General features: G+C 39.8%; 1 protein-coding gene across 1 annotated transcript; it reads left to right on the forward strand.

The window, feature by feature from the left end:
* The first annotated feature begins 2,565 nt into the window (after positions 1-2,565).
* Positions 2,566-34,389, forward strand: MARCHF11 (membrane associated ring-CH-type finger 11). The gene is made up of 4 exons (XM_030232473.2): positions 2,566-2,835; positions 3,799-3,954; positions 26,698-26,890; positions 33,897-34,389. Exons 1-4 carry the CDS (start codon positions 2,566-2,568, stop codon positions 34,217-34,219), a joined length of 942 nt encoding a protein of 313 aa, XP_030088333.1. The 3' UTR covers positions 34,220-34,389.
* Positions 34,390-63,289: the final 28,900 nt, after the last annotated feature.

Here is a 63,289-nt window from a genome sequence, read left to right on the forward strand (position 1 = left end):
AAATAGGTGATGTATTAAAAAACTCATGTCTGTGAAATACCCACTCACAATCAGCTCTCCAAGATAATTACATACGTGTGAAAAAAAATTATTCTGACTTATGTCAGATGTATTTCCTTTTAGGAATCCTGTTATACATTTATTTCAGGCAAGATTAGGTAGAAAAGACGGACCTTTTTAAAGCACTCTATTATTCTCTACAGTCTCATTTCTCTTTCTTTAGCTGTCACTCTTAAGAAGTCATTCCATTTCTGTGTTGACATTTTTATCTTCTTTTTATAGCCTTTCCAAAAGCCATGTCACTTGCTGAACTTTTGCTGACAAACAAAAGGAAGAGAAAGAAAAATGTCATAAACCTCCAGAAACAGCAAGTGGCAATGGCATGCTGTATTACTCAGATATGGTTGAGTAACTTTTTAGCATTCATTTCTCATTTCACTCCTTTAGTTCCACTGTCTTTTCCTTCTGGTTTTGCTTTAATTCTCTTCTACCCAGTATTTTTGACTCATCTGTTTGTTCTGACACTTCCTTTTTTTTTCCCCCATCATTTTTTGTGATTACCACTTTCTTCTTTAGAATTAATCTATTTGATTAGTTCTGTCCTCACTTTGGTTTAGCCTCTCTGCCAACCCCTTCGGTTTTACATTGCTATGAAAAACTTATATGTAGAGAATTTCCTAACTCCACAGCATCTGCTGTTCCTCAAAATGTCTCTATCAATGTGCCATTTTTTTTGCTTTGCATTATCAAATCTGGAGGAATCCATGTTATTTACCTACTTAACAACCACCTTGTGAACAAACATAATTTTAGGATTGAAGCATCTTGTTCTAATACCAAGCTAAATGGCCACCACTGACTTAGCTAATGTAGAGCTGTCAGAAAAATAGATTTTCATGAGAGTCAAATTAGTGGCTGATGAGAAAAGTTATAATGATACTTCTTATTCCACTATGAGAAGTCAACCTCTGAATATGCATTTTTTTTTAGAGCAATACTGTAGATAGCATTGTTTTTTGTCCTTAATATATCTGTTGCACGGCCTCCATGCAGACTCTAGGGGGACTGAAATTGCTTTAACAGCACCTTGCCCCAACTCGTTTGAATGTCACTCTCCTGCAATATGGGTCTGATGTTTTTCTGCCAACAGCACAGTGCTGAGTTGGTCTCCAGCCAGGCCAAAAGGTTGGACCAGGTGTTTGGAATATACTCTGCAAGCCACTCTGAAGAGCTTCAGAGCCATGCTGTGCCATGAGATGGTGGGCTGAGGAGTGCTGCTTTGGATCTGTGCGCTGCTTCGGTCTTCTGATAAAATATCCACACTGAGAAAGCCACTACTATCACAACACAGCCAGTGAAGGCACTGGCTGAGCTCATCAGGTGCTCACTCATCGTGATAAGTGGCCAATGAGGAAGGCGTGTGATTTCATCACACTTTGCATCTAAATGTGGCTATGGAAAAGCATATGGCTTTGCAATTGTTTTTGGGTTTTTTCTCTCTCCTTCCCTGCACAGACAGTTGCTGTCACCTTCACGAGATCAAATGTGTACTGGTGTCACACTTGATGCTGAAATTCACACCTACTTTCCTTCAGCAGCCCCAGCCAAACTTTAAAGAATTTCCAACTGCTGAGGATTTTTTTTAGAAGGTATTTGATCATTATGCTTTTAGCAGATTTAATTTTGAAAATGAGGTGATGTAATGAATTAAAGAAAAGGAAAAAATAAAAGGCGGCCACCGAAGACTGGGAGAGCTACTGTTTCACGCCCAACAACTGTTGAATATTCGTTCTGCAACCTCCTGCAGCAAAAAACCAGATAAAGTAGAAAGATCCGGAGGTGTCTCTAAAGGGCCGCATCCTGCGGCGCTGGAACCCCGTGGTTAAGGAGCCCCCAGAGCGCTGGGCGCCGGGAGCGGGGCCAGGAGGTGACCATGAAGGGAAGGGAAGGGAAGGGAAGGGAAGGGAAGGGAAGGGAAGGGAAGGGAAGGGAAGGGAAGGCAAGGCAAGGCAAGGCAAGGCAAGGCAAGGCAAGGCAAGGCAAGGCAAGGCAAGGCAAGGCAAGGCAAGGCAAGGCAAGGCAAGGCAGTGCCCGCAGGGCGGGGCAGAGGCCGCCAGGGTGCGGGGGAAGCCGGTGCAGAGGGCAGGAACTCCGGGGGGCGGGCGGGAGAGTAGGCAGAGATTTTCGTCCCGGAAAGGGGCAGGGATTCCGCCCGGCTGGGCAGGCGCCAGGGCGCTGGCGAGGGCGGCGGCTTTCCCGGAGCGGTGCGGGGGCGGTGGTGGCGGTGCCCGGTGCCGGACCCGCGCCTCCCCCGCTCTCTCCCTGCCTCTCTCCCTCTCTCGCTCCGTCCCTCCCTCGCTCCGTCCCCGGCGCGTGCCGCCCGCCCCGCCCCGCCCCGCCGCCCGCGGCCCCGCGCGCCGCTCCTCGCACAGCGCCGGGCCGTGAGGGAGCGGCCGCGCCCGCCGGGTCACCTTCCCGGCCGCCGGCAGCCCCGAGCCGCCCCCGAGCCGCCGCCATCCGCCGCTGCGGGCCGTCCCCGCCCCGGGGGAGCGGGTGCCCCGGGGCATGAGCTGCGCCTCCGGGAGCGTCGTGCTCCCTGCCGGAGAGCCGCCGCGAGCCGCCGCCGCCCCGCTGGAGCTGCCGGCCGGGGCGGGGGAGGCGAGCGGGGACACCCCCGAGGAGGGCGAGGGCCGGAGGGGCGGCTCGGAGAGCGGGGCCGCCGGCGGCGACAAGCCCGAGACGCGCTCGGTGTGCAGCAGCAGCGAGAGCGGCAGCGGCGGCCACGCCGGCGGGGCCGGCCCCATCTGCAAGATCTGCTTCCAGGGCCCCGAGCAGGTGAGGAGAGACGCCGGGGGCGGGCGGGCGGCGCCCCGCACACCTTCGCGCCCTCGGCTCCGGGGTCGAGCCCTGTCCCTGGTGCTGATCTCGGCGTCGCTCCCCGGCAGGAGTAGCCCTCCCCGGCTGCCGCTGTGCAGGCTGGTTGTGGCAAAAGCCTAAGGCGAACCTGAGCCGGCGCAAAGCTTTGGGAGAATTCAGGGATTTTGCCGTGTCTGGCTTGCACGCTGGGTGTCCTCTGGCGCTCGCGCTCGCTGGTTCACCTCTGAGGGACTCTACACAGTACGAATTTCTCAGGTTTCTGTTAGACTTTAAAATGAGAGTGTTAGCTTACAGGTAATGCTGAGAAGACCTCCAAGTATCATCTCTGTCGTGACGTTACTGGGTATAATATCTGCAATGGATCTGTAACTAGCATTTTATAGCTTGTCTTGGAGTTGGAAAGAAGAGAATAGCTGGTTTATATAATACAGAAACTACTGGGGGAAGTGCTTACTTACATTATTTAAGGTCCTGTCTGACAGCTGGCTAGCTGGACAGCACAGAGCTGTGCTCCAAGAGCAAGGCTGTCTTGGAATTGTGACATCACACATTTCTTTCTGAGTGATGATTTCAAATAGCTGTTGTAGAAATGTGTCCAACCACTTTTGGTGCCTTTTGAGGTATTTGAAATGGCTAATGGCACTGTTGTTTAACGCACGCTAATATTTCACTTGTTTCACATAGGTATGTCAACATGTGTAGACAGCTTTCTGGCTTTTCTCAATAGAAGCAGCTAGGTATTTTTAAGACAGTTACATTTTTGAGTATTTCATAGCCAAAAAAAAAAAAAACCACCCATGTTTTTCTGAATAGTGAAATTGAGACCAGGTCATTGTTACAGAGCCCTAAAGATTTTGGTATTGAGTGTACATGTATGTGAAAGGTTCCTTTAAAGTTGATGTTTCTGTATTGCCTTTCCAGGGTGAATTGTTAAACCCTTGCCGCTGCGATGGCTCAGTACGATACACGCATCAGCTTTGCCTCTTAAAGTGGATAAGTGAAAGAGGGTCATGGACCTGTGAACTCTGCTGTTACAGATACCATGTTATAGCCATTAAAATGAAAAAGCCTTGTCAGGTAATTTGTTCTTTTAAAAAAAAGTATGTCTTTTCAGTCATTTTTTTTTAAACAAAATTATTCTTACTTTTACTTCCAAGGTTTTTGGAAAATGCAGCAGAAGATCCTATATGCCTTACCAGCTAGCACTTGCACCCACTTGAAGTTGGTTTTCTAGGCCAGTTACATATTAAAATGTGTAGTTATTTTGTTCTGTTATGTTCTTCTAGTTTTTCTTGCTATAGAAATGGTCTTTAGAGTTTGGTAAATTCTGTAAGTAGTTAAATCATGCTGAGATTTGACAGAAAACGTGAATCTCCCAGATTAACTTCCTAAACTTTAAACACGTCTTTATTGTTAATCCAAGACTGACTCAAAGGTTGATTTTGTTCTTTCTTCAACTTGGGATCCAGAGGGGAGAGGTGAAGAAAACTTCTGTTGTCTGTGTATTCATCTACTGTAAAAATGTAAAAGGAGGTGACTTTTCAGTCTTGGCTCAATTCAGAGCAGTAGAACACTCTTAAAGTTCGGTCCACAAGAAGCTGTTTCAGAAACTGAAATGTGCAGTAATATTTTCCAGAGCTCCATTTCAGCAGCATCAGAACATGAGATGGAAGTTAGAGCATTGTAGTGGTAGCATGTTCAGGGAGAGGTGGGGGAAGAAATTCAAAGCTCCACCAGATCTCTTAGGGAAGCCTTAATATCACTTTGCATATCAGAATTCTTTAGAGGCTTTAAATTCCATCTTGGAAATTATATTTTATAACATCTGAGGAACACATTTAGTAAGATAATTGTATCTTTTTTTAGTTTTGATCCTAAGAGCTCAGAGATGATGGAGCTCTCAAAGGCCAGAGCACTCGGGTCATTTTTCTGTGCCTGTGTTTGATTGGAGTTTTATAGAAAAGACATGGTTGGATGGTAATGGCAGTTGTGTGAACGTGAGAAGCATTCCTTGGATACAGAATATCTGGAGTATTTGCTTACAGCTGTTCAGATTATGGGCAAATACTTTCAGAGCCAGTGGACTTCAATTTTTTCCTTTATAAATTCTCAAAGGATAGGTTTTGGTAATCTTTCCTGGGTACAATCTTTATGATGTTAAAAAGTAAAGGATTTGTAAAACATTCCAGAAAATGCAGGTGGTAGAGTCTGTTTCTACACAGGCATGGTTTGGCACGGGGTTTAATCCTTTTGGCGTTTTTTAACCTTTTAAAAAGTTTTTATTTCTTGCATCTCCACAGCAATCTCATCCTTTTTGTACCAAAGATTACAATAGTAGTAGTTTTCAATTATAGTATCTGAAAATCATTGTTAGACATGACAGACTTGCCTGCAAAGAGGCATCTAGTACTGTTTGAGATGTCCTAAGGTAGCCAAAATGTGTACACAGAACAGCAGATATGACAGAACTTATGAGGGACTCTGGAACTGCAGATGGAGGCCAAGTGGATATTAGAGGATGTTTGAAATGCCATTAGACACCTATCTGTGGACAGCAGAATCAAGCCCAAGTTTGAAGAACAACTGTTTGGTTTCTATGGAAAAGAGAAGCAAAGAAGAGTCAATAGATGATGCAGTAGGCAACAAAGTTTGGCCAAGCTTACAAGGGAAGTAAAAAGAGACAAAAGTTAAATGCCACTCATTGCATTAGTTGTCACCGTTTTTTACTTTTTTTTTGGCAGGTGGGAGAGGAGGGAAAGAAATAGGATTCATGTTTCTCATTAAATAGCTTAATTCTTGATTTATTCTTAACCCTGTCTTTCATTTTTTAGGTAAGTCATTTAAGTCTGTCCTTTCTTTCTTGACAAAATAGCATACAGAAAGATTTCATGGAGTTGCAACTCAAATAATAAGTTGGACATACAATCCTGAGGTCAAATTCCTGACACCCAAAAGATCACCCATCTCTTTGAGGGAACACAGTAGTACCTTTTTCAGTCTCCTACACAGAATATTTGTCTTGTAGTAACGGAACCTGAAAGGAAGTCTCAAACTGCAGTCATCTGTGTAATTTTATAAGGGGAATCAGTCTTAAAATGCACTAACTCACTCCCCCATTATTACTCTTGACTGTAATAATGTTGCCTGGTTTTAGCAACTGGCTTGGCTTAAACTTTTGTACAGGTTCTGAGTTGTTTTCTACACTACACAAATGCTCATTTTAAAGCAATTTTTTGGTTAGTTTTGGCAAAAAGCTAAGGGTAAGACCATTTCAATACAGAAGGATTTTAAAATATTGTCAGCTGAAATAGTGAGTGTACTTAAAAGTTCGCAAAAATTCAGGACTTATTGCATTACATTAGATAGACTTTTTGGACAGGAGGTGTTTACTCTGTCAACAACCAGTTGTCTGCCTCAGTCCATCTTCCCAGAATTGTCTCTACCAGTCTTTTACTTATTAGAACTTTGTAGGCAGTGTCATAGGAGAGAAAACTAGTGCTATTAACAACTAGTGCTATTAACAAAAATAGCTTTTTCTCAGGTGAATGAAGATTTGTACCAGGTCTATGCAAACCTGGTCTATTTACTCTCAGGTCTGTGCAGATCTACAACAGCTCTTCAGGTTTGCTTTCACCTCATGTATTTAAGGAATGTAACAATGTGTAGAGACTTAAGAAAGAAGAGATTTTTCTATGTTTTCATTCAGAATGTTGGAATAGATGTGAATATTCCATTTAATATTTAACATGTTCTGTGGTTTCCATTGCTTCATGGAAGGCAAATTTATCTCCAAGGGGTGCATCTCTTGGGGCAGTACATTCAAGAAACAGAATATTTCTATTTTGATAGGAATTCTTCCAATGTCAGTGTTCCAGTTCCAGATTCAGCAACTACTGCATAATTCACCTTTAAGAATCTAATCCTGGAAACACATAGATTTTATTGTAGGAATAAGCCTTCAAACATAAACAAAACCCCAAATTAACCCATGGGCTAGCAGTGGAAGATGAGCACACAAACAAGTTGATGGCATTTGATATGATGTATAAGAGGGATTTGGAAATTGTCAGTATCCTTCTTAGGATCATATCAGAAAGACATATTTAACCTTGTACTAGTCCATTAAGGAAAACACATATTCATGTTGCTGGACTTGCTCCATTGGCAGGGTGGAATTTGATCCAATAATAGGCAGAGCTGTGTTAATAACTAGAAAATTCCCTCACTGCCCCTCAAATTCTAATGAGAGGAGCTGGAATAAAAACTGTTTTGGGCAGGGAGTTTTGGAAGGTTTTTTTTGGAAGGACTTAAAAAGGAGAGAGAAACTTCAAATGTGTGACTTGGAAATTAAACTAATTTAGAATTATAATTGAGATTTACAAAAAAGAAAACAAGCACAAAAAGAAATATTTTTTATTATTTTGTTAATATTATAATTTGTACAGATTTCCTTCCTAGAGGAAATATATTCCTATAAGAAATATAAACACATTGTTTTATTTTTATTGGTACTATCTAATTTTTATGCCGTTAGGAGATTAGTTCACTAGACTTGCATTTAAGTATGAATTTGTACTGAAGAATGTCAGTGCTCTGGTAAGATTCAAAATTAATGTTTAAAAGTGGAATAGAATCATGCAGAGGTTGAGAATATATACTTTGGTGCTAAACCTGTCACTTCTATCAGTGAGTGGTAAAGATATTTAGAGAGTAGCCTTTCCCAGACTGTTAGTTTAGTCTGTCATAAAATAGTGTTATGTTAGATGTTTGATAAATCCTGTTCATTAAAACATTATATTCTGGTACTTTGCTGAAATGGACCTATTCCAAAAGTGATGCAGGAGATGGATGTCCTAAGTTGTAATCTAATTGTGTGGCAGTTCAACACCTTTTCTGATACCAGTAAAATCACAAAACTTATTTAAATAAGTAAATGCTTGCTTGTTAGGCCTGAATTCTTAAAATAGAAAAAAATGAAGGTGGTACTTTTCAAAAGGTAAGGTTTCACTTTTCCAAATTTTGTTAATATGCGTGATCCTCACTCATTTGAGAAAGCTCACTGGCATCAACTAGAGAAGCATGAGTAAAACTACATTGCAGACTGCAGGTATGTGAATGTGTGTTACACTAAAAAGTACAAAAGTCAAGTTCTTCAGCTACTTCAGTATGGAGGTCAGTGTCCAGAAAAAATTGTAGAGTAAATGTTTAGTAAAAGTTTTTGGTAATGACTGTGCTCAGCTGGATGCCAGCATTAAGTTCTTCAAGGCATAATGAAGAAGGGGAAAGGGAAAAGGCTGAAATCTCCAATTATGCATTCTAAACTGCACAATGTACTAAGGACAATCTATTAATGTCTCTTCCTGTACTGAAGATCCAGAAGAATACATTGTGCTATTCCATATGTCAGTGGACAAAAAAGAACAAAAAGGATTGTTCCAATATTGGACAATTTACAAACAAATTTGAAAAAGAGATAAGGAACAAATCTATGGTACACTAGCCCTGGTACCGAGACCCCTGGTACACTAGCCATTTCTAACTAAAATTCAGTTTTTGGCATCTCAAATGGGATGTGTTTTAAGAGGCCTCTTAAAAAGAAAATAATGAAGCTTTGGAAGCACGCTTTGAATATGAAGGCACTATGCAAGGGCTGTTGGAAAATAAAATACTTGGCTGGAGCAGGTATCATGAACTGAATGGAAATGAGATTCAATGCCTGAGTAGTCATTAGAAGGTAATTAATACATCAATAAATGCCTGGAAGGACTTAAAAAAATCAAATAAAGTCTTTTTAATTTCATGTGATGGAGAAGAGAGTCCATCATAGTGGAGAAAGTAGGCCAGTAACATGGTCAAAGTAGTGGAATAAATAGAATTGTACTTGAAGCAGTTTTGTACTTGCTGAGAAAATTACTTTTGTCATGAGCTTAAAAGACGTGTTACAGTAATTGAGACATAAGACAAAAATGATGATGAGAAATTATTTTTTACCTATGAATAGACTTAAACATGCTACATAGAAAGCACATGCAAGCTTTAGAAGTATTGAGAACAGGAGGATCCAAATATATATTTAAATTTAAGATAATTCCTGATAAATTTAGGATCATTCCAAGAACAAATTCATGTTTTGGAGCAACAAAACTATAGGGCTGGGACATGAAAATCCTAGAGATTATAATGAACCTAATTGAATGGTAAAATCCATACAAAAAGTGATAGAAGAAGACTAATTCTTTAGTTTTGACAAGAGAGAGAAATCTGAAACAGGAAACTAGATGTCAGTCATCAGCATAGATACAGTACCTGTACTTCTCACACATTTTTTTTTTTTTTTTTTTTGGTAAGCATCTTTTGGCCACTTCTAGGAGAATTTACTAGACTGGATAGACCTTTTAATCTGATATACTCACAGTCAGCTCAGTGACTGCACTGGGTAGATGGTGATTATGATCTGTTCTAAGTAGCATGCTTAAAGAGTTTAGAAACAAAATGATAGCAGAGCTGTTGGAGAGGAGAGTTGAGTTTTTCTTCTGTGGTGAGAAAGGCAAAATACATTTTCTGTCTACTTTCTGTTGAAGATCTGAAGGTAAAAGAGAGACTGAAAAAGAGAATTGGGTAAGCAAGTGTCAGTGGTGCAGAGTGCAGAGAGTAAAAAAGCAAGGACATCAACTTAAAAAAACAGAAATGCAAAAAAACGCAAAAAATCAAAGAGAAAATTCTGATGGGATAATGAATTTCATGTTGTGTTTTCTTTGTTTTCTTGTAATTAATGCATAGAAAGACTTGGAAATAGAATGAGTAGAGAACTGGCAAATAAAGGTGGAAAAAAGGTGTGGAGCCACAAGTCAGTTTAGCTTGAGAAAAACATTTGGTTGGCTATTCAGATGAGAGAGCACGTTTTTCACAGAGCAAGTAAGCAGGCCACTGGTGCACTGCTAGCACACTAGGAGCTGAATATTTGGCTGTTAGCATACAGAGCTGAAGGAGTGCAAAGTGGACATTACAGTGGAAAAGAAGAAAAAAGCCTTAGAAACTTTAGAAAAATTGATCTAATTGATAATTAATGGCAGATGAGAGAGAACAGGGGATGGAACAATATCATAAGTACCAGTGATCTGAAAGTCATGAAATAATGAAGAATAGTAGTTGAACAAAGGAACTGATTTTATCATCACAGTGAGAGTTGGGTAGGGATAGAGAAGAACTAATAACAAAATACTGCATATTGACTTTGATATTCCTTTGAAGCATATTTGTAAGTTATGAGAAGAAATTAAATTCTTCTTAAGAGGTCAGAGGAGACATCAAGTGGGAGCTGAAGCCATCAGGAAGGCATATGGGGGATTACAGATAAAATCAAACACTTTAGCAGTTCTGTCAGACTTCTAAGTATATCCTAAGGTAATCGAGTAAAATACAAAATAAAAAAAGCAGAGCATACTTTAAAAAAAGAATAGTATTAAAAGTATGTGGGTGTGTGCCCCTCATACATTACACTTTTATCTTCTGTAGCTTGTTAAAAATTCAATTGCTTTTTGTTTTTATTTTGTGAGATGTGTAGATTGTGCTCAAGGCAGTTTGACTGCTAGAATAGTGTGAAAAAACAGTGCAATGTAAACTGTGAATGGTACTTGGAAATAATTTTTTAATTACAAGTGTCCTACTGATTTAGTGATAAAACATATAATATAGATTTAAAGAGTGGCATTATCTTGTTATATTAAATAGTGGGTTAAATACTTCAAGGAAAAAAAATTAGATTCCTTCAGCTTACGATTTTCATGGGGCAGAATGACTTGCATGAGATACAGAGCCAGGTTGTTTTTCAGAGGAAATATATCCAATTACAGTTATTGCTGGAAATATAAGCATAAATTACATACTTGCAACAGACTTCATTATAAAAAAACATCCAAAAGTAGAGAAGGGTGTCAATGGGAGTCAGGGTTGCTACGTATACATAAGTGCTGCCATTTGAAATGCTAAGAATAACAACGCAAGGCTTAAGATACAGTGTCAGACCTGCATTCACAAACTTTTGTGTTACTGGGGTTTTTTTATAATTTTCTGTGCTTGGGTATTTTCCCAATGGCTTGATCTGCTAGAAATTTGCTTCATGATCAAAAATTTCTGAGTTTTCGTGATACAAATTTTTGTCTTTTTGTCATATGTCTAAAGTCCTGATTATTCAAGTCTTTAATTCCTATCAACAGAGATTAGTGGAAAAATACTGAAACCAAGAAGTGGTTGTTTCAGCAGGCTTCTTCTATTTCTTAATATGAACAATTGTTAATACATGATGTACTGCTTTCATACTGTGTGTCCATGATTCCTTACCTTATGCCGAATTGGCTGTGCAAGTAGCCTGCTTTGAGCACCAAGTACTGTTAATACATTCTGACTTCTCTACCAGTCTGTGTTAACTCTGAAGTGTCCCTGTACTGTTATCCACAACTGAAATTTGTCAAAGAAGATTTTATTAAATTAATTTTGAAATTTACTTTTAATACTGCTTGGTTTTGAATGTTGGTCCATTCTCACTGATGTCTTCAGCACTTCATCCCAATGACTGGCAGTCATGCCAACTTACTTCTTTCTTAAATTGCTGTACTGGGGAGACAGTTTTTGTAACTATTGCACTTGTATTTTAAATTTTTTTTTTGTCCCATGTGTAGATTCAAATTGGATGTTTGGTATTCACTCTGAAGACTCTTATTGCTTCAGCAGTGTGCAGAGAATAGCCCCTGCCTGCTTTTGTGGCTACAGTGCAGCGGTGAAGGAACACTTTGACCTCACTTCCTTTAAAGTAATTTTCTGAGTCAGAGCACCCTCACTGTGCGTTTTACCTGCATGACTCTTTTGCCATGGGGTTCTTTGCTTTTTTTTTAATTTATTTCAACTTTTATTTACTTTTATTTCTTCTTTTTTCTTTTCTCCCCTTTTTGTTTACATTTCAGTGAAGCTCATGGAGAATGAGTATTCTCATTCTTGGCCACATGCTGTTTCCTTACTCCCTACTCTATTAGTGTGTATGTGTCCCATTTTTGTGTATTTTTCTGGCACTGTCCTCCCTCCACGGCAGCATTAAACTTTGCCAGTTCTGTGATGATCCTATTCCCAGTACAGGAGTATACCATACTGTTACCCTCACAAGCCATATTAGTGGATGGGGACTATTTCCTAAGCTAAGGCTCATTTTTCTCATCTTTTATGGCTAAAGAACAGATACAATAAAATAATTTCTTAGCAGTTTCACACAGTATGTACCTTGCCATCAAGATGAAATGCTAGCTAGCTTTATGTACATTTAACTACTCTCCTAACACTGGAAGCATATTGTTCCAAGCACTACAAATATTTTGGAAAAAGCAAATTCCTTGACAGGAATTTTTATGCCAGGAATCTGTAGCTGAAGAAAATAAGAGTAAACTTCAGTATGCCTTCTCTTCTTTCATGCTAAGGAGGCTCCCTCTGCTCCGTGGGCAAAAACAGACAGACTGAGAGTCTACATCTTAATGGAACACTTTATGTATCTCTCATTGCTTTATCTGAGCAATTTGCAATTTATAATCTACGAGAGCTTGTGGCTACTCCCAGCACATTATGTTCCTCCTTGAATGACTAAGGTCTGCATCTGTTTCAGGGCTGCTCTTCATAGGAGTAGAGCAGTAGGACAAATTTTAGTTGAAGGAATGTAATAGCTGATGTGAGCTCCCTGAGTCACATCAGAATAACAGAAATAGAATGTAGGAGACTCACAGTTTCTGCCTTTTCCTGCACCTGCAGCACTGTTCCTCCACATAGCCACTGGTTTTAGTGACCACAAGAATCATTGTAAGCTCAAATCATTCGTTGTCACCTTCTAAAAAGGACACTTTTATGGTATTGAATGTACAAGCTGACCTAAAATTCTCCTGAGACTTAATAAAGAGGGTCATTTCCTCCTCACCCACTATTTAGAGTACTGCATATCATCTCATTGCCTTCTGGATGCTTGCACCCAATAGAAATTCGATTAATAACAGATGCTTTTCTGATATCTGTCAAATTTACAGAAAATATCTTAATAGACTCTACTTCATAAGTGTAAGCAGGGGGACCTTCAAATACATCTTGTAGAATTGCATTTGTGCATTTATCATTACTCTCTAGAGCTACCTGAAAGGGGGTGGTAGTGATGTGGGTTTGGCCTCTACTCCCAAGTGAAGAACAAGCAATAGGACAAGAGGAAATGGCCCCAAGTTGTGCCTGGGGAGGTTTTGATGGGAGATTAGCAAAAATTGCCTTATTGAAATGGTGGTCAGGCATTGAAATAGGCTGCCCAGGGAAGTGGTGGAATTGTCATGTCTGGAAGTGTTCAAAAGGCCTGTGGATGTGGTACTTGGGAATATGGTTTAGTGCTAGGAAGGAATTGTGCTAGGTCAATGGTTGGACTTGATGATCTTAGAAATCTTTGGCAGCTTTAAAATTCTATGATCCTATAATCTCTGGGATTTCAAAATTCTTTACTTCTACTGTCCTTTACTTCTTATAGCCTTGGTTAAAAATCTAGATAATATGTGAAATTGCTGTTTGTTCTATGGAAACTCTGCCTACTTCAGAGTTTCTCCACTGAGAATTGATGCCATGTACTTGACTGTGTTCAGAAATTTGTGGAAAATCTATTGTGCGTTCAGTGGGAAGTATTTATGGCTGTTGGAATTTTAAAAGCTTATCTTTCCTCTGGGCCTTACCCTCCTGCTTTTGTAGATGTCACTGATACAATTGCTGTGAACTGAGCCCCAGCAATTAAACCTACAAGATCTTGTATTCTAGATTGTTTTAGAATAGAAAGCAGTTTCAGTGGTTTAAGTACTTCCAGATGTCTTGGTGGTCATCATGTGACACAAGTGAGTCTTTGTCTTCATTGTACAACTCTCATGCATCAGGTCCTCAAGATAACCTTCAAAGTTCTTCCTTGTTTGGGTTCAGAGATACAGGCTCCCAACCTGTTTACTTAAAAATAAACTAGAATTTCTGCAGTGCTGTATCCTACAATCCTGCATTAGCATATCTGAAGTGTGAAAGAGAAGCCATGTCTTTGTCCCACGGTCACTCTCCCTGTTTTCATCACCACTTCTCTGGGCAACCTGTTCCAGTGTCTCACCACTCTCACTGCAAAGATTTTTTTCCTACTATCTAATCTAAACCTTCTCTCTTTTAGTTTAAACTTGCTAAAACTCATTCTATCACTATGCTCCCTGATAAAGGCTCCCTCCTTGTCTTTCCTGTTGTCCCTCTTGTAGGGGAAGAGAGTTTTGTAGAATATGTTTAATGATAAGAAAAAGAAAATTACTTTAGAAAGCTAACTTTTATTTACAAACTCCAGTTCATGAACGAATTTCCATGCCTCCAAAGGTATGGTTAATTTGCACATCTCATGTTTATTTTCATTACCAAAGGAAAAGCACTTTCAGAAAACTCTCGTATGTGCTGGAAGACAGAAATCCAGCTGTTCAGACGGACTGTGGCCATCATAATTTCTGAAGGATGTGGGTCCAGAGTCGCAGCTACTCAACTTCCTGCTGGAGGATTCCACCACTGGACTTGGTTATCTTGTTGGTTGAGAGTCTGGGCTGCTTCATTTTGGTGGACCATGAGCAGGCATTCACGAAGTGCCATTTTAAAAGCTCTTGAAAGTTGCTTAGGCTTGTTTTCACTGTCACAAAAAATACCAACTTTTCTCATTCAACACCCCATTCCAAGTTCCCTGACTGGAGAAATGATGCATTCCTTCAATCTCTCTTTTCTCTCAGAATCCTCTATGAGTTAAGGCCAATACAACAGAAACAGTTGTCTTCAGTACAGCATAGCAAAAAACAGTCTGATGTCAGGATACTGGCCATTTAAATGAATTTTTTTTTTTTTTTTGTATAGTTTATGATAGTGATTCACAGTCAGTTTTCTGTAATTCAGAGTTGGATCCGGATAAGTTACTAAGTCAGTCAGGCCTTACTGGACAAACATACCTGAAGAAGAGTATTAGGTCCTCTCTTTACTAGATGTCTAAGTCATTTACCTCTTTGAGTGCTTTGAGCCATGAGATCGTACACTACCTGTTTCACAGCCCTGAGACATGTTCCATTACCTCTGTCTGCAGTTACCAGTCTTAAATACTCTGCACTTTCTCAGCTCACAGCCTTGATATTTACCAGAGTCTTAGGAGTAAGTGAAAATTCCATCTGAGATGGAGATGCTTCCCTGCTTTTTCATTAGACATCACCGATGTAAGGATGAGTTGCCTGCAAAGTCTGGAAATCAAGAAATTTTTGTCTGACTACAGTGGCAGAACCAAGGCCTATTGAAGATTTACTTCCCTGTTTCTATCCATTCAGAGAGGTGAAAAAGAGTCATAGGATCATAGAATGGTTTGGGTTGGAAGGGACCTTAAAGCCCCTGTAGTTCCAACTCCCCATGCCATGGGCAGGAATGCTTAGGATCCCGTCTAACCTGACCTTCAACCAGTGCTTCACCACACTCTGAATAAAGAATTTCTTCCTAATTTCTCTCATTTTTTTCAAGTGGCTAGCAAGTTGTTTCAGGGCTTGTATGCTAGGGGACCACTAAGGTGTTCTTCTAAAAGTGTCCTAAATTAGTTTAATCAGAGCTCAACTGTTACTGTTAATATTGGTAAGGAATCCAGAAATTGTGCTGACTGTAAGGCAGAACAATCTTATGAGCTTCTGTTCTGAGAAGAAGACCAGTAGCTCCATCATATGTAATAAATGAATGTAAAGAGGGGACTGTTGTCTAGAAACAACAAAATGTAACTGTGTTTATAGTAATAAACTTAAGAAATTACAATTGCAGAACAGTAAATGGTTTTTCCATAAATCTGTTTTCCATATTAACAGCATGTACTTATCTTTCATTCTTTTTGGTGCTTTTGGTATTTGAGAGAAATTGATGGCATTTTATTTTATGTCTGTGTTTTTACTGCAAGAGATGGTACATAGGTTATATGTAAGCCATATAAGCACCATCAAGCCAAGAACAATTTATAGCTTGGGAATTTTCAAACGCAGTGATGTGAATGGATATTACAGTTTTTGGTATTGCAACCACTGCTTCTCGCAGCAATGTGATTGCTGACACAGAGTGTAACAAGTCAGACAGCTGGAAATTTTCAAAAGCATATTTTGCAATTTAATTTAATTATACCAAGGGATTTCAGACATATTCATGATATGACTAGAGAGAAATAGAGAATATCTGGTATAGTGTATACTATAAAGGCAGCTATTCTCTTTTTTAATGGATAGAGCTCTGGTATTAGATGATATGTAGTATCTAAATTGCCACTCTGTAATTAAACACTACAGCTTATATGTTTTAATAAAAATGGAATATTATAAATAAGTGAGTGATCAAAACCATGGCTACTCAAACTATTTGAAAAAATTTGATTCAAACAGCACCTATTACTGTGTAGTTGGGATTATTTAGCAGTACCTGGAAAAACTAATGCAATTGACCTCTAAAATTTTGCTATTTAATATGTATTTAAATAAAAACCTAATAAAAAAAGGCTTTATTAATACCAATATTAACATGAATCCATTATACTAATTCTTATAAATTTATTATGCATCTTTTTAAAGCCTTTTATTTATTATACATAATGTGTGATTAATTAATAAATTACTTCATTCTTCCAGTAGGCCAAATTTTCAAGCAGTATATTATTTACCATATTTATTTGTGCGTTCTAAAAATCTATAATTATGACTAATTTCTCTTTAAGTGAAGACTTTCTGCTAATTTAAGTCACTTCAAAATCAATCTAATTGATTTATTAATTTAGGAAATTACATTCAAATTGACTTACAAAGCAGACTCTGCCAGATTTCATACAACCCAGAACCCAGGGTTGTCTTCTTCATGATTACGTGCTATAAAATAGCTTGGTACTCTTATCATTCTGCCTTCTAACCTTCATCCAAGATACTCATTATCTTACTTTGGGATTAGACAAGGCAACAACTCGAACTCAGGGTATGTTTCTTCAGTCATTTTGTGGCCCTTGAAATCTGAACTTCTCTTTGTTTCACATCTTACAAAGAAACACATGAAATCAGGATTGCTTCTTCTATCCTGAGCATCTTCCAGATTCTGATCGCAGTCTGTGAATTAGTTTTTGCTCAGGACCAAAAGGAGCAGAGGCCAGTATTTGTACTCAGTGGATTTCTGGTGAGGTTGTATCTTTCAGTGCTGAAACACATCACTGCCATATAGCAACAGGAAGAAGACTGAATAGGGAAGGTGCATCTTCCTAACTAAAGCTGGGGAGTTGCTTTGTTCCCGAACTATTGTTCAAGTATTGTGACTAAGGCTGCTGCAGGATGCAGGGAAATCTAGTGAAAATACATGGTGATGTGATTTGATTGCATGTCTTTGGATTCATAGAGTGTCTACAAGCGGATAGTGGGAAGCAGTAATTATAATGTTCTTTAAACAAAATTATGCTTTACAACTAAACTGTGCTTATCCAATCAAATGTGTTTGTGCATCTATATTCTGAGGGTCCTCTTCCAGTCTTCTTTCAGTGAACTGGAAACTTTGAACTCTGAATTTCCAATTACATTGAATTTCTTTCACTTTCATATAATTTCTATGATTCTTTTCCATTAAAGCCTTTCCATGGCTTCTTTTTCTGCATCCAGAGCCCACTGAAATATGCCAGTGTCAGAAGTAGTTCCTAACACTTTCTTTGTACTATACTAAAATAATTTCCTTACTTATCCCTATGGAGATGATGTGAATAGAATAATCAATTTCATTTACTTTTCCTTTGGTTCAGTGAACATCTGTGTTTTGTACAGGAACTGGAAGTGATCCAATAAATTACTTGGAAGAAGTTGTACTTTTGAATATCCTGAATAACACAGAAATCTGTTATTAAAATAGTATCCTTAGAGGTGAAAGTTTAAAACCTTGCTTTAACTCACGTGAACAATGGGTTTGAGGCAAGGTTCTCATAAGGGAATGGACCAAACATTAAGGTGTAGAATATTCTCAAATAAACTCTCCATGTTTCCTTTTGCATGGGTTGTAAAAATTATTGATTATTCATAGGGTCAAAAAGACAGAGAAAGAGTACTCTTTCCGAAAGAGCCAGTACTTTCGGAAAGTCGAGCTAGCAAATTAAATGTGAGTTTCAGTAAAGGAGCCAGAATTAATACTTAAATATATTCAACAAGATAGACAAGAAGGCATCAAGAGAAATGATCAAGAACAGATGATCCCTCTGCATAGTGACTAGTGTCCAGGGTACTTTTGTGGAAGAGGGTTGTCTGGCCCTCCATGCTGAGCAATTTTTTACATACATTTGGTGACTGCATCAATATCATCATGAACTGCATAATCTTAGCCTCATGCTCAGCATTTTTTTTAAAATTTAAAGGTTGTCAAGTGTTTTAACTAGAATTTACAGATAGTTCTTTTCCCAGGAGAGAAAGAAAAAGCAAATCCAGAACCCTTTCTCATACTGTCTATTCATGTTGAAAAAATAAAATGAAGAACTGTATAGACAAAATGTGGTTTACCCTCCAAAGTGACTGCATGGCATGAAAATTGTTAATACCTCCTTCACATCACTTATTTATGATCTTGCTGAGGTTTACTTCCTCAGTGCAATTATACTGAATGTTTTTTCTCTCAGTGTTCTTCCAGGAACATGGACCTGACTGTAACTGTTTGAGCTTATCTCAAACATAGGACAGCCTATGTTTGAGATAAGCTGTCAGCATCACTTTGCAGATCATCTTTGGGTTGCAGAGACTGCAACAACCATGGCAGGTTCTAATTTCCTCCAGTCATTAATATTTAATTTTCAGATAATGCTATCAAAAGTGCTGTAGGTTGTAATGAAATTCAGTATTTCCAATACAGCTGCAACAGAAATTGAACAGTTCCTACTTTACAGTAGGAATACTATTTATTCACATAGAATGGTAATTTCATTTTCACCAAATATACACATCCATGAAAAGTGCAAAATACTGATGAGCTGAATGCCACTAAGCTAAACGTAGTTAGTTTGAGTCTCATAGGAGTTAAAAGTTAACTTGAGAATAATTTACCGAACTGTATATGTTTCTCATTTCCTCCAGGAACCCTCCTAGACTGTCTCCTCTTTGTTGTGTTGTATATCAGCAGACATCTGTTCTTGTTTGTTGTAGTCCCCCATGAGAACAAGAGCTAGCAAGCACGAGACTTCTCCCAGCTTCCTACAGAATACTTCATCTGTCTTCATCCTCCTTGGATGGTCTGTAATGAACTCCCACCAGGATGTCTGCCTTGTCGCCCTTCCCTCGAATCTTTACGCATAAACACTCAACTCTATCGGCACCATCATTAAGCTCTAGACAATCATAACACTCCTAATGTTCAGGGCTACTTGCCAACTCTCCTTCCTTGCCTATCCCTTCTGAAGATTTTGCAGCTATCCATTGCAGCACCCCAGTTGTGCAAGTCATCTCACCATGTTTCCATGATGCCACAGTTTTCCTGCTGTCCAATAGCTTCCAGCTTCTCCTCTTTGTTGCCCATGTCAAATGCATTTGTGTGGATGCACTTCAGCTGGGCTATTGATCCCACCACCTTTTTGCGGGAAGAAGCCCTAATTCCTACATGACCATTCTCAGGTGTTTCTGTGCTTTCTACTATATCAATAACTTGTACTGTTGCTGACATGTACATAGATCTTCATTCCTGCCTTGCTGAGATGGCAGACCAAAGGACCTTCATAGCGCTCTGCCTCTCCAACACTAGTGTGTTTCCCCCAGGCTAATCTCTAGTGAGCATGGCTTTATCCCCTCTCCCTTCAAGTTTAATTTAAAGCTCTTTCAGTGAGCCCTGAAAACTTCAGTACAAAGATCCTTTTTCTGCTTTGTGACACATGGACCCTGTCTGTCATCACAGGCTCAACGCCATGTAAATTGATCCATGATTAAAAAACCCAAAATTCTGCAGGTAGGGAGTTGCAGAGGTTTGCCTGCTGAGCTTGGCAGGAGCTTGTCACCATTGTTCCCTGTCATTTAGGTCACTGCATTGGACAGAGGATAGGGAATCCTCCGTATCATGCTTTCTTGTCTGCCCTTTTCGACCTGTCCCAGGGAAGGTAGTTGAACTCTTTCTTTACTTTTTCTTTCTTTCTTACTCCAATATTCCTTAACCTGCTTGCCTGCTCCTGGAGTTCTGTCAGTAAGCAGAGAAGGTCCTCTGCCTGGGCATGCCTCCCCCAGGGACGGTCACTGCTGCTGGCCCCTACTGCCACAAGAGCAGGGCACACTCTGCAGCCTGGCACCAGGGTGTCAGCATATTCCACTGGCGTTCTGCCTGGGCAGCTGCCTCAGCTGGTCACACAGTCTTGCCTAATTCCTTTCATTTTTTGGCCATCAGCAAAAAATAGATACTGATAATTTCTTAGGGAAAGAATAATGTAAGACTAATGTATTTGACATCACAGCTCTGCTTGTGGTCTCAGATCCCAAATCTAACACAATTTTAAAAAATTGTAAGATAAAAGGTTGAACTAATGAACTATTCTGCTTAGTAAGCAGTAAGATTTTGAGAAGTGAATGTAATAGAATGTGAAGATTTTGTAGATTGACTAGGATGTCCAAGCTTCTGAAGAGCCAGAAATCCAAGGAGTACCCAGTGTAGGTGTAGATGTTCAATCAGTTGTGTACATGCAATAAGTCAACATTTCCAAGAGCTGTCAACTAAATTGCTTGAGTGGTGCCCAGATGGATGGGATCTGCATGGTAAATGTTATGTTTTCAGAATGTCCCAGGTAAAATACTGGTGCAGCCTTCCAAGGTGACGGAGAAATTACATACAGCCCAAACTGTGTTGATGAGCTCTCTGCCAGATGAAAAGATAATGGGCATCATGGCTCCAGGCACTCTATGTGTTAATAATATATCAAAATAGGCAGCCATTAATGGTGTGCTGCAATTTTTGTGACATTGATTCTTTTAAGAAAAAGTCATAAAACCAGAAGCCTATAGCTAAAAATTACATCTAATGTTTGTGTGTATGTTTGTGTGTGTGTGTGTGTGTGTGTGTGTGTGTGTGTGTGTGTGTGTGTGTGTGTATGTACTCAAAACTACTCATTTTCTCTCCAGTCTGGTCAGTAATTTAACTATCATTGCAAACTGAATTATTAGTCAGTGTTTCTTACTGAAAAACATTTTAGAAATCCTAATTATCTGATCACATAGACTACCAACAAGATAAAGTGAGGAAGAGTCATTTCAAAAATGATTTGTTGGACTTAAATCAGTGTATTCTTTTGCTTCTCTGTAAGTTTTATTCACATGTATGCAGATCACAAGTACTGTAATGGATAACGGATGACAGTAGGAAAAAACTTTTTCTTGTAAGAGCTGGTTCTAGCAATTGGAGCAATCTAACAAAAGGTTTTTGAGTTTGTATATCTGGTATATTTTCAGGTTAATCATGTCATGTTACAGTAGGTCACAGCCAGGCATTATTGTTACTGACATGTAAAATATTCATTCCAGAATGAGTGAAGGGATTGAGAGGTTTCTGTCAGCAGTGCCCGTAATAAATTGTGTTTCTGAGAGAACAGAGTGGGATAACCCCATAACAGTTTATTTTCTTAAGGAATTTTGGTGGATTATAAATTGGTACAGTTGAAGCTGATTCACATTTGGGTAGCCATAAGGAAATTTCATATGTTCTTTATTGAGGATGTAGGAAAACCTGTCGTTTCTTTGCAGACATTTTTAATGCAAAGTATTCTAAGTACAAGCACAGTATCAGTTCTTTTAAGATCACTTTTCTGCCATGTATTATACAGTAATCAATTGGCTTCTACAAGGTATTATTAAAACAAAGCCAAGTTAATATTGATTTATCTCAAAAATGACAGACCTTTGAATATTTTATCCACCGTTATGTTAGTAAAGACATGCACATAACTGTATTAACTTTATTCCATCAAAGCAATACATTTCCTTCAACTTCTGAAAGTCTCACCCTCAAAAATAAGGAATTATTTCCTTATATTTGTATTTTTCTTTGACAGAAGCCTTAAAAGAAAAGAGGAGCAATATTTCTGGAGTTAGAATTTGAACTCTAGAGTACCATTAATATATTATACTCCCAAATGATTTATCTCGGGAAGACCAGTGGTAAATAAAGTTTAAAAGAACCAAACATGATGAAGTGTCAGAAGAAGTAAAAATCTAGAAAGTTTTCAAGGGCAGAAAGTATTACATTAAAATCAGAAGCATTAATTATATTTTGTTTAAAACACCATTTTCAAAGGAAGTGTTTGCCATCATTGTAAATTAAAATAAAATGCTTTTTTTTCATGGGCAACTGAGATGGCATGGTACTTCATACCACTGCATATATTATGTGAAGGAATATGAAAAGGGATTTTCATGGAAATTTAAAATATTGTTATTATATATTTAATAATTTACAATAATTTTATAATAATTCCACATGTTATATTATATTACATATTATCCTTAATTATATAAAACTTATAAGCATTTTTAAAACCTCATAAATGAGGTTTTAAAAAGTATTATATCTGAAACTTACAGTTTTATTATAGCTATCAAGATAAAAAAATTTTCACCATTTCTTTATAGTTGTTGAGCAAAAGTGACAATCTTTCTCATAATATTTATTTTTTAGGGTCATCTACTTTACAGAAGCTGACACTAAAATCCTGTCTAGATCTTTCCTAACTTGGCAAAATGTTTAGCTAAAATAACTGTTACTGATTGTGGAGTGTATAGTCAGCAAATAGCAAAAACAAATTAGAAAGTCATAATATTATTTATAATCATGAATGATTAAAATTTTAGAAGCAAGTTTATGAAGAAAATGAGAAACACTAGTGGAAATAAGGATTTAAGTCATGGCACACTAATAATGTGGTCATTGAATTTACAATGTTAAATAATTCAGTCTGTTATATTCTGAATGCAATTTCTCAACATACTATCACTGAATAATTTTTATTTTGTGACCTCATAAGCCATTAATTTGACATTGAAAGGTGAAATATTATAACATAACAGTGAATACAATGAAGAAAATGACTGTGAGAAATCAAAGAAAGTTTAACTGACTTTGATGCTATAATAAGAATCTTACTCTTAGAAGGAGCTTTCTTTTCCTGGGTTTCTTTCAGTTGTTTTCTCACATGTGTTAGTCATGCTGTGAGACTTCAGGCACAAGCAAATGGTGTGACCACAACTTCAGTTCCTCTTCACAAGCCTCGTGATGAAGTGCAAAGCAACCAAACAATACAGTCCTGTGCAGTTCATCTCATTGTCTAATGTCTAATGCTGGTCATGTTTAAGAAAGGACTGATGATTCTATCAACATGTGAATAACATCATAACTACAGAATACCACTTACATTATGTGAAAAATACACCTGTCCCAGTAACATCTGCTCGCCTTTTTATAATTTCTACCCAAACAAATTTATGGGGAAAAAAATCAAGACACTCATTTCCCAGAGACAATCTCAGACTTTTACAAATCCAAACATATTGGAGAAGGGCAAGGAGGAGGAAATTTCAGTTGGGTTAAGTTAACCATCAGGAATATCCACACTCTTCTTGCCATTAGCACTAAAGACTAACATAGACACAAGATGAGGTCCCCAAGCTCATCACATGTTAAACCTGAACAGCAATCCATCCCACCCCATCGCTCCTGGGGTGCTGGATTCCTATGGCAGACTGCCGACCACAAGGAGGCAAGTTAGTGGTTTCACATAAATTTTTTAGGCCTCTACAATGTCTTCTGTTTTACACACAGTCCTTCCTCACCCATCTACTATGGAATATCATCAGTTAGCTTAACTTACAGATTACAGTAATAGGGAGGAAAATTTTGTAAAATTTTTTAATTTCTTGATTATTGCTGACCTTCATACTGAAAAAGGTGGAGGACTAAAATTTCTTTCATAGAACAAAGGGAGTGAATACCACAAAGGTTCAAGTAGTTGGGTAATACAAAAAAATATCCAATCCTATTTTGGGGTTCTCATTTTTATTATTTTGATGGAGTTTTTGGTTTGTTGGTTTGGGGGGTTTTCTTGGAACTGTTCATTGATTTTTAAAGGTAGAAGAGTTGGAAACAACAACCTCTGGAATGTTTGTAGTTTTTTTCTCAGTAATTGTAGTAATTTGATAGCGTGCTAATATGTGGAATCTTTGGAATTCTTGACTTTATTGAGGTTGAGAGATTCTATTGCTTGCATTCTTGACAGATCAAGAGAAGAGTTAAATAATGAGAATACGTTCTTTAGAAGAGGCTAGGAAGAGGTGAGGGTCATATATATGTTTCTTAGAACTTTTCAAGGTCAAGTTTCTCTAGAAATAAAGAATTGGGAAAACCCAACAACAAGCCAACAAAAAGTCCTCATGAAATGGGTAGTAGGAGTGGTTGGCACTGGGGAAGATGCACTGGTTTTCAGGCAACATCAGAATAGGGGGTAAGCTATCTAGGCTGCATGCTACATTATTTATCCCAAATGTTTGGATTGCTTTTTCTTTTGTTCATTAGTCTCTTTGCAAACTAACTATAAGCAATTTAAGTTTAAAAAAAAAAAAAAAAGAAAAGAAAATTAAAATAAACTGAAGTGAGTTTACAAACTTCTGAAATTGCACTGTGACAGATCTGCTGTTGATTTCATTTATATAAGTTTTTTCAGTTTATTGCCAGCTTCTTCTGTGAATTTGACAGTGTAATATTTTGTGACAGTTAAAGCTTTACTTCATGTAAATGGACTGATTTCAGGCATTCCAAAGAAATTTAATACAGTTCTGTCTCACACTGATAAAGACGATAGACATACATAACCAACAGCATTTTTGACAGTTTTCTGCTAAGTCACGCTATGTAGCTTCAGCTGAGAAATGAAAAATAATTTTGTTTAACATTACCCTATGGAATCTAATGAATGTTCAATGAATTTCAGTCTTGAATTTCCAATCCTGTATACTGAGTCATGAGAGGTCACACCATTCTGTCATGCATCACTTGTAAATGACCTTCTTGGACCTTCATAAAGAGACTTAACAAAGGAAATTAGTATCCATTGTTGTTTGACATAAAAAGGTAGTATTTAGCATGAATAGCCCCATTCCAGACCTTCATGTTCCATGAAAAAGCTAGTAGGCATTTCATGAGTTCATTATAAAAGGATATTATTTCAAGATAGATGATTTACAAATTGTATATATCTGTCTTTTTGTACTGTTATATTCAGAAGGTTGCAAGACAAGAAATGTAGCACCAATTGCTTGTATTAGGCTACAGTAGAAAAGTTAATGGGAAAAGCTGAAAGAGAAGAAAGGGACAGGGGACCTATTGCTCACCCAGGCTTTTCACAGTGGTACTTGATGGGAGGAAAAGTATAAGTGGGACAAAAGAGCATCAGAATGAATATAAGAAAAAATGTTTTTGAAGAAAAACATTTTTCAACCTGAGTACAATCAAGAAATGGAGCAAGTTGCACAGAGAGGCTGAACAGCCTCCATACTTGGAAGTTTTCAAGGTGTTACAGAATAAATCCCGAAGCAACCTGGTCTGATCTCATCCCCTTATCATGTTTTGAGCAGGAAGTTGAACCAGAGGGCTCTCACAGCCCCTTGCAACCTGAATTATTATTTTATCCTATGATTATATGGTACTGGGTACCCGACAGCAGTAATAAAGAGAAGGCTTTAATAAAGTAGTAAGAAAAAGGAAAAATTATTGCCAGATGGAAATAGAGGCAAGAAAACCCTTACTGCACTAGCTTTTTCCACTTGTTCCCTACTGCAGCTATGGAAGGGGGCTGGGACATCCAAAATTAGGAACAGGAAAAATGGCTGTCTGCTAAATCTTCACACCAGCCCTGGAAGGAGTGATGGGGCTGGAGCGGGGAGTCTACCAAAGTAATTTACATAATTATGTCCAAGAAAAGCCATATACATTAACGGTAATCTAGAACAATTAGTTCCTTATGCTGTGTTTTGTTTTTGTGACTCTTTTAATGGAATTGTATTTCTCTTACCTTGACAGAAGTCAGTACGCACACTCTTTTATATCTTGTACCACCATAAATCAGAGTCATGTCACATATGGAAGATACAGACTGCCCTGGAAAGATGGACATAATTGGGGTGCACTGAAAAGACATGTTTGTGCTATCTATATTCAGGGCTTCTCCTGAGTTTTCATGTCACTTCCACACTAGGTTGCAGGGATCTTTTTGTGCTGTTTACACTGGTTTATGCAGAGAAAGACAACTCCCTTGGTATGTCTGGAACTTCTTTGATGAGAAGCCTGAAAGTGGAAAACGGTTTCACACTTCAGGAGGGAGGGATGGAAAGGAAGCCTGTCACACTAACATAACATATATTTGAAAAAGTCTTCTTCCTTTTTTATTCTGTTCATTGCCCTCCAAAGATGAAAGACAGAGTTCCATTCCTAAGACTTAATATATTTTTTGCCTACATATTCAAAACAGAAACAAAACTATTAACTCTTCAGAAGTTCACAGCTAGATCGTATTGATAGGGATACTGGAGGAAATGGGGAAGCAACTATTAGCTTCACTTTGAAATAGGAAAAAAGATCTATAAAATGTCAGTATCAAGGATATTAGTAAATATCTATGAAGATATGTGTAAATACTAATTTCTGATTTCAGGAAAAAAGATGGAGTTGAATGTGCAACCATGGACAATAACATTTTTATCTTATACAACTTTGTTTCTCTTTTAGTGGCAAAGCATTACTATAACACTGGTTGAGAAAGTGCAGATGGTTGCTGTAATCCTAGGATCTCTGTTCTTAGTAGCAAGTGTGACTTGGCTTCTATGGTCAGCCTTCAGCCCTTATGCAGTATGGCAAAGAAAGGACATCCTTTTTCAAATCTGCTATGGAATGTATGGTTTTATGGATCTAGTATGCATAGGTAAGCTCAAAATCTTTAAACAGCACAGACTGTGGTTTAAGACTGTGACTATTTCTATTCTTCTAATTGGTCACTCTAATTGATCAGTTCTTTGCAGATTTATTCTCAGCTGATACCTTTGGCAAATGCTGCTTTTTACAGTGTTGCAAATATTGCAGAGAGAAAAGAATCAAAGAAGCTTTACTCTCAGATTCATCAGTGGATTCACAAAATCTTAGTGGTGAGAACAGAATAAGTTTAAATTTCTTAATAAAATGACTAGAGAAGTTCAGGGAGTTAGATGAAAATATGAAAGACGTTATTAAAATAATTAGTAAAATTACACACTGTCATCTTCTGACAGTTTGAATTAGATTGTACCATCGTGAAGCACAGAAGAAGCCCTTGAAGATGTCATCAAGCTGCACACCCAAAATTAGGTTGCACAGATTTATACAGGTCACTGTGCTAGAAATGGAGGAGAACAGAGAAGGCAGGCATGAGTTCTTTGCACATCATAAACAATTATGAAACACTCGCACAGTGCTAACTATAGTAACTTGCTTTACTATTAAAAAGCCCCAAGTCATTTAGCTGAAATCTTGTAAAAGAAAATATATTTTACTGCAACACTGTATTGACCACTTTTGAAGTTTCTGAAAATACACTGGACCCGGGAATATTTAAATATAAATCCCTTTTAGTATTTGGTAAAACAATCTGATTTGATTGTTAGAATATTTATTATTATTTGGAGAGAAAATTTACATTAAATATTACATAATTATATAATTTAAATAAATAAATTTACATAATTAGTAATAATTATTTACATCAAACCACATTCACAGAATTTTAATTGCAAGAAAATTCAGAAGTTAAATGCCATCTGATGTTTGCATTGACATTTCTGAGAGATAAATGTTATCTGAATCTTATATATGGGAATTAGAACAGTGCTGAATTCTGCTATGTAAGGGACAAAGAAACAGAGCGATTCCTAATATCAAGGGTTTTGCTTCAACTGTAAAGCCACATAATCTTTTATTGAAACCATCCCATTACTGTAAAAGTATTTATATTTCAGCTACATCAGCACTTCTGTTCATTTTGTAATTTTTGTTAGTGAAGCATGCTCTGGAATATTTTGTAACACAGGCTTTCTTCTGTGAACCTAAATCTCAGACAGAAAAGTGAGCAGAATCTCATACTTTGGACAAGTGCTCATCTTTTAAATGAATAAAAGGACTCAGCTATATGTCCTCTTAGATGCTGATTTCTGAACATCCCCCCTTACAGCTTAACACTCAATACTGAGGGCTTTGCTTTCATTTAAAAATACACTAAAAGAAGATAAAATGTGCTTCAGGCATTCCAAGCATTTAATTTATATGGAGTTCTGGTTTGTTTGGGTTTTTTTCCCCAGTTAAAAAAATACTTTGGAATGCATCAGCTAGTTGAAATAACCAGTTACTTCAAATTATTTTCATTTTCCCATTTGTTTTACTGTTAAAACACCTAAACCAGATTAAACTCAAAATCAACCAAGAATGTCTGTGGGTAATCAGAAATTATAATGTATTTATCCATAGAAGTAAATATTTGGCAGGTGACCTTCCACAGATTGGTGCATCCTTTAGCATCCCTAGCTGCCTTTCAAGCCTAGGCTCAAGCCACTGCTGAAGTGGAAGCTACTGAACAAACGTGTACCTCACATGGAGCTTCTGCAGGAGCAAAGCAAACACACAGATAAACTGACTTGCCTGTCATTTAATAAATGCATATTTTGTAGAACTATCACAAATAATAAATGAAAATTTAAACGTAAAACTGACTACAGTGAAATATATTTGGACACTGTATCATAGATACAAAATTCACTGCACATATGACTTAGGAATTTACTAGACAGTATCTGAAAATTCAGAAAGCTTTATAAAGGAGGTATTGTAATTGAGGAATTTTGATAACCCAGATTCATTCAGACCGACGTATTCTGCATATAATTTCAAGTAATTTGCATTCTGTTAGCTTGTAAGATCAGGACTTCTTGTAACTCTTAAAAGTATTCATTAATATAGTCAACCTTATTCAATTTCATCTTATTCTTTCATGATGAAGTGAGGGGTTTAGATTGATAATTTTAATTTACAATTTTCAAATAAAATTCTCTAATAGATATATGTAAGCATTACTTATGAATTATTTTAAAAACCCAAAATACTTTCCATTATGCTGATGATTTCCCTAGGCATTAACTTATTTTACCATTATTATGAATAATCTCTTATATCATGAAGCTTGTAATGCTTCCAACCAGCTACAGGTCTCACTTAGGATCTCCTCTCCTTTCATTTGTGTTCAGTCATCCATGGTCTTGTCTCAGATTTGAACAGGATTTACAGTGAGCAAATACCTCTACTTCCACTGTAATCTCTCTTTATTTCAATGAAAAACTTATGCAGACATACAGGTTTTCCTATGCACCATGTATTTTAAGATGATGCTTGAGATGCTGGTGGGATGACCAAGATTTATTCCATCTGCTTTCAGTTATGCCTCCCTACACCTCTGCAGAAACAATACAAATACTTTTTGGTTGTTTGCAAAGTGTAGATATCTTCACACAAAAACTGTGAAGCATTTTTTGAAATGCTTTGCTATAATTTTTAAAAGCAGTTTGCCAAAAGGTACTGACATTTTTTTATGACATATTTGAAAATGTGCACATAACAATTCATTTACTCAATGATTGACTTTTATATCACATGTAGCACACCAGTCACTTTCTTATTAAGTAAATTACACCTAACTTGTATTTTACTTCTCTTTTCTTACATTTCAACAAAAGAAACACCCTGAAGATTATAGTTCGTGAGAATAATATATTCTGTTCATTCTAGTGTACATGCTTTAATGGTATCCACTGTTCTCTTTCTTCTAGTCTGAATTTTCCCAGAATTATTCCTGACAAATAGGATTGTTTTTATTTATCAGTGTTGGTTTTAACCCTACAAGTCATTATCTTGTACCTTTGTGCATCAAAGCTGAGTGTAAAGCTGTTCTCTTTGAAATTTGCTATTGGTTGAAGTTTTCCTAAAGCAAACCTTGAACACCCTGATCAAGCAAAACTACAGCCTGTGAAACCCAGACCCATTCCAGTGATAGTGCTAGGATCAGACCATCCATGTAGGGATTACCAAAGGGAATGAGTTCATAAAAAGAATTAATAATATAAATCCCTTATCTACCCAGTGAAGGACAGTATATCAAGCCTTTGCCATTCTATTTTTTAAACCTAGCAATTATTTTGCATAACAGAAAATATAAAATTAACAGAATTTTATATTTTTTTCACTGGAAAATGGTTATAACTACTGGTTTCTAACATGAACAAAATCTCTCACAAATAATAACAGCTAGTTTGCAATCCCAGAACAGCAGTGCTACTCCTTTTCCATCAGTGAAAAGCAGTTGTTGCATTGCACTAGACACATGACAGGTGCCAGTAGTACCGGGGCAAGGGAGGAAGAGATGGGAGCCAGTGCGAAGTGTGAACTACCCTTTGAAAGCCTCTTCTCTGCTAAGGATCTTGATGCCTTGTAACATTCCTGTAACTCCTTGGTTGTAAAAAGGAACAGGCTGAAGTTCCTTACAATGAACACATCTAGCTGCACTTTATATGTCTTTACTCAGAAAGTCTTTTTTTCCTCCCACACTGGATCTAATGCTAAATAGTTTACAAAGAATTATATTTTTTTTACTATTACTATTTTTAGCATGGATATATTTCACATTAATGCTGTGAGCATTGATTGCTTTTTTTTATATCTGTGGGCCCTAGAATAGTTTTAAGACATGACATTTAGTCCAGAGGTAAAGTCTGTTTCTGAAAATGATCTTTTATCCCTGGATAAAATCTTGTGATATTACTGGGAAGACCTTTCCTAAATATTTATATATATGATTAGTATGATAAATAACATAAAGTTGTAACCTAATACCACCAAATATGAGTAAGACAAGTTGACTGCTTGTAAAGACATTCAGTAGTAAAAAGTTTCAAGTATCTTGTGAGTCAGGAAAAGAAAACCTTTGAAGACAGTGAAAGAATAGAATAGTACTTGGCAAAAAGATAAAAAAAAGAAAATAAAATTAAGTTTTTCATAATCCTATTAGCTGGATCCCACTGCTTTCCCTCCATCTTAGAGATAAAACCTAAAAGTAAAGCCTTCTTAGGACCATAGGACATTTAGATGGGTCCATCATCCAAAAACCCTGTTCCTTGTAGATATTAATTGGACAAAACATCTGAACAGCTAACAGTTGAATTTTAATACTTCTTGGGATCATCTGAGTCAAACAAATGTTTCCCCTACAAGTTTTCTGCTGTGTCCTCTGTGCTGTTGAAATCATGGTGTTTGAAACAAATAAGTATTCTTCAGGGATTTGTTCTTTTTTTCTCTCTCATAGCTACCTTCATTGCTGTGAAATCCTTAAGAGAAAGACAATTATTTGCCATTTCCTCACAGCTCCACTTCAGTGACTACTTATATTTTGAGCATCAGAACTCCTCTGGACCTGGAAAATCTCTAGCATTTAAAACTTACCTGGAGTTCCTCTTGTTTGTGGTCTTGGAACTGTTGGTGCCAAGAACTTCACACTCCTGCCCACCCCAGTTCTTTTGTCTCATCTATGTAGGTATTTTTCAATCTATAGCTCTATCAAGAAGGGAGCTAAAACTTTTTATGAGAAGAATTATGAAAGTGCTGCTTTTCTCCTTCAGCACTGCCAAATCTGACAACTTTATGCCAAGGCTTGTGATATTTGATCCTTTGTTTTCTAGCTCTTTTAAAGTATATGTGACTGACAGCTTCCACTATAAAGAAACCCTTGCCAATGTTTAATAACTTTGTAAACATAATTTCAATAAATCCTAAAAAATCCAAGACAGTAAAAAAGAGCTCCCTGAAAGAAGTCATCCTACCACTTTTTCTGTTGTAATTTTGAAAAGATATTTTGACTGTTTAAATGTACTTCATGTATCTCAATGATCCTTTCTCAAATACTTCCTTCTCTGTTCTGAAATATGTTGTTCAGGTTCTAGTGGAGTGCAGACATGTATCTTTACTTTGGAGTTCATAGGTTCTTTTAACTTTACTTCATCACAGACTTGAGAGAAGTTGGACCAAATAATGCTGTGTTCTAGGAACAGGTTGAGAAAGATTATTCTCATCTCCTTTATCAACCTTATAGGAAATCCAAAAGAATCTTTGTCACAGCAGTAAAACTATGGCTAATTTGGTTTGTAGATTCTGTATGGGATCAAATACATTATTCTTTTTTGTGCAATCAAGCCAGTCTTGAAGGTACATTTATGTATCGACTAAATTATTTTGATAAATTTTAAGGACAGGTTATTTTATCTATGTCTGAGAAGATAAAGATAGAAATCTTGAAATCAAGGAAAAATTCCACTAAAATGCTTTGCTGTTACAAGGTACATTTAGAATATTTACTATTTAATTAGGTTTGTTTTCTGCTACTTTTGCTGTATTGGATGCTTCAGTGAATTTTAGGCAACTTGAAAGCCTTACAGAGATGCTGCATTCACTATCATGCCCTTCTGAAAGAAATCTTTCTCCATCTTTCAGTGTAATGATCTTTAAAAATATGTTAGAGTAGGCGTTGCTATCTGCGAATCATTGCACTTTAATGTGAGGTTTGCTGCTCATGTAAATATTTTTACCACCCTTTCAGCTTGTGTCATCTTTCTGTGAGCATCTCCTTTCTGGTATCAGTTAACTGTGCTAAAGGACTTCAGACACTTAAATCACAATTTTCTTGTGTAGAAACAAGCAATATACAATCTCTTGGACTAAAGCACACCACAGATCATATTATAGATGTGGCCATGTATAGGAAAATTTTAGGCAAGGAGCACACTGGACAAAAGACTTATAAGTGTTTTTGGCTAGGCAGATTGCTCTCTTCCCAAAGCAGGGAGCCAGAGAAAACAGGTGGTGTTGCTCAGAACCGTGTAAGTGTCCTCAAGCAGGCTGGCTGAGGAAAAAACTAGAAGAAAGGCAGAAGCCCCATGTGTCTCTCCAGTAGATCCATATTTGAAATACTCACGTATAAAGAGTGTGAGTATAAGCATATACATGCATACAAAAAGTTAGAAGCCTTATTTCTTTAAATAAGTTGCTTGAACACATACAATAGTCATAAATATTAGCTACATGGAAATTCATAAGCAGATTGGTCTCTTGAGGACTCCAGAAATTCTGTATTTTCCTTGAAGGACCTTTTAAAAGATTTCTGGGTCTCAAGAAAAAAATAATTTACAGCTTTTTCCTATTGAATACTGAAGAGAAAGAAGAAAGTCTATCATCCTTACCATGCTCATTGTAGTTAATAATAACATTTAATTTCGTTTTGTTCTAAAGAACAAGACAGGAAAGTCATTATATTTACAGCTGTTTCATAAATATTATGGGCTCCTAAGTTGAACTGGGAATATGAAAGCAGTTAAATTTTTCAGTATCTGTACTGAATTCTATGAAACACTCTTAAACAAATTTAGGACTGTCCTTTTCATTGCAGAAGGTCTAACCTACTTAAATGTCTACTTAAAGCAGTACCAATCTCAGTAAATAAATAGCACTTACCATAAACAAGGGAATTACTAGCATAATCAGTCAATATCCGAATCTGTCAGTTTTGCATTGGTTTACTTTAATCTGAATAATTTATTTAGTTAGGCATGCTCAGATTATTCCAGTATTGGTTATGTTGAACTTTCATTTAGAACAACTTATTTCCTCTGCATGTTCCTGCCTCCCAAACAAATGAATAACCAGTTAAATTGCATATGTACAGTTTGTTTGAATTATTAATGTTATGAGTAATTTAATTGCATCTGGAAATTGCCAGAGTCATTAAAATGTGTTAAATCTCTATTTGCTCTCAAAATGGTATCCATTGAACTTTTGTATAAGCGCTCTTTTTTCCCTCTTACTTTCAGGACTGATAGTCCATGAAGGTGCATCTGTTTATCGAGTGTTTAAGCGCTGGAGAGCTGTGAATCTACACTGGGATGTGTTAAATTATGATAAAGCCACGGACATAGAAGAGAGCAATCGAGGAGAATCCTCAGCAGGGAGGACATTGTGGCTGCCACTGACTGCATTTAGAAACAGAAGTTTAGTTCATCCAACACAGTTAACCTCACCAAGATTTCAGTGTGGCTATGTGTTGTTACACCTGTTCAACCGCATGAGACCTCAGGAGGACTCATCAGAGGATAACTGCTCGGGGGAAGTAGTGATGAGAGTGACCTCAGTGTAAAGATTGTGCTCACTGTGCTACACAGATAAGGATAATGTGCCCTGGTGTTACAGGACTGCGGAATGTAGTTATGATGAATGGTGAAACCATTAACACTTGAAAAATATATACCCTTCTTTTTTTTAAATTTAATGTTTTTTATATGATCAGATAAAACACAAATACATTTTTCTGGGGGAAAAAGTCTCTTGCTTTTTATATAGTCTGATTTATTGAATCTTTTCTCAATTTGTACCTGAGGTGTATGTAACATAGCTTAACTCTTAGGTCTTTGAATGATGAGGAAACTCATTTTTAAGTAAAAAGATATATTTAAATGTATTTTCTTAAACTCTGGCTTTAATCCACTACTGTTATTTTTTTTCCACTTTCATGAGGATTAAACTGGTCAACATTCTTCCAAAAAGAATAAGAATGTTGACACAAGTCAAATATTTTTCCTTTTCTGTCTTTATTTTGCTGTTGTTTGTAGCTCATTTCAGGTGTGTGAAAGTAAGTGAAGGATATATTGTCCTTTGCATTTAAGCAGGAAGTCCAGTGGGTGTTCTACAGAACCTAAAGGAAGATGGGAAGTCTTTTCTTTTAGCTCTCCCAGATGTCCATGCAAGCTATCAGACACAAGTATGACACAGACAGGGGAAGAGTCTTGCACTGCCTCTCGAGTCTCTTAAGATCTGCAGAGGGCTGGTGATGTGCCTGTGCACAGAAGTGACATTACCCTCTCAGCAGCGCTGCTGGAATTAGCAATGTGTGAATCTTTAGTACCATTCTAATCATAGGTCATTGCCATCCCTTTTTACAAATAAAAAAAAACTTTTAAAAAAGAAGAAATGTGCATTGCAACTTCTGGAACAATAATAAATCCTGATAGAAACTGAAGTATAAATAATTCAGAACCCTAATTTTGCCAGGGAACAAATCATCATATTAAAAATGAGCCAATATTATGATAGATCAATGCTGTGAAGTTTGCTTCTCTTGTTTCTGTTTCATGAAAAAAATTCGAATAGAATTTAATCAAATAGCAATGGAAATGGAAATAATTTTCAACTTAATAATAAGCCTGGTGAAGACTGAGATAGAAAAGTAAGGCTGAAATTAGTCTGAGAACACTAGCTTACTCAAAACAGTTTTGTAGAATCATAGAATGTACTGATTTGGAAGGGACCCATCAGGAGCATCTAGTCCAACTCCTGGCCCTACACAGGACACCCCAAGAGTCACACCATGTGCCTGAGAGCGTTGCTCAAACACTTCTTGAACTCTGTCAGGCTGGTGCTGTGACCACTTCCCTGGGGAGTCTTTTCCACTGCTCAGTTCACCTCTGGTGAAAAATCTTTTCCCGATACTCAGTCTAAACCTCTCCTGGCTCAGCCTCAGGCCATTTCCTTGAATCCTGTCACTGGTCATGAGAGTGAAGCAGTACCTGTCTGTAGTGGCTTCACCCCAGCCAGGCAGCCACTTGCTGAGTCCCCCACTGGTGGGACATGGGAGAGAATCAGAAGGGTAAAAGCCAGAAAACTCACAGGTTGAGATAAAGACAGTTTACAAGGGAAAGCAAAAGCCACATACACAAACAAATTTAAACAGGGAATTCATTTACCACTTCCTATGGGCAGGTAGGTGTTCAGCCATCTCCAGGAGAGTTAGGCCTCACATTATGTAGCAGTTAACTGGAAAGAAAAAGTCATCACTCCAAACATGCCTCCATCTTGTCCGTCTTCCCCGTACTTTATATACTGCACATGATATCACATGTCTGGAATATCTCTTTGGGCAGTTTGGCTGTCCTGGCTGTGTCTCCTCCCAGACACCCAACAACCCTCACCCTCCTCACCAGCAGGGCAGTATGGAAATCAGAAGAGGCCTTGGCTCTGTGTGAGCCCTGCTCAGCCATAACAAAAATATCTCCATCAATATCTACTGCCAACTCTGTGCTCAGCATAAATCTAAAACAGTCTGTACCAATCACTGTGAAAATATTTAATTCTACTCCAGCTAAACCCAGACATTCCACCCCTTATTCCATAGCATTTACATCATGCCAGGTGACCCACTATTCAATATAATTGCAGTAACCACCACCTTAACCAACACACTGCCCCTCTGCTTCCCCTTATGAGGATGTTGAAGACAACAGTGAGGTCTCCCCTCAGTCTCTTCTCCAGGCTGAACAGACCACATGAGCTCAGTTGCTCCTCATACAGCTTTTCCTCCAGATCCTTCACCATCCTTGTGGTCCTCCTTTGGGCCTCCTTTGGATGCTCTTTAATAGTTTAATGTCATTCTTATATTATGGCGCCCAAAATTGCACACAGCATTCAAGGTGAGGCTCCAGAGCAGAGGAGAGCAGGACAATCCCCTCCTTTGCCCAGCTGGTGATGCTGTGCCTGATGCCCCCCAGGACAGGGTTGTCCCTCCTGGCTGCCAGGGCACTGCTGGCTCATGTTCAGCTTGCCACTGACCAGGACACCCAGGGCCCTTTCCACAGTCCTGCTTTCCGGCATCCCATTCCCTTGGCCTATACACACAGCCAGGGTTGCCCCATCTAAAGTGCAGAATCCAGCATTTGATCATGTTGAACTTCATGTGTTGATGATTGACCATCTCTCTAATTTGTTGAGGTCTCTTTACAAGGTCTCCCTGCCCCTGAGGGGGTCAACATCTCCCAGTTTAGTGTCATCTGCAAACATATTTAGTGTTCCTTTGAGTCCTGTGTCCAAGTCCATGAATGAAGGTGTTGAAGAGAACTGGGTCAGGGATGGAGTGTCGGGTTGACTTTGCATGGCTGTTAGATCCCCACCCAGCTTCTCTATCACTCCTGTCAACAAAAGAGAGGGAATATAGCATGAAAAATCTTATGGGTTAAGACAAAGACAAGGGCATCACTAAGCAGCTACCCTTCCTCTTCCCAGGCTCAGCTTCAACCCTTTGCTCCCAATTCTTCTACCTTCTCCCCACTGGGCAGCACAGGGGGATGAGGAATGGGGGTCCACAGTAAGTCTATAACACTTCCTGTCTGCTGCTCCTTTCTCCTCCTCACACTTCTCTGCTCCAACCTTGGGCTTCTCCATGCATTTCAGTCTTTCAGTATAAACCTGCTCCAGCATGGGCTCTCCATGGGCTGCAGTTCCTTTATGTCTGCCAGGGGCTGCAGCATGGATGTCAGCTGTACCACAGTCTCTCCAGGGCTTACAGGGAAGTACCAGCTCCACCAGGACATCTCCAGGGTCACAGGACAATCTCTGCTTGGGACAGACTGTGTTTGGCATGGGGCAACCCCATCCCCACCTCTGCAGCTCCCATCCCTACATGCCCCCTGGGCACCTGTACCCAGTAGAGAGATAAACAATTTTCTGTTTCAAAATAAGTTTGTATAGTGGCTGAAAATTTTTATTTTGTGCAGGAGATGGAGTGCTGAGTCTGGAAAATTCCCTCTCATGGATCAACAGGACAGTGCTGAAATCAGTGCATGTCTTCCTTTCATAAGAGGCTTACGTGCCACAAGGCTTATGAGACACAGGAGGTCTCTGTAACTACACTTGAAAGGGAGATAGAAATAATTTAAGCAGTGGTGCTTAAAAGCTCCTTGTATATTCATAAACATTTATCTAATGAACTCTACTCAGGGCCCAGCATTCTGTGTTACAGTCTAACAAGCTCAAAGTTACCTTTAGTAAATTATATATGTCTTACTGCTCTCTAACCAATTCATGTGAAAAGCAGTACATAAGCCATGAACAACAAAATGCTATCTCAACTTCTCCATGACAAATAACCAGCATACAACAGGCACTTTCCTTGAGGAACTATGAGAATTCAGTTCTAGATTAGCTTTAAACAATTTCCCAAAGGAGGAATTTGGGGAGAAATAAAAGATGAAACTATGACTCGGGAAACCTGCTGTGTCACTGGGAAATACTTGTTCTTAATTACTGCTTAAATGAAGGCTGCTTTCCCAGAAGGACCACAGCTTCCCTTGACCAAATTGAGATCACAGTTAGTATCTCAAAAAGCACTTGCAACACCAGCACAATAAAGTATGCTGTGATCAATATACTTATGTTTCACACCTTTTAGGTAGTTGTGATCTCTGGGATTTAAAGAATATTTAAGTGGTCTTTTAGAGGATTCTAAAAGCAAAATGAAGAACTATCTGAAAACATTTTATTGTAAAGAAATCTTTTTTATTCTCATCCAAATGGGTAAGGTGCTGGGGAAAAACAAAACCCACCAGAAAGAAAATCAATAGATGCAATTTAAGAGAAGACAAGATTTCTGTGCACAAATATTTGAGAGACACCTAGGTCTAGAACACTTAACAATCTCTGAGTGAAAAAAATGGTCCAAATAAGAGAAATGAAAATTGTTTGAAAGAGAAATGTTTATGGCAAATATCACAAAAGCCTTTTTAATGGTAGGAGAACTAAACATTAATTTCTATGGCACAATAATTGTGCATATGTATATTTCCATATGTAGAAAACAGGATCAGGAAATTATAAACAGCAACAAGATCAGTATAGGCATGATGCCGTTGTTAAAAAATAATGGAATTGTGTTGTCCTGCAAAATATTTTCAGTAGAAAGAGTGTCTAGTGCAGGATATGAACATTTTTTCATTGACCTTGTATTTGGATTAGTGCAGTACTTGCAATACTGTAACCACCTACATGCCAGAAGATGAATTAAAATGAGAACAGGTGCACAGAGAGGAGATTAGGATGAGAAAGGAGCAGGGACTGTATTCCAGTCACTATGGGGAGAGGAGGAGGGGTGTGCACAGAATTAGAAGAGCCTGGCTTGTTCTGCTTAACAAAAAGTCAAATGTTATTGTTCTCAGTTAATACCTTGCAGAATAAAATTTATTTTAGGCAAAGGACAAGTCTAAGACAGCAGAAGAACTCAAGGACACAAATAGATCAGAAACAAATTTAGCTAGAAGTTCAGGGGAGTTTTAAAATATTCATGGAATGAATCACAGACAGCAATTCAAGCTGGAAGGACCCACGGGAGGACATCTAATCCAAGCTGCAGAGTCAGCTTTGAGGTCAGACCAGGTTGCTCAGGGCTTTAAGCCATAAGGTCTTAAAAATCTTCAAGGATGCAAATTGCACAGCCCCTATGGGCAACCAGCTCCAGCTCTTGACTGTTCCAAGAGTAGTACTTCCTTCTATCCCACATTTTCTCCTGTTACAGCTTACACCCACTGTATCTCATTCTCCCATAAAGCCCCACTGGGAAGTGGGTGGCTCTGCTTCCTCGATAACCCCTTGCTGGGTCCCAGCTGGCTGCTGCTGGGCCTCCCCTGAAGCCATCCCTCCTCAAGGCTGAATAAGGCCGGATTCCTCCCCACGCAGGGCAAGTGATCCTGCTGAATTTGTTCAGTTGCTTCATGTCCTTCCGGTACTGGCAAAAGCATTGGAAGATAACAGAACGTGTTGGTGAAGACAAAGGCAAAGAAGGCATTAGGGACATTGGTCTTCTCTGTGTCCACTGCCACAAAATCACTCTCTCCACTGAGCAGTGAGCACACAGCTCCTTCTTTGGCCTTCTACTGCTCACACGGAGGATGAAATCTCTGTCTTTCCCTTGATGTCCCTTCCAGTTGCAGCTGAGCTTGGCTTTCCTAACCCCACCCTTGAAAGGCTGATATTTCTAAAACTCTCCTCCGTAGGGCCCCGTATCTGCCTACTTTTTGTGGCCATTTCCCAGAATTCTCTCATGAGCTCTTGGCTTAGCCAAGTGGGGCTGCTGATACACCTGCTTGTTTTCCCAGGTATCAGGATGAACCCTTCTCACGTGGTCTATATAGTCATGGCAGTTCTCCTCAACTATTTAACCCTTCAGAGCTCCTCTTGTGTGACCTCAGCTGCCTATGTCCTGGGCAAGATGCTCACCTGGTGCCCCACATTCAGGCTCTGCCATTCTCCTCCCTTGCTCCCCTCAGGATCTTCATCTCCTCTCTTTCACACTTACCATAGTTAAGGCTGTCATGGGTCAGCACCTCCCCTGCTGGTGTCTCCTTGAAAGGGACAGCAGGTCTACCAGTGTGATCCCATGGGATGGCCCAACCAGGCCCTATATCAAGAAGTTGTCCCTGACACCATCCAGAAATGCCTGCATGTGACAGGGAGGTTCATGGCCCCAAGGAACACCAGGCTTTGTCCTCCCCAGGCTCCCTCTAAGGTTTTAAGTCCCCTCCCTCCGTCTGATCCCCCCATGCTGCTGCCCTTCCTTCTTTTCACTTGGTTCTGACTCACGTGTTCTTCCCACAGGAGAACTCCACATATCCCACCTGCTCCCGTAAGCCTTGGGCATCCCTCCTTCTTGCCCTCCCTGCCTGACTTTCCTTCTTGTCTTTCCTGAGTGTGCAACAGTGAATTACTGGAAGAGCCTCCAAGAAAAACAGTGACAAAAAACCCAGTCTGAATCAGAGGAGTTTTGATGACTTTATGAAAGTAATTGACATGTCACTACTAGTGGTGGCAGAAGACTGGGATTAGCACTCTTCTGTCCTGGTTCTGACCAGGACAGGGCTAATTTTTGCATACTGAGAGAGGCATGGCCAGCACCTGGAGGTTATTCTGTACACTCCAGCTTCCTCTCTCTTCTGGGAAGGAGTGATTCCTCCTGGTCAAGTAAGCGTGGTGGAGGGAGATGTCTGGTATTGTCCATTGCTGGGAGGGGGTTGTGTGTCAATAATTTCTTTTCTTGTACCCTCTGTCTTTAGTATTGCAGCTGTTACTGTTTGTTTCTTATCTCATTGCTGTTAACAGTAAATTGCTGTGATCTCAACTCATGATCTTTACCTATTATGCTTCCAATTCTCCTCTCCAGAGCAGTTTGGAGAGTCCCAATGAGGGCAGTGAACTGGGGAGAACCATTCCTAATCCTAATCCACGACACCTTCCCACTCTGTGCTCATTTCCATGGACACAAAATGCATACATCTCCTCTCCTGAAGAATTTAATGTCTTGTCCAAACAATTAACCTTTTTTTTCTAACTAATCTAGTTAAGTGAGAGACATTTAATGGACACCAGAAAAACCACCCTTTACTTAAACCCTAGGACTTAGATATAATATATAATATATACTATGCAAGTCTTGCCTGCAGTTTCAGATAGAGGAAAAACACTGAAAATCAGACCACATGTCAAACCTGCATTTCAGTCTCCATCATGTTTGGATACTAAAACCACAGTGAGAGAGAATCAAGGGGTTGCACAAGCTAAAGATCTGCGCCCCCACCTCTGCGGAGTCACATTTTTCCATTTTCCTTGCATTAATCACCACTGACAGTAAAACAACTTAACTATAGGCAGCATAAGGGCAACTTTTGAGTTTCTCTTTTGGGACACAGTAGAAATAGCAAGAATTGTGTAGGGAACAGCCCTCACATTCATATGACTTTGAAAGCAAGGAAGAATCAGATTCTGCTCACTCAAGACTAGAAATGTTGGCTCTTAAACTGAAGATCAGTATCCCAGAACTGTAGTGGTGAAACACAACAAGGCTCTCAAGGAAAAGCTATTTCCAGTCACTACTGTATACATAAGGTTTAAAAATGTTTAAAGTAGAAAAACCCAAACAACCCAGCCCATTACAAATAGATTACTATTAAAAGCATATAATTCTGGAAGTCAAACTGAGCACCACTCCCTAGTCTGGAGAGACAGTAATTCTTTTGGATATCAATAAGAAAACTGATGGAAACCAAAAAACTATGCCTCATAAAGTATTTTTTGACAACAGAAAGCTAATATGATAGGAGCTCTGCAAAATAGCTACTCAAATAAACAGCTGAACAGATCCTCATATCTTTCCTTTGGAATTGTGTTTAAAATTTAACTTATTGTTAAAACAAATAATGTAATATTTAAAGCAAAACTCTCTACATATTCTCCTCTTGAAGCTGGGCATCATCAGTATTAACCTGCTCTGGTGTGTAAATCAAATTCAGTAATTCAAACAGCACTGCAAAGATATAGGCAGGCCATTTACTGAGCTCTGCCTGTCTGATTATACTCCAGACAAAGCCCCAGTGGTTTGACAGGAATTTTTTTACTCCATTCATATGATACCATGGAACCCATCCTGAATGCAAAGCAAACTGCTGGTGGCTCCTCAGGAATTAATTTGCAACTTGGACTCCACTGCAACAGAAACTTTGAGGAAAGGGTATATTTTATTTTGTGGTTGACTTTTCATACTAGTTGCTTCATAATTGGGTGCTTTTTAACTACAGAATGTCTTAGTTTACTGCATTTCTATCCTGTAAATTACACAACAATAGAATGATTACCAGTACTGAAATCTAACTGCAGTCTATGTTCTGCAGAATTCAGGACAATACAAGTGGATGCTGCCATACTGCAAAGCATAGTTCTCCCTCTGAAAACTTAACCAGTGTTTTCAAAAGAACTGAAGATTTCTAGTGGATTGAATTTGATCATTTATTATATGTCAGATTTGCAAATCTGTAAATTATGTACCAGTAATATGCACATTTTCTAATGATTGAAAAATATGAACTGTTAGCAGGTTTTGTGAAAAGAAATGAAGACACACTTTAAAACATTTCATCTTTCTTTTTTGCCTTCAGTAAGAAAAAAAATTAATACGCCTCACAATACTTTCAAAAAACCCTAGTGAGTTATCAATTCCTAGAAATACCTCTTGTATAAGAGGAGATAAAATAGTGCTGAGGACTGAATTGACTACCTTAACAAAGGACACCAAAATACATTTAAAACCAGTAATGTTTGGATTTTATGTATCAAAATCAGCAAAGAAGTTTTGGTTCTTTACACAGTCAGAAATTTGTGAGTTGGGTAATAACATTCTCCCTAGATTTAAGGAGAAATATTTATAATGCACTGTAGAGTGCAACCACAGTCTGTGTTAAAGGTGATGCATACATTAAAAGCAGTCACATGGCAAAGAAATAAAAAGGAAACACTAGGAAACAGGGCCCTGAGAAGCATAACACCTTTCAAAGGTCACCTGCAGATAACAGGAAAAAAGGAATCATTAGCATAATTTCCTCCTGCTGTGGCCAGCCAGCTCTCTTGTAGAAACCCATGAACATCCTCCTGCTTAATGAGTTCCCTCCTGACAGACCGAAGCTGTCCTTTCCCCTGGAGCCTCCTCATGTATGAACTCCAGCTGAATCTGACCCTGACATGGCACTATTTGCTCCCTTACTTTAGAAGCAGTGGGCTTGAGGACGTGTCCTCTGAACAACAGAAGACTTCTCAGCTGGCCAAAAGTTCATAAAAGTTCATAAAATGACATTTTCAGCAGGAAGCAGCTAGCTGGAGCACAGAGCTTGTTTTAACACCAGACCAAGCAAACTGTACTGATCTAGATCCATGTTTGCAAGTCTGTCCCAAGACTGCCAGAATTTGGGATCAGTCATGGGCAGAGACCAGAAATGGCACCAAGGTCACCAGAGGAGGAAGAGCTAAGGTGAATGAAAAGGACTTGGACAATAGTGGCATACTGACCCAAAAGGCTTTCTTCAGTGTCCACTGCCCCTTCCTAGCCCAAAACCTCGCTTTGTCTTCCACATGAAACTGGAAAAGGAACAGCCAAACTTCTGAAAGAAAAAATTATGTTTAATAATTTATCCAAAGGTCCTGTTTTTCAGGCCTGATCAGCACTTGAGGAAAGAGTACTTCTCCCCTGTTACAACCTGCCACCAGAAGGTGACAGTAACTCAAGTTCTTGTTAATGGATCTCTTGGGACAGATTAGTGTGACGTGACACTGAGTGCTCAGTGTTTTTAACTAACTAACTAACTCACTCACTCACTCACTCACTCACTCACTCACTCACTCACTCACTCACTCACTCACTCACTCACTTACTATATATTTATATATATGGTTTTTTTAGAACAATTTGGTTGCAATGGAAAAAGGTATGTAGCCCTTTTGGTTCTTATTATCTACAGTAATATAGCATAAAAAAGCCCAGATACCACACAGCAACCCGAGCAAGAAAGACAGTTTTACCATTGGGCACAAATGTACAAACTCCTCTGTGTAGGTGAACAGACACACTTGGATTTGTTTTTCTAATGCAACTGGTCAAAACAAATAGTAGCTTGAGTCTGGTTCAGGGACAGAAACTCAGTGCCAGCTGCATCTCTCCTGTCCAGAAGCATCCCTGAATAAAACTCTTCCATGTCTTTAATAAAGAAGGCAGTTAAATCCAGAAAAGGCACAAATAATTTTAGTATAATATATCTTATGCCCCTGATCTACTGGACAAGGACATCAATCATCCAGGCACAGACTAGCTCCAGCTGGGTTGTGTAATTTGTTAGACTTTGCTATCTCTTGTCCCAGACAGATTCAGCTTGTAGTCATGAACTTCAGAAAGAGCTTTTACACTTTGAAATGGAAGATCTTCAATACCTGGGCTGACATTAGCAATACATTTCAAGCTATATTCAGTGCACACTGTGGTGGGACATTTGTTCCCACTGAACATATCTGGGATATTACTCACTCTCAGACATTAAGGTAATTTATCCACAGCCCACTTTGCCACTGATGACAGCTTGGCATTTGTCCATGAAACAAGAGCATCTGAGAGGCCTGTTCAATATTTACCCTCACATCAAGTGTTTATCACATTTGTAGGATATTAATTTGGGTATTACATATTTAATAAACCCCCCATTTACTCCAGCTGAAAAAGAGTACTTCATTTTGTTAATCAATTTAAACACTTCTTAAAAAATGCAAACAGTAACTCTGTAAGTAACAGCCCCTAATGACCTATCCACCATTTCTAGTCAATCATAAGGATAAATTAGTTTTCCTGTTCTCTTCCCAAATTCTCATTTGGGAAGAGAACAGGAAAACTAATTCTCTGGTGCTTTCTGCACCAGTTTCTAACCTGTCACTGAGGCAAAGCCCTGCACACCTCATGCTTCACACACTGCAGGGTGCATTCTCCACATGACAGGACAGCCCTAAACTCACCCTTTAGGTCAAACTAGGATTCAGCTCTGCTCTGTCCCCCTGCCAGTGGAAATGGTAGGGCTCAGTCTCTTCCCAAGCACGCCCTGGATTAGATGCTGTGGTTAGGGAGCTGTGTGTGACCATTTGCCTGCTTCCCCAGCTGACGTGCCACAGCAACCTCAAGAGCTGAGACACAGCATGCTCTACAGAAGCCATCAGAGGCCAGCAGCTGTCCCCTCATGTGCCCTGCAAGCACAGCCACTCACTGCACAGTTCAGCTGGCTGGCCTCATTCTTTTGCTACATCTCTCTGTTCTGTGTTTACCTTCTCATCAGCACACCTTGCTCATCTTGCCCCAGGCATGGACAAACATAGTGGCCCCACTGTGTTTGGCAGCAGCAGCAGCGGGAGCTGCGATGGCTGCAGGGCTGCATCCTCTCACTGCTGCTCTCTGTGAGCTCTGAGCCAGCCCTGCCTCCCCTCGGGAGAGGCACTGCATGCACAGCCCAGTGCTCTGGGTGCTGCTGGATCTCACTGAGCCCCAGCCACCAGCCAGGAACAGGCACGCTCTGCAAGGAGGGACAGACTGAGCTCCTGGCAGTGGGCAGACAGCTTTCTTACCCCATGAGAGACTTCCAGCCTCAGGATGCCCAAATATTCCCTCACTCCCTCCTTGCACAGGCCAGCAAGTCGACAGTGTGAATCAGCTGGCTGAAGAAATCACAGATAAAGGCCAAAGGCTCTTCAGTTGAGTTGGTAAGTGGCCAAGGTAGTGGAGAAAAAACAAAGTTATTGATGGAAGGGACAGAGACAGGAACTTCAGCTTTCACCCTGGCACTAGTGAGGACTTTTCATTCACTTTGCTCCTCTGTGCCTGGATTCCCCTCACCCTTTATGTAGTTAGATTAGACTTTAGATTCTTAGAACTTTTTATTTTTATATTCATCTGCCTCTTTCTGCATACACAGCATATCACAAGGAGCCTCTGCTCTTCAGCAGGACCTTTTAAAGCCTGCCTAAAAGGAACATAATGTAACATGGCAGCATCCTCACTCAAAACCATTTGGATAATACAAAACTTGTACTAAATATGGATCCAGAATTTTATGCTGGCCTGAATATAACTAATTGGATAAATAAAGTTATGGTGTAGAAAAATGTGTGCAGATTCAGTAATACAGATTTAGAGTTTCAAGGGAAATATTTACAGTAACACATACATCTTTTGAAGCTCTGTTCTAATGCATGGATTCAACTGCCATCATTTTGATTGAGAGGGAATTTAAAAAGAAAACATAAAGCCAGTGATTGAGATTTTGGGGATTGATTTAGTAAGGAGAAAACCCCAAATATTTTTGTAGAGCCTTTCTTTATAAGAGTAAGGCATTTTTCTGAAAAAAACGGTCATCCAGATCTTACAAAGAAACTTTAGACCCTGTAGCATTTAGCTTTGACTAGCTTGGGCCTCTTTGCTTATAGGAAGTCTTTTTCAAACTGAGCTGCCATTTGCTCTTTCTGATTTTTGTTTTTTCCTTTTGTCCAGTTCAATGCCAATTCTCAAGTGGTTTCACAATGACGGAACAGTTCTGCTCAGCCAAAGTGGAAGACAGCCAAAATACCCAGATGAAGAGATTTTCAGATGAGCTGGGGGAAAGTCATTATGCTGAAGGTACATCATTATTTTCAGTAGCATTTGGTAAAGTGGAAGAGGCAGTAGGTAATTATTAATCATAGAAACATTTGTCTCCTCTATGCAACCTTTCTTCCTCTGCTTTGTTTTCTCTGAAGTCACACTTGCTCTGGGCTATAAGTCTTGGACTAGTGCTGTACCTGGTGTCTCAGCATCAGCAGTGATGGAGAAGTTTCCTCTGCAAAGTTAAAGCCAGAGATGCTGCTGTTATTCAAAGGAAATCAATAATGCTATTTAACCCAGAACACTGACACTGCTACAGCACACACAACAAAAGCATGCCATGATTATATTTTTTTTCCCACTCATATATAAAAAAAAAATATAGACTAGCTTAGGAAGGGGCCAATATATAGGGCTAATATATAGAATATAGGGTTGGAATGGACCTCAAAGGTCAACTAGTTCTAATCCCACTGCCACAGGTTGCTCAGAGCCCCATCCAACCTGGCCTTCAATGCTCCTGGGGACAGGGCGTCCCCAGTTTTTCTGGGAATCCATTGACACTTACAGTCTAACCTTTCCTTGGTCTCATCTGCAAGTTAGATAAGTCAGCCTTGATGGCAGCTGGAAAAATAAACACAGAAACCCAGCTCCAGGACCCTGAGCTCAGAGCCAGACACTGATTATGAGAAAAGAAGAGCAAAAGGATGTAGTGAAAATTTTCCTACGTGCATACTGCAGATCCACCAGCTGGCTGTTATTTTGAAGGAAGCCAGGAGACTGAAAAACCTAAATGGTGGCATGTACCAAAAGGGGAAAAATTGAATTTCAGTAGTGACACACAGGGCACAACTCTGGCTTATTTAACCCAGATAAGTATCCTGAGAGGCTTACTTAGAAAAAACCCCATGTAAATGTCAGAGAGGGCATCAGCTGAACTTGCTGCAATGAGCTTGGATCTTAACAACATTTACCAAGCATTTAGTAGCTGCAAAATATCCAATTGCCCATTTACCAGATACTTTGGGACAGTGAAATACTTGTGCTACATCAACTATGCTATGCTTTTCAGGTTGTTTGAACTTACCTACATTCAGTCTATAGAAGTCAACATGACTAGACATAGATTGTAATTGATGCTCTGTTACTGAAATTCTATTCTTTTTTCATGCACAGTGGTCAGAGAGTGATCCATCCTGATGGAGCTCACATTTCAGTAGAGACAAACTATCAGGCAGCAATGGATGATAATGTGATAAGAGATGTGCTGTGGCCTTCCTTCCCTGTTGCCATAAACTCTTTCAAACAGACCTGTGAACTCCAGGTGGTGCAGGGAGGAGTTTTGCTGCAGATGACAGGAGAATGACAGGAGCAAAAAGGAGCTCCCTTCAGTAATGTTGTTTCTGAATCAAAGCTCAAGCTTTGCAGTCTGCAAGCAGATCAAGTTACCTGATGACTAAGGGGTTCCTCATGAAATCTGGACTGGGTTTCCAGTGTACATGCCCACATTTGTTTATTCCTGAAATCTGAAAAAGGAGCTAATCTCAATAAACCACCGTATTGAGACATATGCCATTGTGTCTGAAAAGAAGAATTCTCTCATTGTTGGCAGTGACAAAAACCATAGAAGCAGCATAGAGAAGCAGCACCAGGTGAGGTGGTTCACAAAGTAAAGGAAAGCATATGTGTGCCAAGCTGCTGCACAATACAAGGGCTGGAACTGAATGTAGATTTAGACTCTGTCAAATCACAGCAGGATTGTCTCAGTTAAATGCTGAGACATTTAATTATGGGGAATTAATTAATGGAATTAATTCCCCATAATCAAGAGGAGAGAAGGATAAGTCTTATTTTTTCCCCAGGTGATGCTTCTGGATGGCAGCAGTGTCTACTCTCTCCCCTGAAGCAATAAATAATGAATGAAGCAATAAATAATGATGCAAAGGCAGCTCCCCTCTCCCCTGCATTCCCAGTTTCTGTTGCAGTTCAGTAGTAGGCAACACGATATCCAATTTGTCCAATAGTTGTTTTCTCCTATAGAGCTGCACATAAATGAATTTGGATGCATAAGAAAGCCCACTGTCTAAATTGCACACAGTTTGTTCTTTAAAAAAATAGAAATTGAATTATGATGTTGTGCAATGCCCTCTTCACATGAGGTTAATTAAGCCAGTACCATTAGTCGCATGGGGATGAGATATTTTGTGCCCTGAATAAGCAGGGCTGGAAGACTCGGGCCTTGTATCTTCTTGGGATGATCAGTTAGAGATGAAAAATGAAAAATCACAAAGGCAGTGAGTGCTTGCCTGCTGTGACTGAGCTTAGCTTGACAGCTGGCCAGCCTGATGCTAAATGTGCTAATCACGATAAAAGCAGGGTAATTAATCAGAGCACAGCAAGGACATGCCCCTTAACAGTGCTGAAAGCAAGCAGAGGAAACCTTCCCACGTTACAATACATACTTTTCTTCCCTAGAGAGCTTTCGGGATACCTATTATGGAAATGTTTACCTCGGTAAGGCTGAGGGGGAAATGGTGCAGTGACGCTGCTGCTGGTGATAGCCTTGAGGTTTTACAAGGGAAGCCAGCAGTTATCTCTGCAGAGGGACACCAGCAAAAGGATTTCCTACCTTCTCTGAGATGGGGCTCATAAGCAAACTTACACCAGAAAAGAATACACAGTATAATTCAGAAACTGACCTGCTCTAGCAGGGGAAGACCTTCTCTTGTTACAGTCAGAGTGAATTGCATGTGATTGATAATTAGGAGACACCTTTTGGTCAGATGCAATAATCCATGGAGTTAAAAAGAGTTGCTCTTAAGGCACAAGAGATTCCTGCTAATACTTCAGGTAAAAAGCTACCACATTTTTACATCGACCAAGGCTGCTTACTAGGACTTCATTTTTTTTTTACAGTATCTACTTTAAGGAATAAAAAAACCTGTTGAAACAAAGGCCTGGAAATCCTCTCTTCAGCATCCATCTCTTGAGTAAGTCACCAAATGCGCTCAGAGGAATATCAGGGTGGAAACTGAAGATGTGCTGCAGCCCTTCACACAGCCCCCTGAACAAACCCTGCCTTGGTCCCTCCATGGATGTGTGGAGCTCTGCCCCAAGCACTGGATGAGCAGGAGGACAGCATGGCTTTTGAGAAAAGGGGCAGGGAGTCTGCCTGAGTGTTGAGGGCTGGCTCTACTCAGCTGGCACAGCACTGGCTAGGAGAGGTGGGGTTTGAAAACCAGACACTCTGTGTGCAAACAGTTGTGCTGGCTCTGGGTTTTGCTGCCTGTGGCTGTGTGGACTCCAACATGATAGGTTTGATGTTTTTCTGACAAAAAAGTTACACGACTGAGACAGAGGAAATTACAGGACTGTTCCATGTTTCACCCAGAGCCAGCAGACCTTGGGCTCCTACTAAACCATTTGCCAAGCTATAGGAGGATTTCCATGTGAAGAATCACTGGATTCATAGTCTCTAAGGCCCAAAGGAATCATTTTCACAAGCCAGGTGGGAATCCTGTAAAGCCTAGACTGCAAAATGCAGGACATGTGTGGGGACCTTGAACAAAATGCTCTCTCTTTTATCAATAAGGAACTGAGCTCGGATCTTCTACAGAAAGAAAAAAATCCCATTAAGACCATGCAACAATAATGGTAATGGATGGGATGTTCATTAGCTGATGAGAGAAATAGCAGGTGACAGCTATGGAATGGAAGTCTCTGTCCCCAGAAATAAAACAACATTGTTTTCATACTGGCAGAAGATACCCCAGCTACCAGTGAGCTACATTTCTCCTTTTCTGAACAGAGGGTTTCCACTTAGCCATATGTTAACTCTGAAGATGACAACTCACAGAAAAATTGCATGAGGTAGTAAAAAAAACAGTAACAGGGAACTGACTGCTGAATTGTTATGGAGAATTGCTGAGAGAAAATGTTCATTCTGCGAGGCATTTCCAAGAGCATCAGCATTCAGCTGCTCTCCCATTGTAAAACTCTCTAGGAATGCCAGCTGCCACCTTTGCTGAGTGGTGTTGGAACAGATTCAGCCATGGCAGGGGTCATGTACAGAAAGCAAGTTCCTTTTCACAGGTATGACGCCAAATGCCTGTGCTTTGCATATATGGCAGCAGCAAACTTGAAAAGAAAAATAGAAAAGTGAGAATGCAGTTGGAAAGGAAGAACAGAATCATTCTGATTCATCATACTTAGGCAGGTTATCTGAGCATTTCACACATGAAATGCTCGGATAACCTGCACAAGTACTGGCTCCAGGCTAGCCCTAAAGATGCAGTTACTTAACACCATGGAAAAGAAAATCCTTACCCCAGCAGTATCACTGCTGCAGTCAGGCTGGCTCTGCTCACCACTGGAACACGCACTCAGAGTTTTCCTGGTGGGATCTGTAGGCAATACGTCTTAGTCCAATAGTAATTCACAGCACATTTGGAGAGGAGAAGCCCTGAGGGCTTTCCTCTTTGTTCCAGAAGGGAAGATGCCCTGGGCAGGGATGGATGCGGGTCCTTTCCCGCAGATGGAGCCCTTGCCCCAGCGAGCAGCCGCTCCTTGGCTGAGCCCCAGCCCGGGGAATTCCGGGCTGCAGCACAGGCGGGTTTCAGCTGCTCCTTCTCTCGGTTTTATCAGACTCAGATTTTATGTTCACTCCGGGATATTTGCATCAAATGAGCTGGTTTTATTAGCCAGTTCCCGGAGAAGCCAGGGTGGTGGGGAACTGTAGAGAGGGCAGCTCAGTACCAGGCTAACAGGGGATCAGGATCACTGGGGGAATTGAAAATAAGTATGAAAGCAGAGCTGTTCAGTAACTCTGTTTGTTGCAGCTTTTTGTTTGTTTGTTTGCTGTTTTTTTTCCCCAGAAAAAAAATTCCATTCTGCAGGAATAATAAAATCTGACGGTTGTTCGATCCCTTTTCCTACCGTTGCCTGTAATTAGCCCCTAACCATCCTGCAAGACTCATTCGGGTGTGTATGCCATTCGTACACTGAGTGCTTGAGCCCAGCAAGCCACGATTCCTGGAAAAACCCAACACAAATCTGTGAATGAATTTTTCCCTGAAACACTTCAGGTTTCAAATTTTGTTTTACCCTCAATTAGGAAAAAACAATTTTTAAAAGTGCTCACAGAGTAGAGCTATACATCCAAATGAATCACACTAAAGCCAGTAAAGTGATTCATGCTGATGAACTCCAAATGTTTTATTTGGAAGCTGATATCATTTCACTGAATTGTTTTTAAGTGGTTTTGTTCAAAGAGTGAATGGAGACATTTTTTGGAGGGAAGTTGGTCAGGCTGGTCAGGAGAAAGGTCAGACTTGGAAGGAAGGGAACACAATACAGGTTTTATCCAAGCCAAAATAAAAGCTTCAGCATTTAAAAAAACCTTCTTAAATAATTTTGAAAATATTTTGGTTCTGTGTCAGTGATACTGATCTAATTTCACAATTCACAGGGAATTAAATAGTTTCATCTCAAAAAAATTTTTTTCAAGAACAAACCCAGCAATATTTTTGATCCCAAAACACCACATTTCTTGGCTGCCAGTGCAGCAGAGAACTAGATTATAGTACTGAGACAGATGTTATCAATAATGGTCAAGAAGGAACTACATGTCTCAGTACAAGAGAGTCCTTAGTATTCTAAATCTCATCAGGCTATGAGGGAACACAAGAACATTCCAGGGAAATCCAGAGTGGTGACATTAGGTAATGTCACTACTCAGAGAACATGATGAAGTTAAATGCATGTACTGAATGGACTGGCTTCACACTGGGGGAGCAATGAGCCCCCACAACTGTAAAACTTTGTATGATGCTTTAAAAATGTTTAATTGTTTATGTTATAGAACTACAAACTTCATCACTTTGGAACTGAGAATCTCAGATTCTCACCCAAACCTTGTCTTGAGCGAATCTGACACAACCCAGGTACTCCTTTCCTTGAAAAGCCAAAGAATTCCAGCAAACCACTGTTTTGTATGCCCTCTGCAGCAGAGGAAAGTTGTTCTGACTGCAAGGATCTGCTCAGGGCCCACTGTCTCCAGACAGCAGGTCTTTGGAAGAAGTCTTCCTTGCCTGCAGAGGCACTGCTTTTCCTAGCAAGGCACGGCTGGCAGAAGGTCCTCAGACCAATTTTGCAAGATTAAAGAAATATGAAGAGTCTACTTGTCAAAACTGCTGTAAACACTTAGGTGCCATGCAACCAGAATAGTTCTTATATCTATTACATTTGCTATTTGGCACTTGTATAATTCAGTATTTTAAATATAAATAATATTTTCATCGCTGATATTTTTTTTTCCTAGTGATTTACAAGAATGGACTCTTATATGCACCACAGCTTTTACCTAACGCTGTTGGGACAATATGTGCAATATGTGGCCTTATTTAGGGTAATATCTACCACTTTAGTGAAATATAAATTTATTCATATTGTTCATTGAGATAATTTAATCTTATTAGAAAGGATGAAGAAGGAAAGATGGGAAATTTGCTCTGCAGAATAAACCCATTAACACCTTATTCTTACAAAATACTTCAGGATAATCTTTCAGCATGGTATGAAGATGGAAAAGGCATTCCTAACCTCTTATTTTAATAGGCAGTGTTGTTAGCAATGAGAGCTGATACTGTCTTCAACAAGCATCTCAAACACTGCAAGTCAGCAGAAACATTTATCATTTTCACATGACTCGTTCATCTTGGGTAACGATCCAGGATGACTCTCCTGCAGTAAAACATTCATGCACAAAAGTAAATTAAGTTTATGCTGTCATCAGCTGCCAGATTTCTCTATACAAACTAGCCTTTACTTGCAAAGGATCTATCAACTGTTTTAGCTACCAGAAAAAAAAAAATCGTTTGGGAAATACCATTTGGGGGATAGCTTTCAGCATTTACTAGTCTGAAATCATGGAAAGCAAGCTCCTCTTTTATACATGCAATTAATACTTTATAGTAAAATCTTCCTAGTTAGGCATTTTGAGTCAAAAATGAAATTTAAAAAATTTTTAAAAGGGACAAGAAAAAAGGAAGGATTACTGAGAGACCTTCAGGGTATCTCAGATTTTAAATCAAAATGAAGCAGGTTGGGTATAAAAGCCACCAAAGAAGCAGGGAAAAGGAGGTAGGAAAAAACCCAACAAAGCAAAAATATCTAGGGAACAAACAACAGACAGAACAAAGAAACCATTTAATAGTAAATTCTTTGGGACAAAAAAACAGGCAGCAGTGTAAATTGCCATTACCTTGTAAGACATCATGCAGGACTAGAAACCCAGCATAACACTTGCAACCCCTTAAAGGTAAGCTTATGTCAGAGTGAGCTGCAAACAGATGTTATGCAGCTGCTGGAACCTGCACTGCAGTCCCTACTTCAAGAACTCAGCTGGGCTTCAGGTTTTCATCCCTCCCTCCCTCTGGTTGCCACTCACCTGGGATGTGCAGAAGAGGAAAGAGAGGAAGGAGGGGACACAAAGACCTCCCGCAGTTTGCCGTGTGGATGTCCCCAGCTGTGGGATGAGGTGGAGCTGTCCCACAGCAGGCTCTGGGACAAGCCCTGCAGGTGTTCCCTGACTCCCATTGCTCCCAGCATTCATGGCAAGGCTCACCAAGCTGCACACCATCCCCTGCACAGGACTGGGGAGGAGCCTGGCTGTAACCACCAAGTGTGGCTGGTTCCCTGCTGCTTCCTGCAGCCCTCGGGCCCAACATCAGGGGCTGCTTCTTCAGCAACTAAAGGGCAGAACCAAAAGAAGTGCAGGGTTGTATCCTCACAACTATTTCAGGTATTAGGATGTTCTCAGTGATTTCTAGACTGTGACTCTACATCTGTGCTCCTTCAGCTGGGGATGAAACCAGTGCCACAGCTTGAGATGACTTCACCTTTCAAATCCCAGACACCTTCAGCAAAGCCCAGGCAATAAGAGCTAAGATGTCTCACATTTTTTCTTTTTTTCTTTTCCTCTTAAACATCAGAAACATTTTGGTTTTGAAAAGGAAGCCCAAACTGTCCTTTCTTCAAGGATAAATATTTGCACAAAAATTGTGGCAGGCAGCAATACAAAATGATCATACCCTCACATGACAGTCATTTCTACGCTTGCCTGCACAGCCAATCATTTGTGGTTCGTTTTTTGTGTGTTTGTGGCCCAGCCACTGTCTAGCCTTAACCATAGACATTTTCCCCATAAGTTTTGGAAGCATCTTTGCTCAAGGAAGGGCAACTAAAGGCATTTGAGATGCCTGATGGCATTGCCTGGCCTCCCTCTGCCAGTGCAAACAGGCACAAATCTTCCTCAGGGATCATCATCCCAACCAGCCTTCCATGGACATCTCAGACACCCTTGTGCATCTCTAATGGCATCCAGCACCTCTGTTTTGTCAGCCAAATTGAGCCTTTGGTGTAAAACTTATCCCAAAACTCTGGCCTTCATTAATGTAAATAAGGAATGAATGTAAACCTGGAATGTGTCACGGATCCAAAAATGTGCAGATTGCTTCACAGCCACAAGTCTCCCTGCAAACAGCTGCTCTGCACTGATATGGTTTTCCCCAAAATAAGTCTAAATTTACATTAATCTTAAGGGTATTACTGGCAGAACACCTTATTAAAAAAGAAAGGCAGGATGAGATTACACAACAAGAAGTAACTATCAATGACCCTAGAGAAGAATCAGAATACAGCTAAATATTACTGGTATTTTTTCTACCTTTTCTTCATGCACTAAATGGGCAAATTAAGCAAAGTTCCTAAACACATGAAATATTGCCACCCTGTAGGCAAATTCTGTGGAGAAAATTAAGTGAAGCCCAGGAGTGTTTCAAATAGTGTCTCAGTTCTCCAAAGTCAGTACAGTAATTCTGTATGCACTTTTTTCATTTTCTTGATATACCATGGGTGACTTCAGTCCTTGTTTAAAGCAAGGACTTGATCATCTCATACTGCCATAGTTTCCTGTTTTTCTCCATGTTTCCCTAAAAACAGCTATTAGGGAAAGGGTTAAGTTCTCCAACACTCAGGCCTTGGTTCAGTTGTGCATTTACATGGGCACATTTGGGGCATTTGTCTGAAAAGCTGAGAGTACCTTGACATTCAGCCATGAGGAGAACGGACTAATTTTTTCCAATCTTGGCAAGACGAGCACACTTAAATCAAAACAACTTAGTCATATTATGAAAGCTGAGACCCTTGCAAATTTATATTCCTCGCTATGTTTGGGTATTTGTGTGGGCCCAGGGCCAGAAGTCGGCAAAGGGCTTGAATGAGCAGAGAAGGGACTCTGTGTTGCTGATTTGGAGATAATTTCTGCCTCCTCCAGATGAGTCTGGGAAACGTATGAGCTGGCACTTGGGGACAGTACAGTTTCTGTCAAGTTCGTGTTCACTGGTTGTGTCCTGCCTTCAAGGCATCTAAGGGAGACTTAATTCTGGTGCCAAACATCACAGCCAGTGTGACCTGATGGAGTGGTCAACGGCACTGATACAGCTGCTTCTGTCTGACACATGGCAGGCCTTGCTGAAATTAATACAGGGAAGCAGAGATGCTTAAACTTCTTTGATTGAACAGAGGCTCTGGGCAAATTCTGGTCTTAATTACAAAGATGCAGTCTTAGAGAAATCAAGAGGCGTCTTGATTCCCAGAATTCTCCCTGTAGATGAGAGGAGTTAGAGAGACCTGGAATATCAGTGTCTCTGTGACCAGCTTCCCAAATTACGGAGGTGGAAAGAACATGAAATGCTCTTCTTCCTCTGCTCTCTTTGAAATACAGACATGCTCTCACTGCAGCCTGCAGCAAAAGGGTTTAAATATGCAGAGTACCAAGCCCTCAGCAAAATATCAAGTGCCTACTTCCACAAGAATCAATAGATGAGAATCTTAGCTCCTGAGTGGATTGGGTTTTCCAATCTGAAGCAAAAGGATTTCAGAAAAGAGGGTGACGAAAATATTTGATTTGGAGAACCTTGAGCAACTCTGAATAAGGGCATTGCAAACAACAAATGAATATGTGTTCTGTGTCATGGATCTGCTGAGACAGCTGCTGACAAAAAGGTCCATGTAGCTGAACAGTCTGGCTGACTGTAGCCAAAACCCAACGCCTAGAGAGGCTCAAGAACAGAGCAAGCGTATTTTCCCAGCACAGCCTGCCAGGCTCCAAGACTTGGTGCCTCAGGCATTTCCTGAGCCACAGGCTGTCTGTTGTATTTAATAGCTGCACACACACTTTTCCTCCACTACCTCCTCCAGTCTCTTCTTAAATGACATGAACATTTAGCACCCACAGTACCCCATGGCAGGGATCTAAGGCTTTAACAAATGGCAAACAAAGAACTACTCTTGATTTGCTATGGATCTCTTACCTACGGCTTCACTTGATGCCCCAAACTTCTTTTTTCCCCCACTATTATTCATGGTGAACATTCAGTCCATCCATTCAGCCATCCATGATTACATGACCTTTGTCACATGTGTCTCATCTTGCCATAGTTAACTCTTTTCCAGACAAAGCACCCTAGCCCACACTGGGATGCCAGACACAGAAACCATTCCCAAAACTTTTTTGGTGCCCCCAGCTCCACAGCCTGACAGGTCACCCTTGTATTTATTAACCCTTTGGATTTCTTGTAGAAAAGCTATGTTGGTTCTTCCCTACAGCCTCATTTATCCATGTGCTCACTTCATGTGATCTTTATGATAATTTCAATTTACCCTCCAGCTTCACAGGACCGCATTTGACTCCTACAGGAGAAAATTTCTTATAAGCAAGAGTTTACACACTACCTCTTGCAACTCAGCTTTCAGCCCTGAATTCTTTTGCTCTCATAATTGGGGATTTTTATGCAATTTTTCTTTTTTTTTTTTTTTTTTTTTTTTTTGGCAGGGATAGGGAGCTGCTTTGTCATGCTCTCAAATCTAACCTGCCAGAGATGTATGAACTCCAAAGTTCAGACTGCAAGGCCATCTTGTGTCTTTGTCAATTTGTCTTACAAAAGAATAGACCAGTGCTAAGAAATCAGACACCCCTCAGATCTGAAGATAAGCCAGTCTCAGTGATTTTGGATGAGGTTCCCCTACAAAGGGTAAATACCAAGCAATGCTAAGGGCCACTACTTAAAAAAACCCAAACCAACAAAAACCACCCTTCCCTTCTCATTTACAAAAGTAAATTTAAGAGCTTGGAGTCTCTCTTAACACGTCTCTGTGTTGCATCTTCAACAACCTCCCCTTAGCTTATCAGAACGTGGTCACCTTGGCCTTGTCACAGCTCCCTTTGCTGCTTCTGAGCAGTCCCTGCTCTGTGCAAACTCTTTGGAGAAAAATCTGTCCAGGTTAGATGCCAGGAAAGCTCCTTCTGCAAAATGCACATTTCTAGAAGGAGCTCCTGACCCCTTTTCCCATTTCTGCCCTGGGTTTATGACAGGGCTCCAACAGTCCCTGCAGTATGGATGCCCCACCAAGGAGACTTTCCTCTTGTAACTCCAGCATCTAAGGAATGGCATTGGAGTGACCCATGTGCCAAACCCCTGATATGAGGCTCAGCACACCCCAGGGCACTCCAGAGTCCCTCCTGACTGACCAGAGCTTCCCTACATCTCCAGCCTGGATCCACAGGGAAGGATGGCATTTCTTTTTCCTTTCTACGTGTGGGATGTTGACAGTGGGGTTGCTGCTTTAAGACTGCAGGTCCCCCTGCACACATGACCATGCAAGTGCTGAGAATGCCCCAGCAGCAAGAATGTACTGCTGCTAAACACTTGCCAGGTTTTCCATTGCATGTCAGGCTGTTTCAAGCAGGTATATTTCTGGGGTATTCTTCTGTGTCCTGAGAGATCAAGTGACCCAGTGTGGCTCTGTGATTACTGTCAATTTCCAGGCACTTGCTTGCTTGAACTTTCCTTTCCTTCTGGTTCTCTGGAAAATGCAGCAGGTCCCAGCACGGTGGCACCACAGCTCTCCTGCCTGCATGAAGGGAGAGCTATTTGTGGTGAGCAAATCTCAAGGAATTGAAAAGGGAGAGGCAACCACATCTCAGAGGGAACAACAGCAGGGATTCAGGTTTCAGCACTGAGAGAAGCTGTCAGCCCAGCTGGGGAGGTGGCAGCACCAGAGATGATGCTCTTGGCCAGTTCCCACCAAGATGTAGCTGTTGGGATGGATCTCCAGCATGCCAGCTGCTGAGAGAGGGAGGGAGGACAGGAAGTTGTTGGAGATTAAAAAACAAAACACCAGAAATTCACAGTCACTTGGGGCACAAATACAGAAAGCCTGGATAATTTCTTTGCTGTTCAGGTACAGGAATACAATGCCAAAGAGAAAACAAACCCCAGTGGTGCTGCCCCAGCAGTATTCCGGAGGTCTGACCTGACCATACACACCATGGTAGATGTATACCTGATTTTCTACTACACTAGTTTAGCAAAGCAGATTTTAATGGCTTGATTATGCAGATCACTTTCCCCCAGATGATTCACCTTGTAGTTCCACATTATCCCCTTAAAAAAAACCATCAGAAAGCATCATCTTTACTGGCATTTGTGCATGGACTTCCCACCTCCAGTGAGAAACATCAGTAAGATTTGGCCGCTGAGTAACTTGTTGTCGATCCCCTCAGTTAATCACCTGGATTGCCTGCCAAGTAAATGGCCTTACTCATCCTATTAATACTGAGACATCCATCATTTGAAGTACCCAGGACTGTGGAGGTGGAACACCTCACTGTCACAGGAACCTGTGCAACTCTATGAGGGCAGAAGAAAATAGGAAAGGACAGCATGGAGGAAAAGTCTTGACTCTATTACCTTGCCCAAAGCTGGTGTCATAGTGCCACTTTGGTCCTGTCATTGATGTCAAATAAAACAGAAGGTGCTTCAGGTAGTCAAGGAATAAGTCACTACAAAAGTACCAACACTGCTATGGGTGGGTATTTTAAGACCCAGAGCAGCCACCACCCATGAAAATGCAGGCTCTGACGACTGCCATGTCACCTACACCATGTGTTAGTCCATTCTATTCCCAAGCTGAAATGCAGGTAGTCACTCTGCAGGGTCATGCCACAAAAGACCCATCAACAATTGTGATACCACATGAGATACATGATCATAGAGCAATCAAATAGCCTGTAACTCAAGTCCAGAAAGAAACCCTGCTGTTCAAAGTATTTTCACAGCATACAACTAACCAGGAACAGAGAAACAGGGCAAAATTGGGGTGTCAGAAAAATAGAATTAGTTCTAAATATTTAGAAATACTTTTTGCAGTTGTCCTGATAAAGGCTTGGGATATATCCTTTATAGGACAAGTGATTAGGATGTAAAAAAAAACTTGATAAGGCTTAAATTAAATTAAATTAAATTATAAACTGTACATTAGCTACACTTATTTTTCATAGCTAGAATTTCAATTTTTCCAAAGCTCTGATGTGTGTCTGCTGAGGCAACTGTGTGAATGGAGCATATTGAAGAAGTAACAAAACATCTAAATAATGGCCAATTACTTATTAAAAAAAACTATTTTAAGACCCATCAAAGAGAGACAATGAAACACCAAACTGTTAAAATATTGATTCCTCTTGGCATAGATCCCTCTCAGCATTCTTTCTCCACTTTGCAAGATTACTTTTTCCATTTCTATCATTTGTGTGAGCTTGAGGCTACAGCATGCAATGTTTCCTTAAAAAACAAAAGAAAACTAATCTATTCTAACCCAAAGAACACAGTAGCTTTAGTGCTAGAAGGAATGGCTCAGATTTCTGTTCTGCATTGAAAGTACCAGAGTAATTTATAAAAGCCTGGGGGGGTTATTTGTTTTAAAAGATCCATCCTTCTGGTTCCTCTGGTTCTTCCTCCAGTGCCTGTTTAGTAACTTTTATATCAGCTTACTATGACATATGATGGAAACTGCATTGTTACACTAATACTATTTTTAAATTTTGCATTAACAGAGCCTACTTGGAAAAGATTTCTATTGACTAGTTTAAATCTCAGTTGTGCCCCTGTGATCATCCAGAGGACAAGGGAATAATGACCTGATGTTTCTATCCAGTTTTCACAGAAGACAAAGATGGAGGAAAAACCTGCTCTGAATCTGTGCAGCAGCGTGCATGAAAATAAACATCCCTCAGCTATTTCATGGAGAAAATTGATTTAATCTGTTTAATAGCATGCAGTAATGTTGTTCAGTCAAATGTATGTTTGTTGAATTCTAAGGTTGAATTCTGATGTCTGCTGCCTGGCAGTAACTTGAACCCATGATGATTATGCCCTTTAACAGTCTGCAGAAATGGCATGACTCTGGGTTCAGCTTAGCAAAGCTGAGCAGCTGGTGCTGCTGAAATGCAACTCCACGGAAAAACAAACCTCCCAAACCTGCTTTCCTTGTTCCTCTCACCAAGCTACTTCACACAAAGGTGTAAAGGCAGGAAAAAGACACTGATGCTGGCAATCTCCCAAACCTTCATATACTGCTAAAAGCTATATACTTCTGCTGGTAAAGACTTTCTGGCCTCACAGTATATACATATGTATATAAAGGTAAGCATTGGATGCAGTAGATGCAAAATTACTACTTTATTTTTGGTTTCAAACTTGAGGCACCCTCACTGAAACAGTCTGTAAGCTTTCCTCAGAGCCTGTGCAGAGGGAGTGTACTGTATTTAAATGAAGTTCAGTTAATTATCGTCATGTTTCTCTTCCTACCCCAAACTTCATTCTTCATTATTTACTTCCTCTGGCTCAACCCTCCCTGCTCAACCAGTCCTACAAACCCACCTCTCTTAACCACAGTTCCAGTTTCTCTGCTGCAAATCATTCAGTCTCGTGTCACTCAGTCCCAGTCCCTCTTGCCCAGGAAATCTCCTTCATCCTTCTTGTCCCAGTTCTCAAAACCCCATCTTCCAACCCTGTCCTGACGTTCCAGGCAGCTTCCATATAATCCAGGTCCTTTCCTCCTTCACACTGCCAGAGTGATAAACGCCTCTTAGCTTTGCCAAAACTCAGCCTTGCCAGACTACAAGCTCCTAAAGATCTGAGCATGTCCCTCTTCTCCCTGGTTACAGAGTTGGAGATGCTCAAAGACATGCAATGCAGCTAAATTTAGATGAAACTTACTGGGAGATCAGGAAGACACATCCTTTTCCCAAAGCTGACCTCCTGGCAAGGCTCACACTTTCACTCTGAAGGCATTAGAGGAGATGCAGAGCAATGGACCATTTTCAAAGGAAAGGTCACCTGGAGTTTAACATGAGCAAAATGACATTTCCTCCAGCTTTATTTACAGAACCAGATGAACCATTTCAACTAACATTTTCAAAGCCCAGCATGGGAAGTTTCAGCATGAATAGCTAAAATGACAAAATTACAAAAAACTGAGGGTAGGTTACTTTCCTGGTGAACCCTGGGGGAAGAGGAGCCATGCACCAACTCCGCCAGAGAACTTTTCCCCTCTAAACTAACACTGGCAGCTGAGGGGCAGCCAGCCTGCAGTCCAAATAATCACTGTGTTTCTTTTTAATAAGAGTTTGGACCTGCTTCAAGCCTAGTGCTAAAATTAGATATTTTACTAGCTTTTTAATTTTTCAGTTCAAAGTCCAGAAGTTTTGAGAAACCACATAAACCACTACTGAAGGTTTCCGTCTGGACCACGGTTCTGAGTTCAAGACATCCAACAGAAGCTGTTTTGCATTCTGCAGGAAGCCAGATGAGCACAGCTCAAAGAGGCAAAAGTGTTGCACTTCCCATCAGTTTCAAGCTGCTAATACGAAAAATACAGTTCTACTTTTTACAAAAGCCAAGGGAAGGATGAATACCTAGACACAGAGTTTTGGCTATGATCACAGTGCATGGTAGTTTAGATGTGCCTTTTCTAAGAGACCCCTCTCCAGAGGACAAAAATGATTCCAAAGACATAAACAACATGCCAGCCTGACTGATGTGATTCATTGCTGCCTTTCTTTGATGAGATCACCATATGCTCTTGCAGAGCAGAAGAAGCCTCGGTGCCTGAGCCTGAATTTTATGGTTCAAGAATCACCTATGTTTTCACTCAGGAAATTTATAGTCTTTGCGAACCCTAAACTAGAAGACACATCAGTCACACATTTCAACTTTTCCAGCAAACTCAGCTCCACATGCACTACTTCAGTCTTTTCCAGTGCAGTTTTTTTCCAGTATTTTCTGGTTCTGTCATTTTGGAAGTAGACATAGGAAAAAGGTTAAAAGTCAAATCAGGCAAGCTGCATCAATAAGTTAAGTTCAAATTTTCTTGAAATAAGTAGCAGTCCCAGAGTACCAACTCAGATCCTGTAGGACTATGTACTTAAAAACATTTGGCTTAGAAAATGTACCTTTATTAACTTTCCACCAGTGCCCCCTGAGAAGGGTTTCTACAGCATGCAAAAGGCAACACTGCTCCAGTAAGTGCTCTACCCTTTCAGTCATTCCATTTTAC

This window comes from Serinus canaria, chromosome 2, assembly GCF_022539315.1.
Source record: "Serinus canaria isolate serCan28SL12 chromosome 2, serCan2020, whole genome shotgun sequence".
In the NCBI taxonomy this organism is placed as follows: Eukaryota; Metazoa; Chordata; class Aves; order Passeriformes; family Fringillidae; genus Serinus; species Serinus canaria.

What these genes read in the sequence shown, in the direction of transcription:
- MARCHF11 (XM_030232473.2), top strand. Translation starts at nt 2,566, where the DNA reads ATGAGCTGCGCCTCCGGGAGCGTCGTGCTCCCTGCCGGAGAGCCGCCG. An exon ending in GCTTCCAGGGCCCCGAGCAG is followed by an intron (nt 2,836 to 3,798) that starts GTGAGGAGAGAC and finishes TTGCCTTTCCAG; the next exon opens with GGTGAATTGTTAAACCCTTG. An exon ending in TATGGATCTAGTATGCATAG is followed by an intron (nt 26,891 to 33,896) that starts GTAAGCTCAAAA and finishes TCTTACTTTCAG; the next exon opens with GACTGATAGTCCATGAAGGT.